The following is a 72,089-nucleotide window of genomic DNA, read 5'->3' as shown; positions in this document are numbered from 1 at the left end:
GTTTCATTGTAGGTGATTAGAAAATGATTGGAGTCAGGGATTCAAAGATAAGCAAAAACGTCTTGGAAGGAGTAAATTGGGCTTTGGGGAGGGATCTGTCAAGATAAATATATCTCTCTAGATAGAATGAAAGACACCATGATGGAAATCAAAATAGAAACCAGGAGGTGGTCACATCAAACAGGAAAGTAAACTTCAACAGGAAAGGATATAGGAAAGGACTTAGAACAAACTAGAGGGAGAAAGATATTGCAAATCACAGATTATTATGATATAACAACACAAGGAAAACCTGATATCCAACAACTTACAATCATAGCAACATCTGAGAAGTGCTTCTCACAAAATGCAGATTTTGAGTGACTTACTGGAAATTCCTGTTAGTTATGATTTCTATAACTAAATAGAAGTTGCACTACTAGGCAATTTTCTGTCAAAAAAAAAAAAAAGAAAGAAAAAATAGCCTAGAAAGATAAGGAATTGCACACAGCTCTCAAACAAATAGAACTACTGTAAGACCAAGTTCTATTGCAACTTTTTGAAGGTCTTTTTATGAAAATTAAACCCCACAAAATGGAATGTTCAAAATTAAACAGATTCTTGTTGTGAGTAAAACTGGTGTTTTTTGTAATGCAACCTCTGTATGCAGCGTGTCATAGGCAACAATCCAGTGAGAAACACTGCAGAACTGAAACTTAAGTCCACACAATAGTGGCATTTTTGCCAGCAGGTAAGAGAGCTCAAATGCCGTGGGCTTCTCTGGAAATTCTGAACACCATCTCAATAGCAAAAAAAAACAAAAACAGCTTCTTGTACCTCAAATCCCTTTCACCTCTGCTGGGAAAAGTTTTGCTCAAGGGAAAGATGTGCATTTGACATAAATGTCTAACAAGTGCATCACTGTTAAGAACTTTTAAAACTAGAGAAATGGTAAAACCAAAAGAACTTCTGATAAACATGCCTTTTTTTAAAACACTTAAATCTATTTTCTGTGCGACAGTTGGAATAAGATTGATTTGGGTTCTGTGTACTTGAGGGGTTTTTTCTTTTATTTTCATGGGTCCTCTGAGTCAAAACCAAAACCAGACAACCATTGTTGTCTTCTATAATAAAATTTAAATAGATTAAGATAAATATTTACTTTGTGCAGGTTGCTTTAAATAATTGGCATAAAAGTGATCAGAGGTAGTCTTTGAAGTTCAGGCCACTTCAGAGGAAGTGATGAAATTTCACTCTGTATTGGTGCTAAAGATTCCCTGGGCAGACTGGCAATAGCTTAGTAGCATTATGATAGTGAGCACTAGAAAACAGTAGGATCAAGATACATTTAAATGAAAATTTAACATCTGACAGGCACAGTAAAATCTCTTCTGCTAGGTTTTTAATGTAAGAATACATTTACAAATTTTTGAAAAAGAAACATGATTTCTTTCCTTCCTTCCTTCCTTCCTTCCTTCCTTCCTTCCTTCCTTCCTTCCTTCCTTCCTTCCTTCCTTCCTTCCTTCCTTCCTTCCTTCCTTCCTTCCTTCCTAAAGAGTGCTGCAAATATTATCACAGCTGTAACTAGTGCTGCATAAAAATAGACAGTTTCCTTTTTAAGGAACTGATTTGTTCTATTTGCATAGACATTTAGAAAACTGAATCAGCCTCTGCATGAAATACAGTAGAAAATGTATCAGAATTGTCTCAATGTTCCTTTTTAGCACACCCAGACTATACATGAAAAGTTTCAGTCTGTGAGTGTCCCTCATGAAAAATAACTAAATTATTTCTAAAATTTATTTGTTTATTGAACAATTAGTTGCTTTCATGGTTTACATAAACAACAAATTGAGCTTTGTGTGGTTTATTTGTACTCCTGTATGATGCTGAATTTCCCACTCTTCATGTCTGGATTGTTTTTCAAAGCTTTTTCCAGGCACAGTCTGTTGCAGTTCCTCATCTTCTAGTCTCAAATAGCTTCTGAGAATATATATTGCATGTCACTGCAGTGAGATCCACAGCAGAGCACCTACCTCTGCTGCTGTGAGTGAGCTAGATGTGTCCCATGCTGTTGTCAGTCATCCAAATCTTGGTATTGACCACTTTTGCTCCTAGTCCTCAGCACATAAGTACCATTTTTCAGGATGAAGAAGTAGTCACCATATTAGGAAATCTTTATGGTCCATGTCCCAGTTCTACTCCCTGGTGTTTTTCCACCATTCTTTTTTTTTCTCCATTGCAAACTGGCTGCGCCACTTGTTCGCATGCTTAAACAACTCTCCTCATCTAACATCCAAACCAAGTGTCATTGGAATTCATTCTCACTCTTACACTTGGAGAAACTTCAGTACTTTCTTCTGATTAAACTTTGTTACATTTCTGAGTAAGAAACCTGCAATTGCTGAAAATAAACAGGAACATTTACTCTAAATAACTCCTTATCCACAAAGGAAAAGGCTCCAGTGGATTTCTTTAATGGTAAAAAATTGCTGTAGGTTCAAAAGTCTCATGGAACAGAGGTCCTAGATTTGAAAAACAAGAAAAATCCATTTTGCAGAGAATTATATATTCTCTGCTGGTAGGTCTCCTTGCTTATTCTGTCTATTTAGTCTTCTTACAAACAGGGTCCTGATGTAGGTGTAAACTATATTCATTCTCACGCTATTTTTCATATGTTCTTCCTTGAACAGATGATCATAATAGGTCATAATAGGCTTAGCCAAGCCTACCTGCCTAGTTGCTATGTGACCAGCAGTTTCTCGCTGCTTATTTTATTGGTCAGTTTTACTGCATGAAATTATTCTTTGCTTTCTTTCTCTCTTGGGTTAATGAAAGTTATTATGAAGGAAGAACTATTTTCAGCAAAATATGTAGATATTTTAACAGCAGCAGTGTAGACATTGCAGAGTAGACAAATGGTATGGAAGGTGTCTGCCCAATAAAGAAAAAAGTAATCCCTTGAAACCTCAGTTTACTCTTCTAGGCTCAAACTAAAAAGTGCTTAGATTTCATTCTGATGAGCCACAGAAACTGCTATTTATAAAGGGTAGAAATGTTATGGACCTGTAGAATAATTATTTGTAGGCTCTTTTTAACTTCCCTGTTAATGCAGTTGTCTATTTTTCCCTTCTCCATTAAAGAATATGACTGAAGTGTGAATGTAGCTGAATCCTGAAAAATCCCAAGAGTCATAAAAAGGATAGATAGAAATCAGTTGTTGACTCTTGCTTCCTGGATAAGATCTGAGGAAGGAGGAGCATTAAATGAAGCCATTCAGCTGAAGCTGCTTGAATGGAGAAATGTATGTACATTCACTTTACTGACCTCTTAACATAGTTTTGTGTCTTCTGTGCTTCAATCTCCAGGTTATCCATACCTGAGGTGGCTATTTAACATCATCTACATCTGTTGTAGAATAGATATGGCTCAAGAATTGATTTTTTTTTATCCCTAAATCTGTTAAAAATAGTTAGGCATATGACAAAACCAACAGAAAATACATATGTGTTAAGGGAGATGTTACCTTTCCTTATGGAGGGGCATTTATGCACGTCAGCCCTCATTTCTTCATGTGGCCACTAGATTTTCCCCTTTCCCTAGATATTCCTCCTTATTTCATAAGGGGAATATGCTGCCAGCCTTACCTACTCCATCAATATGAAATTCATCATGATCTAGAACATCCAGATGCAGTCTTAAATTGTTAAGTAAGGGTTTAATTCAACAAAGAAGACTAAGCATATGCATGGCAGTTCTGTGCTTTCCTTCTTAAAAGACAGAGTATAAAACATCATAAAACACCTCTGAGCCATTTACTCAATCCAGAAGAAATTTTGGAGGAAGCAAAAGGAAACCTACCTAGAGAAATTTTTCTGGTCATGTTCCAGCCTCTCGCACATGTAAATAGAAATAGCCTCACTGTCAGGAGAACACAGGCAGTGAGGCTGTTATGTTTAATCCTTTTGAATAAGCTATTTAAAGAGGGCCAAAGTATCATAAAAATAATTAGAGGCTGTTTACCTGTTGGTTAGAGAAATCTTTGGATCTGTGGGTTTTGCTGGAATGGGAGAGGAGGAAGTGCCCATTTCTAACACCAAAGACTGCTAGCTTCTCTTCTGGATGTAAAGAATCAGTTTTTAACATATATTTTCCAAAAATGAATATTGTCTGAGCAAAACACTTTAAGAAGTTTTCTTTGGGTATTTTGAAAATGGATGATCCAAAAAAAATAGTTATTTTGGAATTATGTTTTCTGTTCAACAGTGTAGATGCATCTATGAATATGATAGTTCTGAAGGTGTGTATTTCTGCAGGGAGTGAATCTGTTGGCTCCAGGCTGATGTGGAGAGATGAGGTGTTGGGTTTCCACAAACACACCACGAGAAAGAAGTTTTTTACTTTTTTTCCATGAAAGACAGCCCACATGTATGAGTTTATTATTCAGTGCACAGGACTCAATGCCTCTTGTTTCTGTCTAGGCTTCAAGAACTTCAAGTTTGGTCACTAGGAGTGCTCCAGCCCAGTGAACGACAGATGCAAGTTCTCCGCAAGTACCATGGTCACTGTAGGTGCTAGTGGGGCGTTTTCCATCTGTAACAGGGTGAGCTATCCCAAAAGCCCTCCTGACAGGCTGTGGTAAATTATCAGACTTGCTACACAGCTGCTTTCAACCAGTGAAGAATTGATAAGGCTTCTTGAGGACACGAGCTAAGGCACTTGCTGATCTTGCACTAGGGTGGAGCAAGGTTTAACAATGGAATGGTGCCTGAAAAGTCTGGCAGCCAAGACCCTCATTAAGCCTTATTTGCATATTAACTTTCATACTCCTAAAAATGCAGATGAAAAGAGAACATGCCTTACATGCATTATGGCAGTCATCAAACCTCACGTGTAACATGCAGTTGTTCCATCCCTTTGAGAAAGGACAAAAATTATTGTATAACGTATGGGTTTTGGGGGCAAAACAAAGAAAATCTTTATTTATCTATTTGACAGCCATACTTATGCAAATACAATATAAATTGATTATCTATCTACTGGTCAACCAGTCCTATTCAGCCCTATTTATTTTTCCTTTATAAGTCTGAAAATGAAAAAGATACTTGAAAAGATATGTGAAAAAAATCATATTAAATTGCTTAAACTTTTTACACCAGGAAAATGCTGAAAATGTACATTTAAAATTCTAAAAAAACTTCTTGCCTTTTGGTTTGTTTTCAAAACAGATGATAGCACCACAAAGTACCTCACAGTTTTCCTCTTTGGCCTAGGGAGTATATTACTCCTTCCATTCTTCTCAGGAATGTTTAGACATGTACTAGATGGGTTTACTAAAAATAATGTCCAAAAATCTTCACTAAACTATTTCTTAGAAAATGTTAGGAATGCTGAATAGGATGGTGCTTTTCCCAGAAGTATCTCCATTTACCTCATTTTACCACAATATTTTGCTGTCTTCTACTGATGACAATTGGATTGACCTATCTTAAAGGGCAGGTTTAATTATTGTTTAACTGCAAAGAAATGTTTTAGCAACAACAAAAAAAGAATATTTTCATGCTTATATTGTTTTACTTTTGAGGTGTGGGAATGTGGGTGGGTGTATTCTTCTATAATATTCATAGAGTTGTCATTAGTCAGGAAATTAATTTTATAGCAGATAACCTCTTTAATGAATGTATTGGAGTTGGAGTGAATGCTAAAATTAAATATAACTCTTTGCTGAGCAAAATTTAGGAGGCACTCAATCTCCATGAGTTTGAGAGTCCTGTACCAGCTGTCAGTATTGTTCCCAGTTAACATTTATTGATGAAGAATATCTAAATCTAGTTTGCCTAGATAAGAAGTGATTTAGGTAGACTACTCACAAAATTAGAATTGAAAGATAGAATAAGATAAAAGGAACTTAGAAATTTATTACTGTTATATTGAGAGAAGGATGACTATGACTTCTTCAAGACTCAAGGATACCTAACCTAATGGAGGGGCAAATATAAATATATCTATAAATATTTTCATAATTCTATACTTCAGAAAGAAAACAGAAATGAGATCTACTGGGTTCTGCTCTAAGGGAAGTCTGTGAGAAACAGAACATTTGAGTTTGGTTTTTGGAAAACTTTTCTTTTACTCTAATCAATGCAATAAAAACATAAATAAATAAGCATATAAATAAACCCCATTGTTTTTACTGTATTTTCTTGCTTTGATCTCTTTGTAAATGGGAAAGCTCTGTATTGCTTGTCTTAACAGGAAGAGAGACTATTTAAGGATGCCCCACTTTCCCATTCTCCTGGGGCTCTTTCAGCTGACCTTTTTCTTGACTTACATAACAATTTCAGATGTAAACTTTCCCCCTGCATCTCCTACAATATCATCACAATTTGGAGGGCGGGGGTCATGGTCCCACTTTGTGGAGAGTTCATCTTTTTTCGTGGATGACATTGATATAGAATCACTAATATGGAGTTTCTTTGCTCATTAACTTTCTTTAAGAACACTCAATACACTTTATGCCCAATAGATGGCAGTGAAGGACTGAAAAAGGCACCAGCTTTGTTCATGATTTCATTTTTAAATGTCTTCTGCAGTGAAAATAACGAGATAATGAATTATGGCGTAATTCTGCCATTGAAGAGCAGGCAGAATTTTAAATTTTCTCTAAATTATGACCTGATGTTTCATAGGAATCTGAAATTTTCATATGCATCATAATCCAGACTGCTTTCTGAATTTTTTTTGTGACTGTTTCTGCTACTGTTCCTCCTTTCTTAACTCTTAAAATACTTTCTTAACCTTCACAAAAGTCTGTGCCTCTTTTTTTTAATTAGATGTCAATCACTGTTGACAAGGTGATGGTAAATTCCACTGCTTATCTCTTGATTAAAATGGTATAATCTCTTCCATGTGTCCAGGATAGTGGCCAATTGAGCCTAAGTATATAAAGAAGATCTTTCTATGTTCACACTTCTGAGAAATACAGAATATTTTACTGAATTACTTGAAGATTTTGTATCAACTATAAAAAGAGTAGGTTTTGCAGCAATCAAGAGAATGAGTTGTGTTTGGAGTTTAGAGGAGAAAAGTTGCTTTCCCCTGTATGTAATATTCCAAGTTTCATTACATAGCGGTAGGATTTTTTCAGAAAACCTTAGAGCAAAAATGTCACAGATTGTTGACTGATTGTTCCTAAGGGCCTTGGTGTCTTTTCACCATGAGGCTTCAAGCTAAAACTGATAATTTATTTGCACTTCAGAACAATGTGAGCTGCAAAAAATGGTGATGCCCTATTTTATGAGTGTGCTTTCAGTCTGGCAACATCTTCAAAGAAAAGTACTTGCAAAGCAATATTTGCTATTTAAAAACTAGCTGAAGGACAGGTGTGAATTATTTACAAAAGGATGCACATGATATCTGATAGTCATAAAAATTACACATCCACTGTATAAACATGATCTATATTTCACAACACATATCTTCCCCTCCCCTTCCATGGAACAAATGCTTCCTCCATAAAGAGCTTGCATTTATAATTCCATTTACTAAAAAAAGAGTTCTTTATAGTTTCTTGCAAGAGTATGGAACTTCTCTGAGGTTTCAAAATTTTGTCCTCACTTTTTCATGTGATTGTCCAACTTTAAAAGAAGATGTGTATGCACAAAATAGATCTTGAGAAGACCAGTATGAGACAGAGAAAGAAGCAAAGAAATGATAGTATGGAAAATACCAATGGAAGGTTCCTAAGGAATGGTTTTACCTGTCAGATGGTTAAATTCTTTGAAAGAGATTTCTACCTAACTAATTTCACTAGTCAACCTCTGTTGTTCCCATAAGGACAAAATTTAACATCTGTTTTGTGATATGGAATGCTTCAAAGCAAACTCTAAGCAAAGACATTGGAGGTTTGCCACTAGTGGTAGGTTTCACTGGTACCTTTCTAGCAGTAAAAGCCCAAAATACAGGCTTGCTATTTTGTTCTCCCTGCAGTGAAGCAGCTACTCCACACAGTCCATAAGGGGTGCAGTTGGCAAAAGAGATTCAAATTTTCTGCTTTGGTAGTAGAAAATTAACAAAATTGACCATACTTTTTTCTTGATGTTTTTGGGTGGGTTTTTTTGGTTTTTTGTTGGTTTGGTGTTTTGTTTTTTTTTGTGTGTGTGTGTGTGTTTTGGTTTTTGGTTTTTTTTTTCTTTTTGTTTTTTTTTTTTACTTTTTTTTTTTACATCAGTTACTATGCAGTAACATTTTCCTTACTTCAATATTTGTATCATTTTGGCTCACACCTCTTTCCTGTAACAGCATTATAATAGCTCAGTGGTTTGGATGGAGATGATACATCTTTAAATATCATGTCAAAAATCAGCCTGAATAGTTCAAAGAACTGTTTTGGCATTGGATCAAAATTCACTCAAAAAATGTAGCTTATATTTATACAATAAACTGTGCTAAACAATGTAATTGTGGTTCATCATGTCAACTTGAATAAACTTGAAAGTTTTCACTATTTTTAATGCCATTGTAAAAATGTACCAAATGTGAAAAACTGAATTCTGTGTATTTTCTATTGAACCACAAAAGAAGTCCAGATAATACTAAGAGTCTCACTTAAAAACCACAAACTCCTGAGAATTTAGAGTCAATACTAAAAATACAGTCTTAACTTATTTTGTTGCATTTAGGTACTGAAGAGGTGGAACTACCTACACAGAACGGGGTTAGTTAAGGATCCTAAACAGAGTTTGAAAATATCCACAGACGCACCATTATATGTCGCCAGTCCCATTTACGGATACTGCTATATTAATGACACAATATTTGTTTTAGAGGCCACCAAATATCTTTGCCAGATTAAACATTTGTAATCTGGATCCAACTTTAATATACTCTTTCAAATGGGAAAGCCACAAACAGCTATAGGCAACATCAACACAGTCTCCCTCAATCTGTTAATTTGTCAGAATTACAGACGGGGTAGAGCCAATAATAATAAGCACCTTCCATGAGGACATTAATTAGAATGTTAAAATAATGAGACTCCTTGCTATAAACAAATCTGAGTTTAGTGAGTTGGAACAAAAATCCTACACTATTTCAACAAAAGATTGGCAGTAAACAGATCAGTCCAGAGAAATGAGAGCAGACTATAAACCCCCTTCCCTCCTTTTATCCAAAGATGCTCATGATCTGCAACTTTGGAATACACCTGGCCATCTTGTCTTCTTATGACTTGGTCCTTGCTTACCTCTTTAGGCATATCTGCAGAGTATATCTGCTCACTTAAACATAGAATATAACTCTCTAAGCCCAGTGGTGGTCCACTTCCCCTCCTTAGGTGGAACTAAAGGGATTGTCCTGTGTTTTCTTTACAGCCACTGGATTTGCTTTTCCAATTCCATGGGCTTTCAGTGACATGGCAATAAGGCAAATGGAAAAGAAAGTGGGAAAACAGTATGAAATACAACATTATTCTGTACCAATTTCAGCAGTAGAGACCAGCAGTAGAGAGTAAGATTCATTTTCTGAACAAGGGTTGTGTTCTGGACTAGTGGGCTAGATTAGTGATACAAAAATGGGACATCTGCCCATGATACTGAGCTCAGTGGTAAACAGCTCATTTTCTGTGAAACTCTTCCTTATTCCCTCCCATCCAGTTCTGGCATTTCTGTCCTATGCTCTTAAAGAGGAATTCTTCTGCTAAAGCAAAACATTTTCAGTGAAAAATTGTCTTTGTAGGAAAAGGTTAATTGTTGCAAGGTTTGAAATTTTAAGGTTGAAAATGGATATGCATTTGGGATCTATGCATATTATTGCTGAAATGTCTGTGTGGCAATATAGCAATTCTATTTGAGTCTCGTACCTGCCTCACCAGGTATAAATGTTCAAAAGCCACTGGGACAACCCTCTCACAAAAGGCAAAGAGCAAACTAGCAGCAGATATTAGGCTGGTGTTTGCCATAAAAATTTGCACTGAGATTGCATGGAAATAAAGGAGAAGCTCAATCTGTAAGGGGTGTTTTGCTTTCAGTCTGCTTACTCAAGATACTATAGCCCAAAATGGAGTACTGTACATTTTTGATTACTATTTTGTCTTTTTTGTTTATCTCTCAATTGCCTGATGTATTGTTTTTGCATGGCCTGGATTTTTGTAGTGGGGGGGCTGCAGGGGTGGCTTCTGTGAGAAGCTGCTCAAAGCTTCTTCTATGTCCAGCAGAGCCAATCTCTGGTGCTCCAAAGATGGACATTCTGCTGGCCAAGGTAATAAAAAAACCCAAAAAGTTGGTTCACACTTTTACATGTGGCCAGAGAAGAGTGGAGTGGGAACACTGCAGACACCAAGGTCAGTGCAGAAGGAGAGGCAGCAGGTGCTCCAGGCACCAGAGCTGGGATCCCCCTGCAGCCCATGATGGCCATGGTGAAGCAGCTGTGCCCCTGCAGCCCATGGAGATCCACGGGGATGCAGGGATTTGCCTGCAGCCTGAGGAGGAGCCCCACCCTGGAGCAGGTGGGTGCCTGAGAGGAGGCTGTGAGCCCATGGGAGACCTGTGGAGGGAGGGGCCCTGTTCCTATACTGGAGCAGCCTGGCCTTGAAGGACTGCACCCCATGGAAGAGCCACCCATGCTGCAGCAGCTTGGGCATGGACTGTTGCCCATGGGATGGAGTCACACTGCAGCAGGTCACAGAGAGCTGTTGCTCATGAGATGGACACACATTGGGGAAGTTCATGGAGAACTGTCTCCCATTGGAGGGACCCCACAGTGGGAAGGACTCCACTCCCTGAGCAGCAGAAATCATGGGTGATGAAGTGACCATAACTCCCATGCCCTGTCTCATGCTGCTGGGGTAAGAGGTAGCATTGAAAGGAAGGAAGATGTTTTTTAAGGGCTTAATGTAATTTTTATTATCTTGCTCTAATTTTATTAGTAATAAATTAGTTTAATATCTGTAAGTTAAGCCTGTTTTGCCCATGATAGTATTTGATGAGTGATCTCTCCCAGTCTTTATCTCAACCCATGAACCCTTTGTTATATTTGTTATATATCAAAGGGGAGTGAGTGAGCAGCTTTGGTGGGTGCCTGGCACAAGGCCAGCATGAGCCCACAACACCTGACAATGCAGTCATTATTGTTTTTAGACAGTACATATTGACAAATAGGGGCATGGTTTCATGGTACACTTGGCAGTGTGAGGTTGCCAGTTGCACTGAATCATCTTAAGGATCTTGTCCAACCTAAATGGTTCTGTGATCCTCATAATCCTGTCAGTGAGTGAAGGCCAGAGAGAACAAAGAGGTGGGAGGTTGCAATGGATTAAGATGGTTGAACAGGTAGAATAAATAAGCAGAAAATGGGTTGGAGAAGGGGCTGGTGGGACTGGATGCTAGAAAACAAAGATTGACGTTTGATAATTGCAGCATTTTTTAACATTTAGAGAAAGAACAAGGAAGAAGACAACAGGAGAGAGGAAAGCTACTTGCAGAGCACCACAAGCGAAGCATTAGTTCTGCCTTATTTAGCCCACATACAGAAATCGAAATCTGTGGAAATTACATGGTGTAATGTCACACAAAATACCTGCAAATATAGTGAAGCATTTTCAGATTTGTTTGGGAACAAAACTCCTGATGACCATAGTAATAGTTTGCCTTTCTCCAAATTAAGCAAAACAATGGCTATATCTGTAAAATCAGAGTTTTGGGCTGCTCTGATCAAGAGCTTCGTGTTTGGGGCCCATGTGTTACAGAACAGGGTGCTCTGTACTGCATGGGGGTTTTAAATCATAATTATAGTGGTTATTTTTTTTCATTATTTGATGTTAAAATAAACTTGCAGTCTACTTCCTTATCTTTTAGACAGCATAAGATTCATAAATCCTCCCTTTTCTGCCTCGCTCTCTAACATCTGTATAAGGATGCTTGTGTTCTGTCAGTTCTCCAAAGGCATTGAACATGCTCCAACACTGAACATGCTCCAAGCAGGGCAACTGAGTCCAGCAACTCTGGCACACTCAGATGTGGGGACGCTCTGTGAGTGATGGTATAATTATTTGCCTCTGTTTTCAAACTGCAGCTTCCTGAACTGCTGCATGATGAAGTGGAGCACCTGGAAGTGCTCAGGATAGAGAGGTGCCTGAACAATACTGATCTAAACACTAAGAAATGGGGGGTAGCAGTTAAGCATGTTTAGACACACCCAGATGGAGAGACACGGGGAGGGACTCCTAATACTGAAGAGAGATTTAGTTCCTTCCTTACTCCCTTGCCTTACTCCTTGAATCATGTACATTGGGTCAAATAGGAAGTGATCAGCACAATAGGCAGCAAAAAAAAAAACAACTGGGATATTTACCTGCATTCCAATATTGAAGTATGCAAATCCTGATAAGGTTCTTTTCAGTATGGGAGTCAGTGCTGCTAAAATGATGGCTCCCAACTAAAAGTCCAGCTTGTATACAGAGGAGCTACAAACACAATTCCCTAATACAACATCTTAACCTTAAAATGAACAAAAATTCTGCAAAACAGAGTTTCTTCCATTTAGGACAATGTTAGAGGCCTATTTGTGTAGTTCACTAGAAAGCAGTGAAGTTTGGAAAAAATCATATGTGTGGAAGCCACTTTGTAGTGAACTCATTAAAACTCTTCAGATTTGTCTTTTTGGAGTTGAGACATGTTCTTATTGTGTATAATAGTCTGCAAGCACACAGTCCAGACCATGTTGGCACTGAAGTACCTGGGTTTTTTTGTTTTGCTGCTTGGTTGTTTTACTGTGGTTACTTTATTAATGGATCCATACTGTGTGCAACATATGTGCATATGTTGCACCTAGAAAGATCATAGCTGGAGGGCGTAACATTGAATTATAAAATTAGTTTTGAGTGCTGTTATTGATATCTCTCTTCTTTAAAAGAAGGTGCTCTTGAGAATCCTGGTAGATTGGGAAAGAAATCAACTAGTTTATAGGCATGCATTACATTTTTTTAACTTTTTAGGAGCTCAGATAGCCAACAGATTTGAAAACTCAAACTCTGTTAAAGTGCTCGAACACATATGTTTTCATCCAATGGTTAAAATTGCATATTGAAAAGTATTTCTAGAAGAATCTCTAAAGAAAAAAGGTCCTCATATTCTGTCTTATTTCCTCATCCATGAAAGAAGCTGGTTAGTGTTCTCACATATGCCAGGCCATTTTTAACCAACATTTGTACATGTGCAGCCAGCAATTACAGAAAGTTGCAGGACATCCAGAGACACATAAGAAAGTCTCTGCCTCTTCTAGTAAAGCAGAAATGGACTCCAACAAACAAATATTTATTCAGATCTGTGAGTCACAGATGCTTTAACTTCAGGTTACAGCTTCGTCTTCAAGCCTGCAAAGTTCATCCAGTTCATATTTGCCAACTGCAGCACTGCAGTGTGTGCTCTTTTGCTTTGCTCCAAAAGCAGAATGATTTTGATTCCAATTGATTCAATGTCTCTTTTAGGTAAAGATATAGGAATCATTTATGTAGAGAATTTGATGATGTACATTTAAGAACTTATTTAATTTTTCCAATATATGACATAAAGAAAAAGAGCAAGCTTTGGCCTGTTTGTTATTTCTGTGCCTGATCTGAATTTGACATATTCTTGTACTCACTGACTGATCCAACACCTACTGAAGTTAGTGGAAGGATTGTGTTCTTTTTCCATAATAGATGCTCTCAAATTACTTTATTTGTGATGTGCTAATGTAAAATAATTTCTCTTGTGTTCATTAAAAACCAAGAAAATTATTATATATAGAAAAAAATTCTTAAAATGTGACAAAATTTAAAATTCATAAATCAAAATTTTTACAAGGCAGTTAATATACAGAATCTTCAAAAAATTAGTCATTTAAAATACTCAGATGGTTCAGAAGACATAGCTTTGTTCACAGGGTATAATTTTTGGTGATGTGGTACGAGAGTTGCTGTCCATGGGGTGTAATGATCTGTGACCACAGACAAACTGACCCCAGGATCATCAGCCAGCCACAAACACAACACTGGGATTTAAATGTGGCTTCCAAAACCACAGACCTCCACCCAGTGAGCTAAAACAGCAACTCTACTAGATCAGCTAATAGAGGTCTGATGAGCAAACAAACAAGGAGATGCATCTTGTTTTCACTGCAGCACATGTGTACTTCAGTGATCACATCATTAGCAGGTACCAGAAGGTTAAGCAAAATAAAAACTTCTCACACAGATCTATATTTGACAGCAGCCTTGGGATATGCTTGGTCTCTTTTGAAATAGATGAGCATTCTTCTTGGCTAACGGCTCCTCTGGAGTCTCTTCTCAGCCCTGCCTAATTCATAATGGTTCAGTGTTTTCTGTCTCTGTAACTAGAGGTGGAGTGCTGCGATAGAGCCAAATAAACAGGAAAGTAATGGGTGTACTGTAGAAAATTGAAAATGCAAAAGGCAAAGTAGCAAGTCTGCTAAATCCATGACTCTTATGCAATGGAAGAAGAATAAAAAAAGAAAACTAAAGAGGGAGAAAGGGTATAATTTTCTGTATCATACAACATTATCAGCTCCAACAAAGAAATCCTCCCCTGACAGGTTTCCATAAGAGCATATTAAAATTGGAGAAAGCAAAATGCTTCATCTGGGTAACCTTCAACAAGAGCCTTTGTCATTCTTGTCAACTCACTTGTGGAGCTATTACAATAAAGTTACCCAAAGACAATATTTACAAATACTCAACATCCACATTAAATATGAAGTGAGAAGGAAGGTGAAAAACAAATCATATTTGGTGGAAAAACAGAAAAACAAAAAGCAAATTATACCATGATATTGCAGAAATGTGACTGGCTGGAAATTAAAAAAAAATTAAAAGTGCACTCACATTTTCCCTTGATGTCTACATTAAAAATCTAATCCCAAAGGATTTGGAATGAGTTTTGTTCATCTTGTTCAATTAGCTCTGTGCTGAGTTTTGTTAAGAGATGTGTTCCTTAGATAAATTTTTTCAGAAAGCTTTCAGGTAATTTCAGGCAAAAACATATAAAATCAACAAGTAATAGTCAGATCTTCAATGGGTATAAAATCAGAACTCAATTAAATCTGTCATTCTGGATCAGGAGAAGAACTACTCTTAAAAAAATAAAAGCAACTCTAATTTTTTTTCTCCATGCATCCAGTCTTCTCACTGCCTGTTAAACTGTTGTCTGACCATTAGACGTTCAATGGCTACTTAAGCATTTAAATTCAAGAAAAACTTAATCTCAAGTCAATTCTGGCAATCAAAAACCTAGGTATACCAAAACTTCTATCATTTGCAGCCTGTACTTCCATTGCTAATATTGCCATGGAGCTGAAACCCTTTTACTGGGTATGTACATATCCGCCTGAAATCTGGCAGCAGTAGACTTGAGTTCCTCTCTCAAAGCTCAACTCCTTTAGGACTCATAAAATGCACATTCCTCCACTTCTCCCAAAATACACTTTGATTTGGTAGATGATCATACTTATCAACACTTGCCCATTCCCCCCTTCCCACACATTCCCAAGCTAGCTGAAAGAGTAACTCCTGTTTTACTCAACAGGCCAGTCATTAAAGCTCTAGGTGGTTTTAGCATTTTTCATCCCTCCTTCGTCAGAAGTTTCTTCCCACTCTATAAACATCTAGGCTGTGTTGTATTTCAGGGTTATCTGTGTGTCACTATGGCAGAGTCTGGCACTAAATTCTTGAATTACCACAGCATCCTGGCGCTGAGGTTTTAATCACCATTCAGGCAGGGGCAGGGACTAGACTTTGAATCCAATCATCATGCACAAAACAAGGATACTGAGAAGTGACACAGATCTCTACTAAAACCCTATTCTGATCTGCTGTTTTGGGAAGGACTGATCTGTTCACATTATCCACGTGGATTAAATATCAACCAGAAAAGTCTTGAGAATTTATAACTTTGCCTACAGTTATATTTAGAGTCAAGTTATTTATTCCAGTAACAATAATTTTTTTCTGGCGAATGGAGTTAAAAAAGGCTACTTTTGCTGATTTGAACCTCTATAAAAATAGTCAGTGTATTAATTTATTTTGGATTTTGGTTTTGAACAAAAGTCTCTACATCAATCACTGAAAATATGGAATAATATTTTATATACATAGTGTAAAATAATGTGTGTATACTGTAACAAAATAGTTCTCTAAAACATTGGATACAGAAGGAGCAAAAGCAGAATTTTTTTTGCATAGAAATATAAGTTTTCCTACTGAAGTAGTTTGGAGCATACTTTGCTTCTGGGTTAGCAGAGGAAATAACAACAAAACATTCCTTCAGAAATTGTGAATGATACCTGAGAAGTTCCAGGAATTTGCTATCAAATACATTCAGTACCTTCTGAAAGAAATTAATAACATTAATCTCAGATCAAAAGTCTTCCTCCCTCAGGAATGGTCACTGTCTATTCCTAAAAGATGATAATTGTGCTAAATTCTACTTTTCTACCTGTTAAGCCACAAAAATGTGACTATAAAGCTCTTCCCTAATGCCTCTACAATGAGACACAGTAGTTCAATGCCTTGAAAGGTTTGATATCACTGATGATTTCCTATCCCTACAAAGAGGTTTAGAATTTTTCCAGTTGATGGAAGTTTTTTTCCCCTTTAATGAGCATCAAGTTTATGATGTCCTTCTGCCAGCTCCAGGGATGAAACAGCTACAGATTATTGTCATTCTCTCCAACAGAGATGCTGGAGTAATATTAAAAGAAGCTGTCTCATATTCAGCACTATAAATGAAGTTACTTTGTGGAACTGCTGGGCCTTTTCCATATCTTGACTGCCTGGAGTTCCCCTCAGTCTTGTGGTGAGGGCACAAGGCAATTGCCAAGGAACTAATGATCTTGGATTCAAGGGGAGGGGCCAGTTAAAATAAAACTAAAAAAAAAAAGGAAGTGTTCAATTAACACCTATTTAGCTTTTATAATAATTCTCAGGCATAATTATACTGTCTGGTGAGAGATGTATGTGTCTCGTTAACAGCATTACATATATTTATTTATGTTTTGGCAAGAGAGATAGATTCCTAGAATTTTTCATAATGACAAGCTTGCAGTTTTGCAGTTGTTAACTTCACCCTACATTCTTGTGATGGCACTTTATTCCAATATTTTCATACTTCTTTTCCTACAAATAACTCAGTTGGAAATACAAGATTGTTTTGAAACCAACTGTTATTTTCTGTTGAAAATAAACATCTCTTTGTGTTTCTCAGTAGGAGACTTGCTTTGAACTTACTCATGGTTTTCAAACTATTTCTTCAGAGTGCCTCAGGTCCAAGCTTTCTTTGCCTGCAGCTTGATATTCAAAAAATGGAGCACTTTACAAGCTACACTAAAAACAAGCCGTTTCAGACTCCTAATGCAACTGCTATGGTACAGCATATTTTCCCTGCAAATCCACACGTGCTCAGATGCAATGACCTCTTCACAGAGCTGAGCAGATGCTAAAATGTCCCTATGATGCTCTTACAGTGATTTCTGAATTCTGTCCCCTGTGGCTTCAACAAGCCCCTCATGTAACAATCAACCATGAGAGGAAACTTTCAGGGCAAATTTTAGCATAAAATATTGATGTCAAAGAAAGAAATATCCTTGCTGTAATTTTTTCATTAAGGTCCTATAATCAGTCAGATGTAATGTGATCAGTAAGAATTTCATTTACTCTGCCTTCTTAAGTAATTTGGACCCTGACTAAGCTCTTCTCCCTTAATGTCCTAGGATGGGCTTCTTACCTCTTATGCTAGCATTTCTGGGGGACATAGTTTAGCAGTAACATGATGGTTTGGGGACAACAGTTGGATTCGATGATCTTAGAGGGCTTTTCCAACCTTAGTTGATTCTTTTCTCAAAGGACATTTCAGTTCCTCACCCAGCACAAGCTGTTTCACACTCCCAATGCATCCTCAAGTGACTGAAAGCAAGGCCTTCTTCAGGAAGGACGTTAAAAATTCTGCAGTACCCATACTCAATACAGCACAACGATTCCAGTGGGTCCTCCGTAAATGGGAACACAGGGTCAAGAGTCCGAGGATGTGAGGTATTCCAGCAGCAATTCCCAAATTATGTGAGAAGAGAAACAAGCAGAAAACTCCACCCCATGGTGGCACATAGACAGGCCTAGTAGAAGACAGCAGCAACCATTACACTCTGTTACGCTCCTCCCACTCCTCACTGTAAACTCAATGTGCTTCCATGATGCAGAAGGGAGTTGGAGCCAGGGTCCCACTGCTTCAAGAAGGCCAAACTGTCCTCTTTGAGAATAGCACAGCTTTGTCTTTTCACTCACACATGGCCCTTGGCAGGTGAAAGCCTGCCAACTAGCAGTGTTACAGCTGAAGGGCAAACAGGGAAAGCAAGAGTTCCTACATGCTAACTGTTTTCTCTTTTGCAGGGTAGAAGAACCTTGAGAGATTGGAGAGGTGGGCAGAGAAGTACTGTCACAAATTCAACAGAGACAAATGCAGGGTCCTGCCCCTGGTAAGGAATAACCCCACACACCAGTACAGGCTGGGGGCTGATTTGCTGGAAAGTAGGTCTGCAGAGCTGAGAGTCCTGGTGGACAATAACCTGTCCATGAGATAGCAGTGTGTCCTTGGGGCCAAGAAGGACAATGGTATCCTGGGGAACATTAGGAAGAGCAGCGCCAGCAGGTCAAAGGAGGTGATCCTGCCCCTGTACTTCGTCCTAGTGAGACCACATCTACAGTGCTGTGTCCAGTTCTGGGCTCCTCAGGACAAGAGAGACACGGAACTTCTGGAGTGGGTTCACCTAAGAGCAACAAAGATGACTGGGGGACTGGAGCATCTCTCTTATATGGAAAAGCTGCAAGGGTTGGCCCTGTTCAGCCTCAGGAAGAGACAACTGAGGGAAGACCCCATTTATGTCTATGAGTATCTGAAGGGATGGTGTCAAGAGGCTGGAGCCAGGCTCTGCTCAATGGTGACAAACAATAGGGGAAGAGGCAATGGGCAGAAACTGATGTACAGGAAGTTCCACCTGAATGTGAAGATCTTTACTGTGCAGGTGACTGAGCACTAGAACTCATTGCCCAGAGAAGTGGGAGAATGTCCCTCACTGGAGATATTCAGGAACCATCTGGATAGCAATCCTGTGCCATGTGCTCTAGGGTGATCTTTCTTGAGCAGTGAGGTTGGACCAGAGGGCCCCACTATGATCCCTTTCAAACTGACTCAATCTGTGATTTTTGATTTCAGAGGACTGCTGTTTGACAGGATCTTTTAGAAGAATCACCTGGGCTTTCGCAGAGGGCTGGTAAACAAATTGTTCCTGTAAGGTGTTGACAGGGAATTTCTAACCAGCCTGCTAAAACTACTCTCATAACTCTTTACTCTTCTACCATGTTAACAGAAATTTTGGGTTTATTTCATGAAAAATGGTATTTTTCTTTCAGAATAAGTATTAGGGGTTTTACAGTCGGCTGTTTAATAGTATTTTGCAATACTTGATTATAAGATATGTTAATAAATAATGAGAGGAAATTTAAACTAGTGAAATTTGAAAATTGCAAAACTAAAATGACATAGCTGGAAGATACCCAATCATTAACACTGCAGGAGTAGCGCAATGTAAAATACATTGCATAATCTCAACTTTTTGTTAGTCCAAAACAAATATCCCACAATTACGCAGCAATAAAGAAACATATAATATAAACTTTGTCTAATACAGCTTCTGAAAAGATAATTCATATATTGTCTGACTTGATGTGATGACAGCTGTAGTTCTCTATTTACACATAGTTGTCTAGAACACTTTGTTTTAAGGAAGAAGGGTGGGTGGTGAAATTACCTTTGTTTAGTCATACTGATTTCCATGTGATCTTCAAGATACTCACCCCTCATTAAGCTGAGAACAAGAAGGCTCATTATCTGGTGAAATCTTGGTTTGGAAACTTTGGGGATTATTTTCTTCACATTTTCAACTCATATGACTGTGATAAACACTGTTCACTAAAGATGCAGCATTAAAGCTTTCACAGATGGACTCATGTTAGTAATACAGCATGAGATACTGGCCAGAATACGCAAAAATAGACTGAGAAACCTTTTAAATGTAAGCTGTCTAATAAAGGGCTCTTTTGTTTGAAAGTACTGTATTTATATTAAAAAATATATCAATGTAGGCCACACATATTTTAATGACACTTTTTTCAAATGTGTCCATGTCCACTTCTCCAGTATTATGGCTCTCTCCTTCTCATTCCTATAGTTCCCCCAAAAACTTGAATCTTTTTTAATTAATTGACTGAATTCAGATTACAGGGGTTCACAGAGACTAGCTCTCCCTGCTGTAGATATAACTCCTTCTGTCTATATAAAATGGATCTTATTAGTTTCCCTTTTCTCTAGAGGAATGCAGAGAGTGGAGGGGAGGTTATATGTAGCAGACCATGTCTGGATGTCACTGTACTGTTGATGACAAAGCTGTCAGCTTCTCCCCTCTGCTTCAAACAAAGCACAGGAACATCACGTGGTGAAACTGGAGGATTATGAATTTTCCTCCTTCCCTGAAAATCTTTAGTAGGCTAAACATCTGAAAGCTCAAGTTTGAACTATGCTTTGTTTTCTAAAAGAAGGATTCATTGATTCATTGAAATATTGCTTGAGAGAATGACTCTATCATGTCCTCAGTAAAACTCCTTTGACTGAAAATTGCTTTAATTCACATAAAATATTGAATAAAAGTTGGAACTTTTTTGTATTTATCATCGTCAGTTTCTGAAGGTTGGCCAGAAGGAGTCTCTTTGTCAAGAGGCATTGACAAAGTACACTCCACTACTGGTAAAGAGGTGAGAAATATGAAATGTAGGAAGATAATAATGAAAAGTACTGGGATGAGCAAGATATCCCAGATTAGAAAAAAAAATGGTTTTTTTTTATTTTAAGTTATTCAATTTTTCAATAATGAGTAAGGACAGAGAGGCATTCTCCATGTCTGTGAGGCAGGACAGACTCAGTCAGGACTAGGGGTAGGACACACGAGTACTTGATACGATGTTCCAGCTGTGGGAATGAATGACAACTGCTTCTTATAGCAGAGAAAATGGGTGTATGAGGCTGAATATTCTCAGGCCCCAGAAATATGTGCTGCATGTGAATTCTGCAGCAAAAAAGATCAGTAAGCAGAGAGGCAGACAGAATATCTAGATCTGCTCATTTTCTTCTCCTACAGGTGAGGAAACCAGGGACCTTTGTGCTGAAAGGAACAGAGTAATGCTTAATGGTACAAAAATGGTGTAGGAGGAGAAAAATGTGAAATGAAAAAGCCAAAATTCCCCTTCATTCCCTTTAACAGGAGCTGGTTTTAGGGGAAGGAAGCAAGCCAACTGCCTGGAAAAAAACCCCATGAGATTTCTTAAAGATAAAATTAAGCAGCAATACATGTTGTCCAACATGCATGTAGAAGGAAACAGAAGCCATGCCACGTCCTTTGCCCTTGGGGGGAGGTGGGTACACATTGCAGTCTTGCTTTGTCTTCATTTTTACCCATATATGTTTTCTCACTCTTAGAAGAGGTATAAAGAGTAGAAGTTAGAACTTTTCTCCCAGTGAAAGGAGGACCAGCCTAACATGATATAACTTTTTTCTTTTGCTCAGTAGTAGTCATGTGCTTCATGCAACCAACTTGTCTTGTACCTTCACTGCATTTGGAAAAAGTGTTTTGTGTTGGAACTATTCTGCTGCACTTTCCTTCAGTACAGTTTGCAGTTTGGCTTCTATGATCTTTTTTTTTAAAAAAAAAAGGATAAAATAAATCTTCTCTCCCTGACTGGCTATTAGAGGGCTGAATGTTTTTCAAAAGGAAAAGTTGAAATAACAGTCATAATGACAGAGTGATATAGAATGTGGGAGAAAGTTTATTTTGGTATGCAAAACTGGGCCATAGAATTACAAGTTAGAGGGATTAAAAATGATTTTACCAAAAATGGTTTATCTTTGCCAGCAGATAATATAAGCTAGAGGTTTCTTTTAACTGTCACTCCAGTTAAATCTAATGTGCATGTTTCTATCATCTTTGTGTTTATTCTGCCTCTTACTCTTTCAGCAATTCCTCCTTCTCTCACTTTCTCTGATTTCTGCCTTCTCTTGGCTTTCTGCTATATGCCTGCTACATTCTCATCCTGCTTTGCTGATCAAATCCTGCAGTCAAATCCCTACTTCTTACTTCTCCTTACTTGTATTGATCTACCAGATTCATTTTTATGCAAAATATATCAGCAATTTAACCTATGTACAAACAGCTCCCAAACCATATTTTTTTTATTCCTTCCTCAAATTCTAATCCTTATATCCAGTCAGATTTATATATATATATTTTTTTTTTCCCTTTAAAATCACCTTCTGATTCCGGGACTAGGTGAGAGAAATCACACAAAAAAAAATCAGTTGAATCTTACTTTCCCTTTTTTAGAATATATAGAGTCCAGGAGCACAGTTCAGATGTTTGCAGATCTTAAGATTCTGAAATAGAAAGGGAAGCTACTTGCCAAAGGAAGTGGCAGGCAAGTTTTTGAAACATATCTGAGCATGCCCATGTCAATCTCAGAACTGATACAAAAGTATGAACAATAAGATTCCTTCTACTAAGTGAGCTAGTTTCTCTTCTCAAAAGATGCTCAACTCAAAAAGACATTTTCATCTTGATGAAGGTGCAGGAAACTAGTTACAAAAAATCTGATCTGAAGGTTGTTTCGTAGAGTTTTGTCTGTTTAATTTTCAGTGGGCCATGTCAAGAATGGGACCAGCCAGACGCTAGGAACTGTCATCTCTTACCTTTTTATCTATATAAGTTATTCATCCAACTGTATTTCATCAAGGTTTTTTTTCTGTTGCTTTCTTAATGAACATGCTTCTTTGCAAACTATTTCAGCTGCTAATACTGCCATGATGCCATCCATCGTACCTACAGTCAGCTTACATTCCTAATTCAAAGTGAAGTGACTGATATAAAATTGATTTTTTAAGCCAAACAAATTTACCATCCCATGGTTATGACTAGAAGGAAGATCAAGAGCACAAGACAGAGAATTGGGTTTGGATGCCATCTCTTCTAGCACATCTTTGTGTCACACAGTTTAGTAGAGAGCAACTATTTCTTTCTTCATTATCCCTAAACATAATAGTTTCCTCAGGGTATAGACTCCCTGACTTTTTGTACAGTATAGTTTTCAAAAACTTTGATTCTGCCTAATAATTAATTCTGGTGGCCAGTGGTTTGTTTTGCTGTTGGAGATAAATTGGCAAATTTTTTATCTTCTTCACAATGTCAGATGTGCTGGTTTTAAAACCAGCAGGAAATTAAACTCCAAATCATCCACTCCCCTTCCCCACCCCTTCTGATAAAGGAGGGACAAAAAAGGAGTGACTATGGGTTGAGATAAGTATTTACTTATTATAAGCACAAACCAATGGAATAAGAGCAGAGAAGAAGAGTCAGAGTGTTAGAGACTGTGAAAAAGGTACTTTGTGACTGCACAGTAGCAAGATGGTAGCCTTGCTCTGGATATCCTCAGATATCATTAGTATTTCGTTAGTGAAATTTTGGCCTTCTCCACACATGTCCTATCTTCTTATCAGCTTTCACAGACCACAGACATGGTGGCACGGCATGACATGACAGGAAAGGGAAAAATCTGCAGTGCTTGCTCCCACCACACACACTTTTGGGAAGAGCTGAACCAACTTCTGGAGTCACTGGCAAACTTTGCTACCTGGGATAGTGCCAGATCAGATATATGGAGCTGAGCTTAATTGAAAGCCATTTAATTTAAAGAATGGGATAGAACAAGAAAGAACACCTCTGGTTATTAAAGCATCTGCACAAACAAAAGAAAACTCATCTGGTGCTATAAATCAAATGGCAAGTAAGGAAAATGTGTGTTTTAATTGCAGGAAAACCAAAATCATACTGTTGCAATAGTAGCAAACTGATTGCACTTGCACTTAGATTTTCTGATGGCACATTCTTTTCAATATAAACTCTCTTCATGTTCCTGCAGCTTGCACAAACCTAGGTGTCAAGGGTAGGAGTGGAACAAGCCTCAGTGCTTTCACCGTACAGCTTATGGGTAGGTAGAGACACACAGAACTATTTTCTTTGGGTTTATCAGACCATGCTTTCATTTGGCATCATTTACAGACATGGTTCCCAAATTGTTGCTTGCAGGACACTTACTGGTGGTCCATGAAGAATTAGCTCATCACACAGTGCACATTTTGCTGCCCTTCTTTTCCTTTCTTCTCCTTTCTAATAAGACAGCTAAATCTGGATTCAGTGCTTTGCTAGCGCTCCTTCTCAGGGAAAGAAAATACTGTACTACTTGCTGGAATGTTACAGGTTTCTGAATGCATTGGTTTCATTGGTTTAAAAAGTTTATCAGTTCTTCTACTGGCATCTCCTGAAAGCTAACAGCTGTCCCTCCTTAGCTATCTGGCAAGCACCTGGTGCACAGCAATAGGAAATTATAATACTTGTGTTCTTTTTTTAAAAAATGACAAGGAGGCAATACAAAAACAAATCACAGTAATGTACAATTATTCCAGCCTTGGTTTGTGCACAGTCAGCATGCTGAGATCTTCCAAGCCAAGAGGATTTTTTCCTTGCTTTTAAAGAAAGATTTATTCATAAGGGTGAAGAGGGTAAATTCCCAACATTTCAGCCCTCAGCTGGCTTTTGTCAAGGGTTCCTCATGCACACACATGGTGAATCTTGGCTAAGGTGCAGGGGAAAAAAGTTATGAAGTAAATTCTATGGATTAATATATACTCTTTGTAGTAATGTTAAGGTTTGCCAAACTTTTCATGGATGAGGAATGTGAAAGCTTAGGAATATATGCAGATCCAAATATATTTTTACATGCACAGATAAATAGCATAGTCTTTGTTTTTCTACCATGACTTTACCATTGTATTATCTTACTTTGCCATTAATCCCACTACATAAAGTCAGTAACCCTTTCAACTACACAGCTGGAATAAAAGTAGCAAAATCTCAAAATCTGGCCTTCCATGACCCGAGCACTACAGAGCTCGCACCCCTAACACCCCATGGCTCTTACCCCACCCTATCTGTAGGGTAAGATCCATGCTTATCAGATGAGGGTCTCCTGCACTTTAACTGTAGAAAACATCCAAGAGAGTGCACTAATGATGTTTAAAAATCATTCAGATTAATTTCTACTTCCTTTTTTGAATTTTTTCTGCATGAATAGTGCACACTTCAGAGCTGGCTCCTACCTAGCAATTCTGGGGACTTGCTCAGCCTATGCAAAGTTTAGACATGAAGTGATACCCCTACCCTCAGGTAAGATGCACACTATTCCATAGCAGGTGGTGGATTCTAGTCTGTGTTCCTTGAAATTATGTATTTTACATTCTATCTTTAAAAATAAAGATAATGCATAATGTTAGACATTTTGCATTGTGTAGTGTTAGACATTATGCATGCCAAAATCACTGTCCACTGCAGCCACAGTCCTGAGAGCAGGGGCTGAGATTTGTAACTCTTCCAGTTAGATATCCAAACCACCACTTTTGTTTTCCCTTTGGCCTCTTACATGACTCTTCTACACCTGTCTGTGCAGTTGTAGATCCTTGCCAATGATTTTTCACAATGCTCTTCTGCACTTACAGAAAGCTTTATTTGGGAGTCTACAGAAAGTGTGATAAAGGGCTTGAATCCCCTCTGGACAAGGATGAAAGTAATTCTGAGGCTTCTACTTCTCATAAGGGTTATCTAAAAAAGAATAGACATTATGTAAAAAACCTAAACATTTACATAAGCAGCACTTTCTGCCAAAACTTCAGCCTCTTCTCTTCTTCCTAGACAGCAAAGGAACAAACTCCATGCTCTGTACCTTTTCTGAGCCCTCTGTTTCTTCTTCTAGGAAGAAGGCTCTAGCCCTCAATACTTGGGATGTCAAAATTCAGTTTTCCTTTTACCATTGAAAACAGGTGAACATGCTCTGCTTCTATGCAATCTCAGCCATATAACAACATTGTCAGTAAAAAGAAAGAATTATCAGCCACTTTCTTAGATGTAGATACTTATATTCTGTCTAAGTGCTCTTTAAATAAACAAGTCACTTTCTACTTTCTGGAATTTTGCCTTTTTTACCCAGCTGTTGTACCATGTGGTGCATGGACTATTGTTTCAGTACCTCACATTCTTAGTGAGGAAGTATGAGATTTTTATTAACATAATGCTGAGAAATTTTGAAAATATATATATAAGCAGCACTCTGAAATACTAGTTACAACTAATTTAATACATATTATCTTGAAAGCACATAATTTATATGAAAATAGAGAGAAAAACATGTACTGCAGTTTTAAGAACTAGTATTTTCTGATTGGCAGACTCCAAAGACTGTTTTATCATTGAAAAGGACATATCACAACACTAATGAAATAGACAAAACTATAGTTAAAATGTAATTGGAGTACACTTGTTTAACAAGTACAATTGTAGGAATTTAGAGTAGAAACTAATGTCTAATGTCACTGGGTTTACAGTAAATAAACAGCATTGTTTAGCTTAAGAAAACAAGGGCCCTTAAAGAAGAAGTTAATTTTTTACCCAAATCAGGTATTTTACTTATATCATCCTTTTCAGTTTAATGACTTTTATTGGTTCTATTTCTTCTGTAAATGCAGCTGTCAGAAATAAAAGTATTTACACTTAAAGTGAGTTCCACAGTATGACATCTTCAATGCACAAAACCAGCATGTGCTAAAGTAGAGATTTGCAAAGACTCGGAGTTAAAATTATCTTTTCTATTTGAATAGCTTCATTCAGCTGGGATTTTACTCCTTCTGATGGATTTCCTCCTTTTTCTAACCATGCTCTCCCTGTTATATGCTCATGCACCTTTTGAAGAAGTGAATAAAGCTTGTAGGTATTTCTAAAGTTCCTTCACTTGCTGAGGGAATGTGATACTTCTTAAAACGGTTTGTGCTGGTTTTGGTTGGGATAGAGTTAATTTCTTCATAGTCGGTGGTATGGGGCTATGTTTTGGATTTGTGCTGGAAACAGGGCTGATCATATATGATTGTTTTTATTATTGATCAGCATCAAGGCCTTCTCTGCTTATTACCCCAGCAAGCAGCTGGGGCTGCACAAGGAGTTGGAAGGGAACACAGCTGGGACAACTGACCACAACTGACCAAAGGGATATTGTCTACTGTTTGGTGTCATGCTGAGCATTTATAACTGGGAGGAGAAGGAGGAAGGGCAGGTGTTAGGTGTGATGGTGTTTGTCTTTACAAGTCACTGTTATGCAAAATGGAGCTCTGCTTCCCTGGATGGTTGTGGAGTCTCCCTCACCAGAGACATTCAAGAACCATCTGGACACAATCCTGTGCCATGTACTCTGGGATGATTGTACTAGAGCAGGGAGGTCCGACCAGATGACCCAGTGTGGTCCACCTTGCCTATCCTGTGACTCTTGACTTCAAAGGATTGATGTTTGAGTCCAGAGCTCTATATATGTATAGCAGTACATGAACCTAAATGGCATTATTTCAGAGGAGAGTTCCTTAGAAGGTATCACTACATGGACCTCTGTGAAAAAGCTATTGGCATTCATGGATAGTAGGACACTAGCTTAGGAGAGCAAAAAGATTTAAAAAATCAGAAAATATGATCTCCTGCAAGAAGCAGGGAGAAAGTTATGCAATAAAATCAGCAAGGTTCAATAAAATCTGCATCCACAGAGCATGAGTAACAAGCTGTAAAGATGACACAAAAGAGAGATGGTGTTTGAGGGTGAATTGATAACCCAGTCTTGAGAGTGGGGAATTATCTGGCTCAAAAGATGTATAGGCCACCATAAACCTCTGGAAAACACCTGAGGAAGAGATAAAGATAAAAAGAAAGATAAAAGCATAAAGGTAAAAAAGAAATTAAAATATCTTTTATGGAGGAATAAAAAGCTGAAAAGAGTCAACTAAGTTGAAAACTTATGCATATATCAATGATTGCAGACCATAGTTAAAACATTTTCTTGTCATGGAAAGATTATAAATGGATAGAAATAGAAGGAAAGATAATTTTAAAAATTTAGCTTCTTTTTTTCCTGAAACATTCCTCACATTTTTTCAGAGGACCTACAAGCAATGGAAGATGAGTGGATATTCAGGTTGAGTTTATTCCCACAAAAGAGTAGAGGAATTACATGCCTGGGTGACTAAATGATGGCAATTATAGAAACTTCAATAAAAGCTAGGTGAAGAGAATTTTTATTTTTCATTAGAAGTTTGTCACCCCATTGGTCTTATGAAGAAAGTTCATGCTTTAGAAAAAAAGAACTTAAACAGGTAAGGAATTTGACACTTTCAAGAGGGGAGGGTCTTTCACTGCTGAGCATTCTCCAGTCAGGCTGTTCCAGCAATAAAACAGATACTTCCCACCTATGACTCCTGAGTTGCCATAGGAATTACATTTAGACCTTTAGCTGGAGCTTTGTCATACAAACAAGGCTACTTCAGTGTGCTGGTTTCATGATATGGCTTATGGAAGGCAGTGAAGCAGACTCTGGAGATGGAAATGTCACAATGCCATCATGAAGTCCGGCTCTGGAGCCCATGTAGACTTGTTTAGCAAGGAAATAACAGTATTGTAGGCCTGCCAAACACATCTTCTGTTCCTGAGCCACCCTTGGAGCATTCCTTGCCCTCAGCTCACTGATCTATACTGTTCCCAGGTATCAGTTTCTCTGGGTCTCGATTGAAGGCACTTGAGATGGTAGTTCATGCTTGGCCTCAGGTGTTTATTATTTCTGATCAGTAAAACAGTCCCACAACCATAAGTTCAGCAGCTTTTCATTAGAAGGCACAAAATGGCTAACAATCTCTTGTTATAAGGTCTTTTAGGACTAAACTATCCAATTAAGAACTGACACCTAGATTATTTTCCCTTTTAACCCAATAACTGATCCCAAAGAACCCACAATGTGGACTTTTCTGCCCAATTACAGAGTGCCACCCAAACCCATGAAGAAGAAACCCACGAAGACACCCTGTGCCCTCCATCTTGCTTCCATCCACAGCATACTAAAAAATCCCAAAACCTAAATTTCTCACCTAAATGATACACCTTCACTACTCTCTATAATCAATTTTGCACTTTTGTGGATTTTAGTCTATCTTGAAGTCTAGGAAACTTTCTCCGGGAATGTGGTCAAAGTTGTCAGCGCTCCCCTGGGGGTCAGGGCACCCCAGAGCAGACAGAGAAATATTCCCAGTGCTCTGGGTTTCCACACCTAGGCTTTAGATTTTGGTATATAGGTCCAGGTGACTACATTGGGGTTAGAATAATGGATAAAACAGATGCACTCACGTAAAACCAGTGTGCTTATTTTGCTTTTGGACATACCCAAAATAATCAAACAGATATGTAGAAGAGGAATATTTTCCACTACCTGTGAGGGGAAAAATCCTTCAGGAGATGGCTAATGACAAACATTTTTCCATGTCTGATATATCAGCAGGATTCTGGCACTCCCCATAGGAAAAAATCCCACATGTCTGTACACATTCAACACACCCATAGGAAGACACTGTTTTTTTGCAGACTGCCATCACAGTTATGTTTGGCACATATGTTTTTCATCAGAAAATAGAAAATGTTGGTGGTATACAGCACACTAAACAGTACACTTTCTACTGGGAGGAGAATGAGATGAGAATTACTACAAGATCATGCAGCTATGGGAAAAGCTGAAGATTTTGGGTAAAGCTAAACAAGTAAAAACCACTTCTCTGTAATGAAAATAGCAAATATGGGGAGAAGTTTACATGGCAAGATCTGCAGGTAGATCACAGTAAATATGAATTTATCAACACATCTGATCCTGTAAATAAGGAGGCAATACATAGACTCTTTCAAGAATGATGCAGAAAAAATGGGGACAAAATAAAACCCAGGTTAAAGGATCCTACAGTGCCTTAACAGAAGTAGAGATATTAAAATTTTACAGAACAGGGAATGTTACTTAAATAATGCAGATTATTTATTCACCCTCTACATGTATATTAGCACATGCCTCTCTGTGTCTGTTCTATGTTCTAGTACAACAGTATGATCAAGTATAGACTCAGCTGCCATGGCTGCTAATGAAAGGGAATTTCAATACATTCACTTAAAGAGGAGACTTCGGATGTTACCTGGGTGAAAAAATCTCCAGTCGTTATTCAAGGTCCTGGTTGGCTGAAAATGCCATCACCTCAGCATTGCCAATGTCTACAAAATGCTGTAAAACTCCAAGGCTGTAGCTGCAGATATATGGACTGCAAATTGGCCAAAACTTCAGGGAGCTTTGTGCTTACAGACATATTTTCAAACTTTTTTGACAAAAAAGTGCAGTGGAGCAAGTCCAGTGCTAGATTTCACAGACAAAATCAAATAAACCTGTCCTGCCTCAGATGAAAAGAGGATTCAAAATGATGGAGTTAGAGCTCAGGATGAAATCCCACAGAAAATAAAAAAAGCCATAAGGACTGCCAAGTTGAGAAAACACACTCTCAATTGCTATTATCTAGTAAGAACTCCTTTATGTTGTTTTCCATTACATGTTTTCATGATATTTTTGTAAAGGCCTATCATATGTGTAAGGAATGCAACTACTACAATGGTTGCCCAGTGAAACACAAGGCAATATGTTAAAGACACAGGAAAATTTCATCTGGATGAAAAAATAATTTTCACATTATTGTTACTAATATGAAAAAAAAAAAAAAAACAAAACCAACAGCAAAAAAAACCCAAACAGGAAAAAACCACCAAATTAGAATAAATTAACATCTCTGATGTCAAAGTCACAGGGTATTTGGAGAATTAGAGATTAAGGCAAAACTTGCTTTAACTAGGCTCTCAGGCACTGCATGATTGCATGAAAAGGAAGTTGTCTGCCTCTCTTATAGGTTGTAAATGGCTATGATGACACATTGACTATCTGTAGATATACAGATATATCTGGTTATTACCCAGTGGACAAATACTCTGTTGGCATGGTAGACACTTTCTCAAAAAAATAAGGAAAACACAATTTCCTAGTTTACATGAGAGGTTCTCAGCCTGTCCATACCCATTGTGCAATGACATAAAGGCCCACCAAACCATGGCAGCACAATGAAATGTGAACTTGGTGCCTCCTGGCAAGAGTGATGTAATTTTTCCTGCTGTAATCACAGCTTAGAGCACCTCATTACATCTGAACTGTGGATTCCATAACTGCTTTCAAACTCCCACACTCCATCCTCATCTACTTTCCATACTGGTGAAACATACACATTAGCTTCTCCATGTTTTGGTTCCTCTTGGAGAAAAATCAATGTGTGATGGCCAGATGGAAACCATGACTAGAAAATTGGAAGACTGAGACATAGCACTAAGTAGAAAACTTCAATTATCAGTTCTGTTTCATTCTCAGATCCAGATGAAAGGACAACACAGAGAAAATGAAAAATACTCCAGAGGACTGATGTGTCTTAGCATTGTCTTTCCAAAAACTGCAGACCAATTCGTAGATCATGAGAAAGAAGGGAGAGAGACAAGACAGAAAGAGAGAAAAAGAAACAAGTTTGTTGAGAAATGAGAAATTAGGCATAATCACATTCTTTTTGTCATGGTCCAAACAATACTGGGCTCAGATGAGGGAGAGACAAGCAACAACACTGAATATTGTTGCTCAGATACTGACATTTGACATAATCCCATTACAATTGCCCAGAGACTGCCAACAGCTTGTGCTGTATTTATTCAGTTGTTCATAATATTAACCCCAAATTTCTTTAAACTTCTACAGAAGTAGGTGTGATAAAAATAATAAAATGTCATTACACAAAAAATAATATACTAGGGAAAATGCATGGTGACATTCTGAAAGAAGCTGATCTTCGTTCTATCCTTTCCTATATTCTGTAAGATTGTGTCCTTCTGGCTGAATGTCTAAATGATACATAAAATAACTTAGTGTCATGCTGAATTTTAAGAAAAGTAGGTTTTTTGTGTCTAGCTTGTGCTGGATGAACCAAAGAGAATTTACACAAGGATTTACACACTGAGTTTGAATAGCTTTTGTGATTCTAAGTCTAAACATTTTAAAAATGCCTTTTCTTCCTCCCTCTCTCCTCCCTCGTCCTAATGACATAGGTTCCTTATTTAAAAGTTTCTGGGTTTTGCTTTCACATGTAGCTTTTACAGCTTTGGTACAACATTGGGAGGAAGAATAATCATTCAGGAACAAAGAACTACTCTTTTTCTGACCTTAGCATGGTTCATTCCATGGAAAAAAAACTTGGCCAATTGACTATCATTCCTCTGTGATTTTCTGTGGATATCTCCTTTGGTCACAGTTCAGATTTTTTTCTTGGCCAGAGGCACATAGGAAAACATGCCCTGAACACTAATTGTGATGAAGAGTTCCATCTCTCAACACCAAAAGACAGGCTCCTATCCATATGGGTGGACACATCAAGACAGATTTCAAGTACATAATGGAGCACTGGTGTAAAGCACATGCACTTAGATAAATATATTAAAACTGAATTAAAATTCAGTTTAGATTTGTCCTTTACTGTCTCCCTGAAAACTTGTCTTCTTCAGGGTACAAATGGAAAAAGGAAAATACAAAAGATGTCTCAAAAGAACGTCAATTGTAAATATTGATAATTTTACAACTGATAATTTTACTTATTTATTTAAATGCATAGATGTTACAAAATAGATCAAAATGATGTACAGTTTCATAGCACTAGAAGTTGAAACAGGAATACAAATTTATATCTCAGGTATAACATATATATAGTGTCATATGACAACACAAAAGAAATGATACATTGGTAAGTTCACTGCAACACGTGTTAGACAACAAGGTTTCTTCTCCAAAAAACCAGAAACAACCCCACCTACACAATTATCAAAAAAACCTGAACAAGAAGAATGAAAATATATAATGAGAGGGGAGGAAAGAGCATTTCACTCTACAATACTGAACACTTTTTTTTTACATAGGGTTCAGATTAGAAAGCATAGAAATATACTTATTTTCCAATCCCCAGCATCTTTAAGCCTCAGAAAAATATGTCCTTGTTGCATATGGAAAAAAGCATCTGTAGATGGTTTGCTTCTTAAATGAACGTTGCCTTTAAGCACCATTTCAATTACATTAGAGTGCCCTACATGAAACAAAGCTGTTTAACTCCTAAGAGCTATTGATTCCAACATTACCATTCACTCTTAAGGAAGAATTTTATTACTTTAAATGTCACATCTAAGATACTTCCTGACTTACAGGATGGTCTATTGAAGCTGTAGTTAGTTAGCAGCATGATGAAAAGCCAGTGATTTGAATGACAATTGTTGTTGTGAGCTAAACATATCACCTCAGAGATATTCCCTCTCTTTCCTGCTGGCCAAAATAACCCTAAGTATAATTTATACGCACTTTCAATATGAAAGTGCATGTAAATTTTAAAGAATTTATTAAAGGATTTAAAAGAATTTACAATCTTATTACTCAATGATAACATGCCAAAATCTTCTTCCACTCTGAATTTTGTCTTTTGGCAGAAGAAGATAATGAATTGCAACCATTTCAGTCTAGATTTCTCACAGATCACAGTCAGGGGAACTCAACAGAATGTGGATAACAATCAAAGCATCCTATCTGTTCCACTGACTTCTGTGAATTTTAAAATGCATTGCCTTTTAATTATTTTCTAACAGAAAATAACTCTACCCTGAAGGTGAGTTGGGAAATGAAGGCTAAGCAGAAAGAAAGCATTGAAATTACCAATGGTAACCAATCTCATTCATCATTTCTTGAATCAACCAGATAGGCTGTTGCCTATCTGTTGAATTAATTAGATGGGTAATTGCTATTTTTTCTCAATTCCAATTCCAACAATTTTCTATTGAAAGAAAGCATTTGGAGAAGGTTATGGCTATTTCAGGCTTCTTTTGATAGAGTTTCAACATTCTTCTTGCAAATTTAAATAAGAAGGTTTGTGCACTTTGAGACCACCAGACCAGTTATGTATGATCTGAGAACTGGAGCATACAAATTTTCAATTCTGCAGTTTTAAAAAGCACCACAAAAATTTTTTTGTGCTTGGATTCCAAGACCATCTCATTCTAGAACAGGAAAGCAAGAGTTTTTTCTTAAAAACTTAGCAGTAATGGGCATATTGCAACAGTAATTCGGGCCCTTAAAATTTTACTGGGGATCATCATAGTATAGTATCTGAGTAATAAGGCTTCCCACACCCTGGTTTTTAAGAACTATATCTGACTTAACACTTCTAAAAATTCTCCTGGCATCTGAATAACTCTGTTTTACCTCATACTCATAAAACTCTCTACGTTAGGTAGTCATCAGATAATAAAACTGTAATTGAATTCTGTACTTACAAATCATATAAAACTAAGAACTGGTGGAGTTCTGCACTGCATCTCTTTTCTCAAAGGAAACAGACAAAATCATGTGTCTCTAAAATCAAGGCCGAAAACTTTAGATTTGTGTTTGTTTTCAAAAAAATCCCAGAACCTCTTGGATTCCTATGTAATGAGTAGAGGCATTCTCAACCACAAGAGGGCATCCATGCTTGCAACCCGATCCTCAGGGAGGTTGTATAAACACATATATCTATCACCTGTCATACACCTATCCACCTACCCACAGAACAGACATGGATATAGACACAGATGTATTTCTTTCCATGCAGCCACAGTACTTTTGCTCTGGGTTCCTCTTTCCGAGCCCCATGGTATTTCCCAGTATTAATAGGGGATGGCGTATGAAGTCTAATTTTGCTGTTCGCAAAGCTCTCATGGAGTCCAATTCTTCATTCTGCAGAAGTTACATTGAAATTCCTCTGGTTTTCCTCTGAGACGTGATCAAACTCACCTCAAATTCAGAGGGAAAAAAACTGATCTCAAAGAATAGATCCCAAGGATAAGTGTGCAAGGTCAAGCCCAGATTTTCTGAAGTCATTTATTTTTCACAGAGATGATCTGGAATCACTAAACCTTGCTCAGCATCAATCTGAAGTCATGACTCTCAGAGGTCTTACTCTCCCCATAATTTGTTCCACAAGCACTTGCCTGTTGTGAGGAGGGGAGGGTACTGTTTGTTTTGGTTTTGAACTGGAATACATTTTCTTCTCCAATGTACATAAAACTCTTATTAGAGCCTGAAACAACCATAAAAAGGAACTCTGAAAGCAAATGTGACCTAGAGGCAATTTATATGTTTAGCTGAAAAAGATCTCACAAACACTGGAGTGTATATGGCAATATTTCCACAAAAAATAATCTGTAACTTCAGCACCAGAATACAGAGGTTAGCACCAAAAGGTATCAATGGCTACCCATCACCTTAGATGTTTAAATGAGGCAAAAAAGTCACAAGCAGATATTATTATAAACAGCTGCACTCAATAATTAATTATATCAATTTTGTTATACCATTTTTTACTCTTACACCTCTCACAGTATTTTGACAAAGATAATTTTTGCCTTATTTTAGCTTGTGCATACTTTTACAAATTTATATTTAGAACAGAAGTCTGAGCTAATTTCTCTGTCTTTAAAGGCACACCCCTCTGAGAAGAAATAAGTACTTCAAGGCCATCAGAATAGCAATTGGAGGTGGTTTGCCTCAGCATGGCCTTGAATTCATCAAACTCAGCATGCATTAGAGCTGCCACAGACATCTGAAGTCTTCTGCATATTTCAGTGCTTTTTTTTTGTAGCAGCACTTGGTGTCAGGTAGTCAGTCAGGAAGCACTGGCACTGGCAATCAAAATAGAGCTTTACTGGCATTGTCATTACCTGGCCCAAGAGCAAAAAGACAATAGAAACTGGGGCAATTCAAATAGGCAATACAGAAAGGCCTTCCACTTTAAAGTGGAAATTTCATGTGGCAATCAAATATCTGAAGATCTGTAAACCTCTCTGTTAAATGAAAAATATTCAGCTAATGCTTGAGTGCTTGTGGCTGGTTTTATCAGGAGCTGCTCTTATGAAATAGCTTATTTCCAGATCATATTTTGCTGCTGTCAATTACAGTGTGATTACAATAGTTAATCCCTAGCACCATTATGGGATGTTGTGAAAAAACCTGCATACCTGTTTGTTAAAAGCAAAGTTTTCTATATTCACAGAAAACAAAATATTCCACAAAATCAAGGTATTTGTAGCAACTTAAAAAGTAACAGATACGATAACATATATACCCGTGATAATAATTTCAGCTGAATTACAGAATTATAAATTAATTTACAATGTCTAGTCCTGTTTGGAAAGTGTACCATACAATATACAAGTTGCAAGTTTCAAAGTGCATAGTCATTTATTGTTAGACCTACTGTTGTAGGTTTCATGGCTTAACCTGAAATTTTTCCCATGCTCTGCTTCCTATTTGTATTTCAAAAATAAAAATACTGAAAATGGCTAGATGCACTGCTTTAACTGTTCTGTCTTTACCTCTATAGAAGATTTCTTATGCAGAACAAAAATGCATTTTTCACCCGCATCTTTGTCAACAACTGTGCTGGCTGAGGGGCGAGTCACCCACCAAGTAGTTTTGTCTCACTCATTTACTTCAGTGTGTACACAGATCATGCAAAGAGGTTGTCTTTCACTCCCAAAACAGGACTGGCTTTTACTCTGCCAAAGTAATTGATTGACTACTGTTCAAGTCCAAACTCCTTTGAAAACAAAAGGAAAAATGTTTATACTGTACCTGTTAGGATAAAAGTTTGTAGAATATTACAGTGAGTTATTCTTTTACAACATGGACACATCTAAAGGCAATATGCCTGTCTAGTTCTTGTCCTGTCAGATACAGAAGTGTCACTAACCAGAAATATCTGAAGAGCCACAGATCAGCTGCTGACATTCTCTGAGGGATTAGAGTACAGATAGATAGAGAGGGGCTGCTACATTTCATACCCTATACAGCCTGTCCCAGATATCTTGCTGGACAAATAGAATAACTAATGTGAAGAATTCAAATTCTCATCTTTCTTTTTATATCACCCGCATGTTACTTCATATTCTGGTGACAGACTATCTCAAATACCCTAAAAAGACTGAATTAGTGACTTAAAGATACATACATATGTAGCTCTAGTGAAATTATCCTCTGTTGTTCCACTTGCTCTACTCAGTATTGCTTTTCAAAGTTCATAAATTTCAGAGGTCTAAATGTAGCAGTACAAGTAGACTAAACACTTATATTTAAAGTGGAGTACATGCTGCCTTGTAACATAAAGCCAAAATTCAAGGCTATTTCAATGACCTAGTAACAGTGGCAGACATTTGATCTCTTCCATTTAATAATCTGATTTTCAAGAAAAGTATCTGTATAATATTTTGGTTTTAATGTCTCTATTAGGCACTCATAAGACATTCAGGTTTTGGCAGAAAGTTTTGGGCAGATTTGGTTTTTAATAATGCACACATTTTCAGGAAAATGTGTGCATTATTAAAAACACACACATTTTCAGGAAACAGTGCAATATATTTTTAATGGACACTGGCAAGTGCTTTAGAAATTTGGAATTTTTGTAAATAATCTACATAAATTTTAAAGATCCCTAAGGTCTTTTATTTAGAAATCTTGCTACATGTTTTTAGGTCTGATCTCTCCTGATTCTCAACTAAATTTCAGTCAGAGGGATAACATAAATACTAGTAAACCTATAGAGTAAAAGCCACTATTGATGTCATGTATGGATGTATATTGCTTTGTAGCAATAGATTTCTTCCCGTAAAAGAATGAATATACTCCTGCAAAGCACCATTATAGAACTATGACTGTGTTCACAAACACAGGAAGGTAGAGTCAAGCTGTGCTGTTATACCAGTATTTTTACAGTGATGTAGCCTTCTTTTTAGATAAGACTTTAGGCACATGAGTTAACAGCCACTGTATCTTAGTCAGTGTGGTTCCTCATTCTCTTTAATGCTCCTGTCTGCACACAGACATGTGATAGCAGCAGCCATGTGCTGAACTCTTGAAACACCATAAATGAATTGATGCTGTGCATGAGGTAGGTAATATCCTGCAGTTTCTCTTGCACATATGTTTTCCTCTGCTCAGTGTCCCACTGACATTGCAGGTGAAAGCACAGGTGTAAACAGGAGGAACCATTGGGAGTGTGAGGACAATTTGTTCCTTAGCATGTCAAACTCCATTTTTAAAGCACAGTATTAAACAATGGCCCTTCTCTTTCTAGAGTTATTACTTTTAAAAGGAAGTAATATTCTGTCTTCTGATGTACTTTTACTATAATCTAATCTTCAGGAAGCTACACTTTCTAAGATTAAAATGAGTTTGTTCTCCTTTAAAAAAATGTTAATCTGAAAGGGATAATGTGAGTCTTAAATCCCAAAGTGTTAAAACCAAATTATACTGTACTTTGAAAGCTAATTATACAAAAGCATACAAAAAGAAAATATCAGAGTATTATTACAATATCTCTCTATATATAATATGTGCAAAATTCAATACACAAGGTTCTTCTTACTCATCTGTGGGTTTTCTTTAAAATAATGTTAACCTTAACTTATTTAAACCAGTATAAGTAGTTTGATGTTACTCCTGGGAAACAAAGATTGTCAATACAAGAACCTCCATAGCTTGGAGGACAAGCTGAACATGGAACTCCAACTTTATATGGTGCTTCTCCAATCCAATTCCCCCTGAAAATAAAAAATGAAATAGAATGCTTAATAAATTCAGAGTGGAAGAAAAAAAAAATCATCAACCATACATGTTTTGAGTGATTAAAGTTAATGTCTCCATTGATATCCCATAAATGCTCTGTTACTAAAAACATGATATTAGTTTATTGCTGTAGTCTACTGATAAACATTGATCTAGCAATTCCCAAGAAAGAGCAGGAAAATGACCATGTGAATCCAGGCTAGCAATATCCATTCCAACTCCTTTAGTCTCAGTGGTGAAGTCCCAGTCTTCTTGGTTTTGCTACATCAAAGTGATTTTTGGTTCTCTGATCCCATGACAGAGTATTTTTTACTGGGGATCTATAGTTATGAAAAATAGCAAAATAAGAAATGGTGCAAGGTTTTCCTTGAGCACGTTTTTCTCTGGCAGTTATCTTAAAAGCTTGTGCTTGGAAGATGGATGAACAAACTGAGTGAAATCTTACTCTTAGGTTGCACCAACCTAGATTCACATTGTGAAGCTCTGAGGCTGAATTCATGATTAGAGAACAAGGAAAATAAAAAACTATTAAAAGGAACTGGACTGGGGCATTTCCAGAGGTCTCACAGATGCAAATGAGAGGAGAAGTAGAGTGCTTAGTAAATAGAGGTGTGCAATAGACCCTAGGGATAAAGGGGTACAAAGTCTGGAGAGTGATCAGATGAAAAGAGGTAACTCTGAAACATCAAGGAACATCTGAAAAACACATCCAGGCTTAAAGGGGTTTATGTGAACCACAGACTTTTAGAGAATCATGTAACACTCATGATGTAGGCAGAAAGTTAAAATTAGATTTTTATTTAAATGTTATGTCTCACAGAGCAGAGAACTTTCCTTTAGTTTGCATGTGACGTGGAATAGCAGTGAGTAATGCAATTATTTATGAAACATTTTGTCATTCCCCACCTCCCAGCCAGTAACACTGGATCAAAAGCCTTAGTCTGGGTTGTGCCTTGGAAGAAAATAGGAATCTCAAATAATTTGCTCATTCCTACTTCTCTTCCAAATGAGTACAGCAGACTAAGTGCTCAGGAAATATATTTAGTCTGATAACAGATATGGAAATTCGGAGTTTGCTCAAAACTGCTTTCTGCTTCATTTTCTATGCAACACGTGGCAGATTTGGTGAGAATGCTGGATAATCTGGGGCCTTTCTAAACTGCAATCATCCTCCTTAACTTAAGGGGGTTTGCACTCATTTCAGAAGCATAAATATTTTTCCATTTTACAGCATGGCATCAGTGAAAATTACTGGAGTTCTAAATCCTAAATCTTTGCCAAATTCCAATCTTAGTAACTCAGATTGGGGCTGTAATATTCACTCCCTTCCTCTTTAGAGGAGTTTCTGGTGTGCTGGTTACTCAGAAGGACACAGACTTTATTGAGTAGCAAAGAGACTTCTGTGTCTGCCCAAGGACCCTAAGCCCAATGTCCTCAACTCAATTAAATCTAGAAATACAAGATTAATCCAGGGAAGATCACTCAATATAATTTTTGTGACCCTGCAAGAAGTAGATGTGAAAATCCTGATTCCACTTCCTATGACTGAAAGGTGTGCTCAATATCACACACAGAGAAAGAGGTTGCAACTTCAAGCTTTGGTTAGCTGTTTGAGAAGCTGTGGGATTTTTAGATTTAGAAAATATAAAATGTCATTAATTCATTGCTAGCTGATACACAAATACTAAATTAGTTTCCAAAAATGCCTAATGTATAAATCCATTTTATTCCAATATATGAAAATGAGGTAAGTATTCCAGAAAGCTTATAATTTTATTTTTTTTTTCAAATTAGGATACATTAAAAAATTGTCTTAGAATCTTTGATTTCATCTTGTCCATGTTGTGGAGCTATAAGTCAGATAGAGTCTTTCCTGCCTATTCTTTGTTCCCTCACATTCACTTCTTACCATCCTTTTCCAGTAGATATTAAAGACAAAAGGACAGAGAAATCTCCTTGATTTCCAAAGGTGGTTTTTTCCCCAAGTAAATTTTCTTACAAAATCCTCTCTTTTTCAGTTGCAAAACCTTTAAAAATTCTTTTTACTCATGTAACAGCTACAGTAATGACATATTCTTGCATATTCTTTACCACAAATGGACCTGTGCCACCAAGAATTTTTATGGAAAACATGCTCAGTTAATCATACTCAGGTTCCTATACAGAACTGTGTCTTTGCCCAGTACACAGTCAGAGCAAGCAGCCACTTACACTGTCTGTGCAGCTTTTGCAACAGTGGTGCAAACCAGACTGCCAATTGAAACTCTCCCAGAGCCACACTGTACTGACTCATTCTGCACCCAAAGGCAAGCTTGGGATGATGTTTAGAAAATGCTGGTAGAAAATTAATTTCTGCATTTCAACGTTACACCGACCTCTGCAAGTTATGGGATATATGGCCACCTATGGGTGTCTGTGAGTTGTATTTTAACAGACCCTTATATGGAAGGCACGATGACATAGATTTGCACACATGGTGCTTAGGCTGATGGACTTCATATGAAAGCAATGCTAGCATGGTCATAAGCAAAGGTATCCTGTGGGCAACAACATGCATCAAAGAATGAATTACAAAATGGTTTGGGTTGGAAGGAACCTTACAGACAAACGAGTTCCAAACCCATTGCCACAGGAAGGGAACCTCTCACTAGACCAGGGTGCACAGAACCCCGTCCTGTCTGGTGTTGAATGCTTCCATGGATGGGGAGTCCACAACCTCTCTGGGTAAACTGTTCCAGTGACTCACCACCCTCACAGCAAAGGACTTCTTCCTAATGTCTCATCCAAACCTACCCACCTTAAGCTAAGGCCATTCCCCCTATCACTACATGCCCTTGTGAAAAGTCCCTCTCCAGCTTTCTTGTAAGGCCCCTTTAGGTACCAATAGGTTGATACAAGGTCTCTCTGGAGCCTTCTCCTTTCCAGGCTGAACAGCCCCAACTCTCTCAGCCTGCCTTCATAAATGAGCTATTCTAGCCCTGATCAACTTGATGGCTCTCCTCTGGACCTGCTCAAACAGCTCCATGTATTTCTTGTGCTAACAAAGACAGAATTGGATGCAGCTTTTCAGATGGAGAGCAAAGTAGAGGAAAAGAATCACCTGCTGGGCACATCTCTCTTGATGCAGCCCAGGCTATGGTTGGGTTTCTGGGCTGCATGAATGCCCTGATAAGTCATATTGATAATATGATATTGACATTGATAAGTCATACTGAGCTTTTCATCTACAAACACCCACAAGTCCTCCTTAGAGCTGTTATCAATTCGTTCTCTAGCCAGCCTGTACCTGTGCTTGGATTAACCCAGTCTAGGTGTATTTGGCCTTACTGAATTTCATAAGGTTTGCAAAGGCCCACCTGTCAGTAAATCAAGAGCCTGATCTACGGTGGGATTGCTTACCTGAGGAAGTCTAGTCCACCATGCCTATCTATAAAAGAGTGAAGAAGTAAGGAATTCAAAGTAAAGTGAAGTCAGCACAAAGAAGGAAGAAAATAATAATAATAATAATAATAATAATAATAATAATAATAATAATAATAATAATAATAATAATAATAATAATAATAATAATAATAATAAATAATAATAACAACAGCAATAACAGAAAACCAGTTTTTTGTTTTGTTCCACACACATCAAGCTAATTCCTTTTCCTCCTTGTACACTGGAGTCATACATTTCCATATGTTCACATGGAAAGCTTGAACAAAAGAGCAGCCCACAGAAAAAGCGCAAAGAGAGGCCATGCTGCCGAAAAAGGAGTAAGCAGTCCTAAGAGAGGACCAAAATGTGCACAAAATATAAAAATTAACAAAAATAAAGGAGAGCAACTCACTTTGGGGCATAGTTGCATACCAAGTAAACAGCTCGCCGCCAAACTGATCCCCAGACGTTCATATTGTGGCATGTGTGGATTGCGCAGCCTATACGATTGGAAGTGGCCCAAACCATCTGAATAAATATTTATTATTGGTGAAGACCAAATTGAAAAGGAATATACATATACATATATTTATAGATACACACATACATTTATTTGAGAGAGAGGGGTATAAATACATCATAGGAAAGTTTAGCTTTGGACATGAGATTTTGAATAGAGGAAATTTATATAACCTGTGTGTAATGGGTGCACATGGGTCCATAACATCTCATCGGGCACCTAGGGTTGCAATCTTGAGGATAAGGGAAAGCATAATCTTTCACCTCATCATACCATGGTTTTACCAGCTGGAGAATAGATCGATACCTGGAAAGAAAAGAAAGAAAAACATGTCATTTTAGATTTTGCTTCACATCACCAGGGTCACAGTATTAAGCAATAATATTCTTGAGCCAAACGAACACTGGCAGATAGAGATGTATTCTACAGATATAGATGTAGAATACTGGATGACACTTGCATCTATCCAAGATCTGGATTGCTCAAATACTGACAAAATAATTGCTTTGTAGTGTAACTTCTTACCTTCCAGTTCTTACAGACAGGTTCTGGCCCAAAAATCTCAGAAGATAGGAAGGACCATGGTCCCAAATGCAAGTAGCAGCCCAAGCCTCAGCAGATTTGGCAAGAGTTTCATCCCAAACCTGACAAAATAAAGTAGACAAAATAAAGTATCCTTAACAGTAGAACAGAAAAAAGTATATAATGATCATAGTGCTAGAACAAAAGAAGCAAGTACCTTAACTCGCAAATATACTATCATGATACATCAGATCAGGAAATAAGAAGAGAACTGTGGAGCAGCATGTACAGAATCCAGTGGGATTTGCCTTATTGCTGGACAGAATTCCTGCCCGTATCATTAGAGGAAGCCAAGTATTCTGATCTCTCCCTTTTTTTCTGGAAAAGCCCTTCACCAAACAGGCATTCTCCTACCATTTTCCTTCTATGTTGATGAGATCCATGTGTGGAGAGGAGTGAAATGTTGGCTGGGACTCGATAGAAAGTGAAGGAGAGAACACAAGGAAGAACAATTCAGCATAGGTATTACATACCCCACAACCCCCCAACACATTTGAAACAGGACCTCAGAAGTATCTATAGCCAGAGCCAATGCATGTGGCAGCTCTTCATATTTGAGGTCACAAGGTCAAGAAAGGGATTCCACAAAGGCAAAGACTATGGACAGTTTCCAGGTACAGTATTGATTTCACTACTTTATTCTGCACAGGAACTGGCATTGCTCACTGCCTGATATAAAAAAGATAACAGCTCTGTAAGAACAGACAACTTGACTTCTTAAGTTCTCCAATGTTTGGAACATGACAAGTGAACTTAAACACTGTCTCCTTTATATGCTTTGCCTGCTCAATTACATGCTTGATTTGTAACTCTGCTGTTTTCTCCACAGCAAAACAGGTTTGTCTCAGAAATAATGGAGATACTGACAACAGAAACTACAGCACCACTGGAACTCCTGATAAAGATATCTCACTGTTACATTACAAGAGCACACAAATCTTAATATATCTTAGTGTTTAAAGGATACCCAAGTAGGCTGTAGATTCTGGAATTACATGTATATTTGGAATACCCTTCTTAGAGTGTTTAGGTGCAGGATAGTTGTAGTGAATTACAAGTAGAAAGGCAGAACAGAATGTGGTAAAATTGTTTATGTAGACCATCAGTGCTTTTTAAACACAAACACAAACTCACATATCTTGAATGGTTACAAAATAAAGAGTATGCTCTTAAGGCATGAAATAAGAGGCAAAGTCACAAATTAACTTAGCAAAAAGATAAAGTGGCCCACATCACAAATATTTTCTGTATTATGAGCTAATAATAATTTTTAAAACTGAATTCAGTTTTAATTTCACAAACCTGAAGAGTGAAAAGATGGGCCATTGACTAGGACAATAATTCATGCCCTGACTCTAATACTTTGTGAAATTTCTCTCAGTGAGAAGGACAAAATTTAGTAAATGTTATGAAATTGCTAGACCATTGAACCAAGCTTTTGCAAATATGAAGTGGATAAGGTACCTCCTCTATTAAAGATGAAGAAGCACAATGGAGACCAGTACATTCTCCTTAACAGAAATCATTTTTCCATTCAAGTGGACCCAACTTAGGGATGGTAAAATGGGTGGTGCATAAAGAAGAGAAGGCCTATTTTACACCTGCTCAGAAAAATTCTAGGACGAAGTGAAATCAAATTGCTAGGACAAAAGACAGAAGTCCTAAGAAGAAGCATGCTACACAGGAATACTCTTCAAGCCAGAGAACTGGCTTCAAGTCTTACTTTGTTAGACTTCAGCCCTGAAAAATTATGGGTGTTTCTTGGAGGAGTTGGAGATAAAAAAATGCAAAACCCAGGATATGCTCTAGGGCCCAAGGTGAAGAAAACTGTGCATAGACATTTCGTCTGCTTTGTATCTCTGCCATTAAGTTTACTAGCTGCATGTGGCCGGTGTATAAAAACCCCTTTATAACCCCTGTGGTACAGCAGTGGTCCCAAAAAGAGGGCTTAAAGAGTAGGTACAAACATAAAAGAGTGTCTGGGGAGTGTGCCTGAGAGGCTGGGGCCACAGCCAGTGTTTGGAGCCTGCCCAGGCCCAGGGGAGCAGAGGAGCTCACGGATCCAGCACATGGGTCCAAACACATCTGCCTGGTGTGCATCCATAAGGGGCTGCTCTGCCAGGACTGTGACACCCTATAAACACCCTCCTTTGCTGGGATTAATCACACTTCTGGCACGAGTGCTCCTGCCAGGAGGCTGAACATGAGGTTTGCGTGCTTGCTCCCAAGTGCCCTGTCTGCACTCCCACAGTAATCTAAACGTGTGCCGTGTTCACACAAAGAGCGCCAACATCCTGACTTCCACCCAGCACATTTTTGTGTACTGAACTGCCTCGCAAAATAGCATGTTAGGTGTTTGAAAAAAATGTGAAGAATTTTCTTCACTGGGTTTTCACTATTAACACTCTCTAAGCAAGGTACAGTTCCTGCCTTGGACAGCAAGGGCATTCCTAGTTCACTTTTTCTTCTCTTCAGCTTCATTTCTGGTTATCAGGAATCATCTGCAACACTGAATTGGTAAAGTTTTGAAGTGTTGTTTCTAACTCAGTTAAAATGTTGTGAGTTTGTCATGTATAGTGCACTCTGCTTTCCATTATGTATTCAGTCTTGATCCCACTCTGGACAGATAAAATTTTTGGCAAACATAAAAAAATAGACAAGGAGAAGGAAAATAACTACTGACTAAGGGATAAGGGGGAGGGGTGCATAAGTAGAATCTTTAAATTTCCTCCATTCCTTTATTAGCAGACTGGTGAAAAGCCTCTACAGAGTCCCCTACAGCAATGTAAATCACTTGTGTTTCATGGGAGGAGTTGATTGCCTCACCTTCCTTATTAACTTCATTTTTTCAGATGAAAAAGTGGTCTCAGTCCTTCTAGGAATAGCTCTAGATGATCACCAGTAGAAGAGAATACATAAGGGAGATCTTATAGAGTCTTTCAGCACCTGAAGTGAACCTACAAAAAGGTTCTGGAAAAGAGATTTATTGCACTGGGGTCAAGTGGTAGGACAAGAGAGTATGGCTTAAAGCTGAAGGGGCTAGGTTTAGATTGGATATTAGGAAGAAATTCTTTGGTGTGAGGCTGGTGAGGCAATGAAACAAGTTGCCCAGAGAAGTTGTGGATGCCCCATCCCTGGAAGTGTTCAAAGCTGGATGGAACTGTGAGCAAACTAGTCTAGCTCCTGCCTATGGCAGAAGGGTTGTAACTGGATGATCTTTAAGATTCTGTCCAACCCAAACCATTCTATGCTTCTATAAAAAGGCAAAGAATTAATAAAGGCTGAAAGTGAAAAATATTATCTCATTGTGAACCAAACTATTATAAGAGACTGAGATTAGTTCACCCTTTTAAAAAAAAGTCTGATCCTGAGTCCACAGTTGTACTAACTTTTATCAGAGTTCAGACCCCCTGTTTTGGGCATGTAAGAGAACAGAGCAAAGACATTTTGATTTTAAAGCCATGTGGTTTCATTATGTGTACATAGATAAATAGTATACCAAGAAATGCAAATATATCCTAGAAAGAGAAACTGAAGTAACTTGAAAGTGAGAGGGACAGTTTCTGTACAAGGAGAAATTAAAAAGCTCAAGCTAATTAGCAAAGAATTTAAAAGAAACTGAGTGGTAAACAAAACTACAAACTGAAATATGGGCAATGCAGTGTTCCTATTAAACACATCCAATAAAGCTGCCTGACATGAACACAAAATTGTAAAAAAGAAAAAGGAAAAATATTTCCATACTCAGTGGGTTAAGATCTAAGAAGGTGACTCATCCTGAAATGCTCATCATGCAAACTCCCAGTGCCAAAATATGATCATCCACTCCCTGGGGACAGCTAATCTTCATTTGCTAGGTTGCAAGTAGTGAGGAAGAAGTCACATTCTATCCAGTATAAAGATGCCCCCCAAACTCCAGATCACTGATTCAGTCCAGCATGGAAACCTTCCCACTTCTCAACCGGGTCTAACTGAGCCACAATAGAGTTAAAGCCTGTCACCACACTGCCACTAACAACTTGAAATGAACATCCTTTGGCCAATTTATTTTTCTTTCTTGAGCCGAAGATTATTTTCCTAGAAAGCTCTCTGACTGTGCTCTCTGTACTGCTCCCTGCAAAACAACACTTCCAAACAACATCTCAAGGAACAGGACACTGTTTCTACATGGGGAGTTTCAACATCTGAGACCACTTCATGAGGCAGGTCTGGAGTGTTCTCTGCACTCACACAGCATGTGATTGCTAAGAGTTAAGAGTAAAATCTTAGCACTAATAAAATCAGCAGGAATTTTGCCAGTGAGCCAGAATTTCATCCGAGATTTTGCTTGTTTCCCTCTGTAAACAAATAGTAAAATATTTAATCCCCACAATGTGTAATAAGCAATAGAGTGTAAAATAAAGTCTCTTTCATATTGAATGAAATTTCTTGAAACCCAAAAAGTGGGCTTCCTTCACCAAGGAAAGCCTTTTAATATTGTGGGTCACAGTTGCTTTTTTATAGCTGTTTCTATAGCTGTATCTCAGCTGTTAGATAATTTCCATGTAAAAAGGGTGAAGTTGTCCTTTTGTGCTTGGTTGGAAATGGAGGTCTCGGTCCTGGAACAACTATGTTCTTATGTATTAAAACAATGGTGAAGCTGAATAAACATTCTGATGATGAAAAAGAAACAAAACAACTACAATATTCCAATGATCTGTCCACAACATTTGTTGAAAAATAATTGGCTGTTCCCTTTCTACTTTGATACCTATGTTTTAATTTAAGGAATTGTGTACATAACAATTTTTAACTATAACCTGTACTTAGAAACATGTTTCTGCTCATTTTCATTGCAGGCAGAATTGTAATCCTCAATCATTTAAATGGAGCAACTTTTTCTTGACATTCTGCTCAAGAAATGTCTTAGGAGACAAACCCAATCACTCAAATGACAATGACCTCTCCTCATCTCTACAAGTAGTCTGAAATTATTATTAATGGCAACAGATAGCAAAAATTTTGATCTAAATGCAAAGGGAACAGAATACACAGCCATACACTGTATTTATTATGTTCCCATTCTGTGTGGTTATCTGTGGGTAGACTGGATGTTTATGGAACCACTTAAATTTACAGCCCTCATTGTCACAAAGAAAATATGGAAAAAATCTGGTAAGTAGCTGTGCTCCTTCCCTCAAAGTGGACAGATTGTGAGATAGAAGATGTGGGCTAATTGTGGAGTCCATAAAGATATGTTTTTACCTGGTAGCCTAAGGACTGTGCTAATGATCATTGTAAAACAACCAATCCAAACCTATGTTTTAATTCTTCTTTCGCCATTATGATCTTTAATCTTTCCCAGCGCATTTTTTTTGCCAGTAACTGGAAGCCCTCCTAACTTGCAAAAGAGCACAAGAGAACCTCAGCAGAGCATTGTTCTGGCTACTAAATACCAGCAGCAGCACTCAGTGCCTCATTGTTTGTGTTTGGTCTGTTTGTTGTGGGTTTTTTTTAAATGACATATCAGCTAAGATAATACTATGCATATTTCCCAATGGTAAAACAAGTACTTTAAGCAAAACATACACATCCTGGCCACTCATTACCCTCCTGGGAGTTCCCTGAGTCAGGGCTGCTGCCCATAGTGCCAGGACAGCTGTGGTGCAACCAGACCCTCAGCTGGCTGCCATCAACTGTACAGCTGAAGTGACAAACACTGGGTAGAGATGTGAACACAGATCCAGAGCAAACAGGTGAAGTTCACTGTTTTAACCACTCCCTTCTGCAACAGCTTCTTTACACAAGTCCAGCTACATGAAGAGATAGCAAATGAAATACTGGGATATGCAATTTGAAGGGGGCTGCATGGCAACACTGCTACATTTTGAAGCAATAAAAAGTGACAAATTTTTTCCCAGTCTTGGCATATTGCTTTTCATTTATATATGTTTACTGTGGGTTCATATTAGTGATATTCAGATTGTTATTTCACACAAACAGATCTACAGCAACTCAGGCATCTCAGAAAGATGGCCAGTACGACCTTCTTTTAGCAATAATCAGTTAAAAAATAGCCTTTCCACCTCAAACATATTGTTTTACTCTCCAGTAGCCCCCTGCTTCTCTTTGTTTGCCTAGCTGAAGATCAAAAGCTCTTACTTCCAGAATGGCAGCAATTGAGAAAGAAGAAAACCTTGACTCAAGCAATTTCTTCTTGTGATAAAAAACACTGTGAAGCCAAGGGATGAAATCCAACATGTCCAGTCCATCTGTGCAGCTGCATTCCACAGCTGCTTGTGCAAGTCCCAGAGTGGATTAGCAGATGTAGGCTGCTACCCTCCAGCACACAGGTCCTGTCCTCACGGGTCACTCAGCCTTGCACCGCTCGCACTCACGCGTGCGGCACCCGTCTTAAATCCCACAGCAGCGCGCAGGGCACACAGGAGCCCTTTGCTCCCCTTCCCTTTCATATGGTCAGACATGCAGCATTTTCAAGTTTAGAAACTTTCTGTAGGACCTCCCACCACGTCCACTACCCCAAATCTGGCAGAAAGCTTAATAAAACAACCCAACAGCCCTTCTGCCTGCATGCTTTCACAGCAGAATGACTGACAGAGTCTCATCTTCTTGCTCCCACTTTTTTCAATACGTACTGTGTGATGAAAACATATGAGCTCATTGGAACTTACACAGAGATGTGGCAAAACTTATATATTTATTTAGGCTCTGAGATCATTTGGACTTTAGGCTGTGTCTCTCTAAGAATGTTTTTGGTTTTTTTATCTCAACAGCCACCTGTTAGAAACTTTTGTATGTATATTGTAATTGGTGCCTACCACACATGCAGGTACTTTCTCACGTGCATTAAGTAATAATTAAAAAGTTTACACAGAAAATTTCCAGTCTACCCTCTAGAGAAAAAATATCTGGATGGGAATCACAGCAACGTATGTCATTCTTCTGCAAATAAATGGAGGGTTAATACAACAAGCTGCTTGTCCAACAATCCACTGCAACTCAAAGTAAAACTGTGCAATGCTTTATAGTAAATTTACTCTCATATATGCAAACCTCCAAACATCTGAGTCACACTTCTGAAGGGCTCAATAGTAGAAGGTCTGGCTCAATCCAGGCATCACCAGACATATTCCCAAGAAACCTCACTGCCAGAAATACTTTTCTTATGAAAATTCAAGCCTGTGTTTTACATAGAAGCTTATATTCCTGAGTGTCTACATGGTGCAAACACAAAGGGCTATAATTTGTAGATTTACTGCTGTTACTAGTCAATTTTTTTTCTTCTAAATGTTGTTTGAACTTCCTTTCATGTTGGGCATCAGGTTTTCAGACAATAAGAAATAAAGAAAATTGGTATGCTGTCAGATTTAATAACAATAAGCTTCTCTGATATGCTATTATTTGTTTAGCTTTTGGAAAAGTTAAATATCACAGCTATATATCTTAAAATATTCAGTGCTTTTCTAACCTACTGCAAGGACTATTTTAATTGGCAACAGCTTATCTTAGAAGTGGTAACAAAAAGGACCAAACTCAAGCTCCGTGTCACCCTGACAACTGGTCAGAAGTCTGAAAAGGAGCGTGTCTGACCTCTATCATTTTAAATATGATCAGAACAAATTGTATTTTCTTAGAAACACAAGATGTGAATGAAAATTTATTTATTTTGTGATGTTTCATTTCTCTTACATACAGGAAAAAAATATACATTCTGCTTTTCTTTGTTATTAACCACTGAAGCTTTCCATCAAAAGGAAAAATGTTCTTAATTTCTTTAAAAGTTCACAAAGAAAATATTTACTATTTTCTAAGTAGCTCTAGCTGAAAGGTATGACAGCATGACTTAAAAGAAAACACATAGAAGCTTCCTCTTTTGCAGAACAAAGAATAAGAACAATAGTTCTTTATTCTCAGAAAAGGAAAGCTCAATTTAAGATTCTTTCTATTGATACAGATAAACAGATATCACTGACAGATAGATAGATAGATGCACAAAGCCAGTTAAATCTCAGTTTCATTTAAATAGACCTCAAACCCCATCCCAGGGAACTTGCAGATGCATTCATACATGGAGGAGCCTGAGCTGAAGGTTCTGTGCACAAAAAGCAAGCAAGGGGCTATCCTGGGGCTTCCATCTGTTGCTGCCTCTAGGATACACATTTTCACAGACCTGTGATAGACTATTTATCTTTTCAGGTAGAGAAAGAGGACAAAAACGTTGAGAGGTTTGAGGTTACTATCATCTCCATTCATGTATGAAACAAAGTATTGTGTACTTTGGATCAAGATTCTTGTGAAAAATGCCCTGTCTCTGTTTTTAGCCAAGAAGTTCAAGAGGTGCTACATTTAATAATAAAGGAATGTCGAATTCCAAGGCCCCTGGGCAGGCTGCTTTTCTATCTGAGACTTTATTAAGTTGTTTTTTGTTTGTTTAAACTCCTAGAAGGCTTTCTGCTAATACTAAATTTAAATAATGTAAATATTCTTTTCTAAAACACCATCAAGATGGATGTTTTAAAATTGTTATCCATAAAAATTGGAACAGAGCTCTAGTACCAAAGCAAGTTTAACACAGCCACTCTTTTCCACAAAATTTTATCAACAACAGCATTTTTGGGAAGTTCTTCAGATTTTTCAAGAAGTGCTTTCTAGGAAGGGTCTTTTCCATTCAACTCTTGAAAAGGTCTTTTATCATTCACTCTGAACATAACAGATGGCTTTTGTACTTCTTATCAGTAACATCCACTTGGATTTGACCCTAGATGAACACCAGTTACTGAGACTGAACAGGCTTTTCTAGTTTTCTGTCAATGAAACTGCAGAAAAAATGGGCAACACCCAGTGATAGCCAAGCAGTTCAGTGCTGCATTACTGACAGTGGTGCTCTAGGAAATACGTAAGCGCCTGAACTCACCTGTGAGGCAAAAGAGAGCTAGGTAAGTCTATTATGCCAAAATCAGCAAAAAGTAAGCTCCATTTACTCCTGCTTTCTCTCTGTCAGCTGCCATGTTGTGCCTCCACTGCAGAAAAAGGCTGAGTTGCTGTTGCTGTGAAACAACTGCTTCCTTTCCAGGCTGTGATGCAGACAGACACCATTAACTGTAACCATGTGAACCACATCAGTTCCCTCCATATTATTTTAATTATCTGAGAGGATCACTATTCCAGAATTCATTTGCCCATGATCTCCAGATATTCCTGGTGCTGGGTTATGGCACTAGGGAGCAGGGACATTAATTGGCTAAACAGAAAATTGAGTGGTGGGAGGCAGAAACTGGAACCAGTGAACACATTCCACCATTGTACCCCTTTCTCATTTGTTCTTACCTCACTTGTGAATTCCCAGCAAGGAGCAAGCTAAAAGCCATGGCAGACTGGGACAGGAGCCCCACACTGGAGAACCTCCAAGCATCTTGAGCTCTCATCTGCCTGAAGACTGAGGGGGACTACACTTGCATTTATTTTGTGCTCTAGCATGATGAAAAGCATATCAAGAACCTTGCAACCTGACTTGTCATCTGGTTACTTTATTTCAAACTTCACTATGTATACAGGATTTAAGAGAACAGGGCTACTGAATGGAAAAGTATGCTGCCAGTAACGTCTACAGTAAATTCTTCATTGCATTATGGCAGTTAGACATGCACAGTTAAAATGATGGGCCTAATCTTCTTTGACATCCAAGGGTCTTGTTCACTAATTTAACTAAGGAACTGTAAATGGAGTGCAACTGTAATTTGATCCAATATGCAGAAGTATTTTATTGACATGCACATGCAAATTGAGGAAAATAATTGCATCTTAATGCCAAGAAAACTGTCAGTAAATATGTAAAGGGTAATTTTTTGAAATGAACAAGGACAGAAATTCTATTGGCAGTTTAAAAATGCATAGAGAGATTAATTATCTGAGCTTTAGAGGGAAATATTTAAGTTAGACATTTGGAAATAATTTCTATTCTTAAGGTAAAATATTTGCCAAGAGATGTGACTGAGACAGCATCACTATATGTGTTCAAGAGTAGACAAGATGAAAACCATATGTATGTAATGCAGAAGGAAGTCCTGCAACAGGCCAGGGATAAAGTACATGGATTAAGAGACTCCGTCCAACTCATTAGACATAAATCTTGAAGGAACTAGCCCTGCAATCCTTACTCACAGACATGTATGATTTCAGTGGGACCATGTAAATAAGCCAGGGCAAATGACTCAAGAACAAAATGTCCTTAAAGATTTAGAATGGTCTGTAAGAAACCACAATGAAAACAAAAAAAAAATAAAAAAATAGGTAAACAGGTTGAGAAGTTTATTTATGAGAAATGCTATTGAATTGGAGAGAAAACCTAACTCACTCTTTCCATGTCCATACAAAAGGCTTTCGGTATTAAGCAGAACTTGGGAAAACTTGAAGTAGGTTTGTTGGGGTTTTTCTGACTTTGTCTTACCTATCACTTACTGCATATTCACAGAATATTTTCAAGATCACCTTGACAGCAAAAGAATTTTATCAAGACTTTCAAACTTAGAAGTGAAATAATAAGGAAGTTATTTGCATTTGTGAGCACTAACTGGGTTATACCTTTCTTCTCTGACCTGACTTTGGAGTTACCTGCAAATTTTCTGGGACAGGAAGTATCCAAATACATTACCTCGGCAAAGAGAGTCATTCCTGGGCCACACAGAGCGTACATATTTCCAGCAGGACACACGTGGACTCCTTCACAGGACTACAGGAGCTTCTTTTTGAACACAACTACTTTTCTTCTACAACAATAGGTCGTTTCCTTTGTTTAGTCTATTATGGTCTTTTATGTGGATTTACTAGAAATTAATATGCTGAAATTCTCTGTTCTCTTCCAGTTCCTGAGCCATCAGCTCATGAGAAACACAAAATAACTCCTGAGTAGCTAAACTAACTCATTTCAGGCTAGTCTGGAAATCTTTTACTACTTTGAGTTCTACAAAGTGAGTCAAAGTGACAAAATTTAACCAGGGGCAGACTTTTCCAAATATAAAAGTGCAGTTACTGAACAAAAAAGAACTGAAACTCTGTCTGAACATCTTTGGTACATAAGAAAGCTCGAGTTTTTCTAGAGCACTTCTTGCACTTAAAATCTTCAGCCAGCATTCCACAAACATATTTTTGAGTATGCAATCCTGCCCCCTCTATTATAATTCAGACATGCTACTGCCAGCCCACTAATGACTATGTTGACCCATACTGGGCTCAGGACTCATTCTTGCAGAGCCAGCAATGAAACTACTCATGACTGGACTTTGCTATGGCTCTTCAACAACTTATTCAGATCACCTTAAAGAATTCTTAAATCAAACAGATTTTACCATTTTGCATGGGAATGCCATGGAGGATGGTGCTCAGTGCTCATCAAGGCCCACTTATATAAGTTACTGCTTCTGCATGCAAAGCTTTAAAGAGCATGTCTGTACATAAGCACCTGCTTGAACAGCTTTTGCACAAACACAGTGATGTGGGATACAACAAAGACCATACAGACTTTCAAGAAACTGGTCTCAAGTGGGAATGACTGTAGGTAAAAATAACTTCTGATCCTCATAGGAACAGATATTTCATGAATGAATGTTTTGGAAGCCTAAAGGTAGTGCCAATGCACATTAAAAGACTTTTTATGAGACTCAAATTTCAGTTTGCAATATCTTGAAAATATTTACTGGCCTACCAAGTAGCTGAGATGTTCCAGAAAGGTAACACTGGTCTCTATAATACAGAATTAGCATTCAGAAAAAGGGATTTCTTCATTCACATGCTTCCAGTGGAACTACAGATGTTCATACTTTTCACACTAGACAGCTGCTGGCAACTCTACACCTCACTTTTTCTGAATCATGAATTTTATGGAATCTTTCTGCTTTCTCCACAAAAAATATGTAAAGACAAGATGATTTTCACCCTTTGTCAGGCCAGATGTATGGTGTCATCTTTCTTTCTGCAGGTATGCCCTCAGCTTTTAAAGCACAAGCAAAGACTTTCTCAGGATGAGGAAGAAAAAGGTCCAAATTTAAAAAAAGACTCACTAATTCTGAATTACAGTCCTGGAAGTTCTTGCTTTCTTTCATTTTCTTTTACATATACGCTGACTAGATTTGTACCTGTAGAAAAACTTCTAGTTGAAGGCATCAGTACCTCCACAACCAGAACCAAAAGGAAGGCTACTTTAAAATCTAACACATTGGGTGCCAATGTCCCAACAGAAAGACTTACCAAAGTGTAACTGGTACAAGACACACCAGTTTCTTTCCCTGGGGACTGATACAATGCCTCCCACCATGTTTGACTCCCCAGCTGTCTGCTTTCATGGGGGGCTGCATGCAACAACACTCAGACCCACGTCTTCCAAAGAGAACTAGAACACTTCCCAGCACTGCTTATCTGAACTTCCCCTGCCTAACACATGTGCATTTAAAGCTGTTCTTCAAGACCTCTTATCCAAAGTCCTACAGTACATAGACCTTCAAGACAGTAAGGGCAGAGAAAAATAACACCCAAGGGGTCTGAAGTACCTGTAACCGCACTGAACATGTGAAAAACAGACACTGTCAGGGAGAGAACAGAATGTGTCAAATAGAAAAGCCCCAAAAAAGGTTGGGTGTGGAGAACTGGAATCAGAAGAACCAAACCATGCAACCAAACCCTGAAGGGGTTTTATTTCCACCAGGGAGGTGGAAATAAAAGCAAATGGAACTGCACAGAAGTGAGAATGTGATACAGTAATTAATGAGAAGAACCGCTCCTAAAAGAATTAGGAAAAAACAACAAAACACAATTTACTATGACAGTGAACATAGACAAGATGAAAAAATATATTTTTCTAGTGCTTCAAAACTGCTTAGTTTTTCTGTGTTTCAACACACTTAAAAAGATTTCCACAATCTACTGCATCTGTAAGCAATTCCAGCTCTCTAACACGTGACATCCGTTTTAGTCATTGTTAGGGAAAATGGGATAGGCCATTTTCTTCACTACTCCAGAACTTTTCCATAATATTCAGGAAAGGAACACACACTCTGTAAGGTTCTTTCAAGCACAAATGCACGTTGTCTGTTGTTAATGATAATGTGTTTGTTGTCTTATTTATGAAAATAAGTATTGAGAAACATAACATGTTTTTTTATATAGCAGCAGCAACTTCATATCCCTGTAAGACACAACAGCTGCTGCACACCACACACTGAAATTATTCAGAGACCAAAGAATGGACAAATCAAACTCAGTTACTGATAATGGTGTTTCCAGTCTCAGTATGGCTTACAGCACCCTGTCATCTCCCAGGCCTCCCTACCAAAATCCTTCTGCAGTCAGAGAGGTAAGAAGTTCCACAGATGGTGCCATGACCACAATGCAGATGGCAGAGCACACCATGTGTGATGCTGCCCACTGAGCATTTTTTGCTCTGTATGGGACGCACACAGAACTTTGACAATTTTCAAAGAGAATTGGTGGCAGAGGGGTGGCTGCCATTTGGGGATTCAAGCTCAAGTTGCACTCTGGTTCATTACCTACATAGCTTGAGGTGCTGATCTGAATTCTCCAGCATGAAGTCACAAAGTACTTTCAGACTGGAAAACCAAATGTAAAAGAAAGCCTTCAGTCCTTGCACTTGAGGCTACTGTTGGGGCTGATGCTGCCAGGAACACAGGTACATCCTATGGCTGGTTGCTACTGGCAAAAGCAATAGTAAGAAAGGCAAGGAAAAGAACAGGAAAAGAACAGCTGTAAAGAGCATGACTTCAATCTTGATTTTGTATCTATGTTGCAGCAAAGCTGCAGCAGAATACCCACCAATATAGATAAAATCTTGGCATTTTATGTATATGAGTTCAATAAAATCCGGGAAGCTTGCTTTCTATTTACAAAGGTTCCTTACTGAACAGGCTAAGAACACTGGCACTTACAAAACCCTTGGGAATAGGACAGGGTGCTGGCTTCACTTAAGCAAACTGCAGGAGCACAATTCTAAAACACACAAGCCAAAGAAGGGTATGGTAGGCTGCCATTCCCTCAGACATTACAACAAAGTTTATTTACACAGAATCAAAGGAAACATCAGTGGAGAGCACTGCAATGAAAGTGATGACTGAGCTTGACTTCTGATCACTCACTGGCTTTTCTGTCTCTGACCTTTCCACTTAATCAGACTTCAAACTCAGCCTATGGTCTTCATCCTGCAATATTCTGAGAGCACTCAGCATTCTGAGATGCTTCTGGGATATGCTAAACAGATTATATGATGAAATAAATCCAGATTTAGGTAACATCTGTGATAGAAACATGTCCAAATTGTTAGTCATTAGCTGCTACAAAGGAGGAGCTGTTATTACTGATATCCCCTTTTTATGTCAAGCTGATGGTGTCCTATTTCTCAAACCTATTAACTGTCTGCTGTCATATGAGAAACTGTGTCTTTAAGCATTTATTATGGTGCTGACACAACTTGTCTGTACTTTCAAAACACTGTGAATACCTCAATTACAATGTAAAAAAAAAATCGTTGGACAACCTATGTTTAATATTAGAGGCCCACATTATGCATGTATGCAAAGTTGGAACACGAAGTAGCAAATACTGCTTCAGCCAGTAGGGCTAAAGCAGTGTGAGATCACAGAGAATGTGTAACTTCTACCATACCTGCAGGAACAGAAATTTCCTATAAGTATTTTCCAATAAGGAGAAAATGTGCCTGCCACATACTTTTTTTGAGCACATTGAAATCCTACATACTAGAAAAACCTTAAAAAGCAGCATTGCATTTGATGGAAAGATAAAGGTATTAGGTGAACACAGAAAACATGCAGTAAGAAAAACACATGAAGAGGAGACAGATGAATTACTTTGCAAACAGTCTTACATATTGCTTCCATACATAATATGTGTGAAATAAGAAAGGTTCATTGTGTGTCTTTTTGCCCACATCAGGGCAATGACTTTCAGTGTACTCCACAAAAACTATGGGGCTAATGATCAGCACTTTAAACACTTTCGGTTGCATGTGATCACACACTATTTTCAGGCCACCAAGCAGTTAACTCACCACTTCACTTATTTCATTGGGACTACACATGGAAATGAAAATTGAACAGGGCAAGTAAGAGGTTCAGAGTTCAGTATTCAGCTTTTGCTTGCTGAAGTTAATGCAGTTGAAAAACATAAGGACAGAACATTTTAGTAAGCAATAATAGATTTTAAAAAATTTATTTAGTTAACTAAACCATTACAATTTGTTTAAGAAAATCAGATCACTGATTTACAGTTTGTTTTACTCCAAAATAAACAGTTCACTTACCATGTATTCCATGTTGGAAGCAGGTGGGAAGACTTTGCCTCTGACTTGATTATGATAATCAAGAATGGCAATCATGTCATTCTGTGAAATGTAGCGCTTCCGCCTGGCTTTGGGAATTTTTGCAGAGTCCAGATGAGCTGCCAAAGCTGTCTTGATGTCAGTGAAATTATTGTCTGACAGGAATAGGTCAGTGGAGTTGGGTAACACTAATGCACTTGTTTCACAGAGAATGGAAAATAAGAGAGAACAACTGATTGCAGCAATTACTGTCATTTTGGGGCCAAAGGAGACAGATTGGCCACAGAGATACTCTGCTTTAAGTCACGGCAGCAGAAAGCAAATCTGTAGAAGAGAAGATACCAAAGATGTGATTCTGTACATCTGTGTAGCAAGACAGTGAACAAGCAGGCTGTGACCAGAAAAATCATTCTGTCAGCTCAATCATAAAAACAAACCAGGCAGAACACGTGTTGGTGATCAATTTTCAATAACTGTATTAAGTGATGATGGTCTTACTACAACACACCAGATGAAGTATCCTTCTGAAGTACATGGTCAGAGCTGGTAGTATTGCTGAAATAGTGACAGTGCTATCACACCCAATCAGTCCATAAACCACACTACAGATCTTAAATAGGGAGACTGCAAGAAACCTCACATCATGTTTTCTACTAAAAATTAAAAATACATCCTAGGCTATGCCTACCCCATAGGCATGGAGTGTTTTGACACAATGTGGCAGAGATAAACCAGTAGGCAAAACAAAACATATACAACATGAAAGCAGGACATCTTAGAAATTGCATTCAAATCTTAAGTTCACCAAGTGTAACGAGCATTGATAAAACTGCATGCAAAGCAAACTTATGGAACTGAATGGCTTACCTCTGGATAATACCAAGAAAAAAAGAACAGAGTCTATTGTTCTCCCAGTATATATAGCACTCTCTCCTATGTGATGATATGAACCTTTGTGAAGAAGTGTCTCTTATTACAACCCCCCAGAGAACAAAACCGTGCTGGTTGTGAAGCCTCTGGCCAGAGGAGCTGCTGACAGCCTTTATATGTTTCAGCCTGCGCGAGCCAGCGCGGGCAGTGTCGCGGCGGGTCCCGCTCAGCCGGGGCGGGCGGGAGGGGCTGTGCGAGCACACGGCAGCCATTGGGTGGCACCCGGAGGGTGGGTGCTGGGGGGACTCGGTCACACCCCCGCCTGATGCGGCACAAAGGGGAGGCTGCAAGACTCTCTCTCTCTACTCGGCGTTTCCTACCTTTTTTTTTTCCCTCCGTGGCTGATTTTTTTTTCCTCATTTCCCAAGCATCATGCTGGCCCGGGAAGCGCTGTTTCTCGTCGCTCCACGAGCCCCCACGGCGCAGCGTGGAGCGCAGAGTTTGCAAACCTGAGTTTGTTGTCCCGGTCCCAGGAATCGGAACCGTGCACCGCCGTGTCCCGTCCCGGCCCGGCAGCGCGGTGTCCCGGGCCCCGCCGGGCAGACCGGGAGATCGGCCCCGCTCCATCCATGGCCGGCACGGCTGCTGCCCGAGGGCCGGGCCCCCTCCGCTCGACCCCTTCTCCTCCTCCCTCGCCCTCTGCCCTCCGAGGCAGGGCAGAGCTCCGGGCGGCCGTGGCTGTCCCAAAGCTGTTACCTGAACGTCTGCCAGTGGGAAGCTACGGGAGCGGCAGGACCGAAAGCTCCCGGCAGTGCCAGGGAGACATCTGTTTCCCATTAGCTAGCCTATAGCTGGAATTCTTTAAGCACAGAATGGTCCAGCCACTCACACGGCAGAGCTGAGGGCATAACACTGAGGCCATGACGAAAGCGAGCAGAGAAGCAGCCGCAGCCAGCAATTGTGTACTGGGGCAGCGTTTGGGAGCTACACAATGTCAGGCTGACGCCCCATCAGGGCTGGGCGACCTGGGGCAGCCTGTGAAATGAGGCACTTAAAAGTGCTATTACACCGGTTTGTGACATCGTAAGGCAGCTCGGAGAGAGACACACAACAGGTTTGATGTTACACCATAACTTACAAGTGCTCAAAAGTTTCAGTAGCTCTGTTAGAGAAGCAATATGGGATTTAAGTATTAAGGAAGCGCAGTCCAGTAGTTGGAGCACAGGGCTGGAAGCCAACGCTCACGCTCTCCTTTTGGCTCTGCTGCTTACTTGCTGTGTGGCCTAACCCAAACCATTTAATCTCGGTGTGCAATCTCTACAACAGTATAATAGGCTTCTACAGACATGTCATACAGATCAAATGACTTGTGTTTGATAGTGTACTTTGTGATGAAAGGTGTTAAGTATAAAGTATCATAATTAGTTACGTTACTGTATGTATGCCCAGCCTGTCCAAAACTGCTACTTAAGCTGCAGGTATTCCTTTGCATGATTATACAAGAAACTTGAAGACATAATTTGTCCCTGCAAGACTAGATGTTGGATCATTCCTTTCATTCAATTTTCTTTCTTCTGAAATGAAGTTCATATTTGTTCATGTTAATGTCAGGAACTGTCTTCCCATTGTTTGAATACAATAAAAATTCTCAGCTCCTTTGAATTGCCACAGGTACTTTGGTTTCATCTGAGCTGCCATAAGTTATCAAAGGGAAGACACCAACTTAACATGTCAGGAAGTTCAGAGGGTAGATTTTACTAGTTAGTCACATTTTAGAGCGCTATAATTATTTCCTCATACCTCGTGGCAGTACTTGGAGGCTCTTATGATACAAGGCACTATACAGAACAGCAAGGATATACAAGCTAATAGCCATAGCTTTCACATCTGTAAAACTGAGCTGTACTTCCCTATGAACAGATCAGTTTAAGAGAAAATTCTTTTATTTCTCTTACTGTCTAATTATTTGTTCCCGTGTCAACAAGCAGTCAGTGTAGCTACTCACCTAAATGTTAAAAAAAAAGGTCATGAGCAAAGCTAATAAGCATTATTGCAAAAAGTTATTGTGAATGTGAAAGGTCTTGAGCATGAGAGTATCTCAACCCAAGTGTATTGTACTGGTCAGTTGTCAAGAGGGAGTTGCAAATAGTGAAAACATGATAGTAACTCTCAGGCTTGACAAGTCAGATAGTGAAGACAATCACATGTGCGTTCAGCTTTCTTCTGGAAGAGTTAATCACCAGATATGCAATGAAATTTAGCAAGCAAGACCAATGAAGCCACACTGAAGTTTTCATGAAGGTCTGTGCCAAGGAGAAGAATGTCTAAAATGAAGAGGAATGAAGAAAAAACACATCAAAGACATCTTCAAGGAGAAAAATAAGAAGTTGATGGAACCATCTGCAACATACACAAAAAGAACTATTTCCTGACTCTTCAGCCATCTCTAAAAAGACAAAGCAAACAATCAGACCTGTGATAAAAGACCATTATGGACCAGAGACAAGAGCATTAGTGAGACTTTGAATGAGTCAAAATATCTGTAAACCGAATTAAGAACAGAATGTGCCAGCCAAGATGCCCACAAAATGGTTACTGAGCAGTCTGGAGAAAAGTAAAGGGCAATAATTCTTGTACTTAATGTCGGCAAATGTTACCAGTGAGAAAAGTTATATAATCAAGAATGAAAAAGAATGTAGGAGAAGCTAAGAAAGAAAAATAACTCAGTTTATCTTCTGAAAGACTCAGTTCTAGGAAATGATCTAGATTTCAAGGTTTCACTAGAAAATATTTATATTTTCACAGAACCAGTGTTCGTGCATAGGAAGAAAAGGAGAAATGGCACTGTAATATATTAGCATAAGATCTAGATTTTGTCTGGGCCATTAGCCTATGACAAAGGCTTGGGTGTACAAAGGCATGGGTCAAAAAGAACAGGATATAAATTTATTAAATGTAGCATCTTTACCTCCACTGCACAATAAAAATGATGACTCACAATAGTCATGGTTCTTCGGCAGTGTATTCCTTTCATCAAGACTATAAATCCTGAATTTCTGAGTAATGGGTGATTACCCATTGCTCAACAAAGTGGGATGAACTTCATCGTGTTGAGTGACATTTATTTTAGTAAATGAATTAAGAATTTATAAAAGCTGAATTGTAATTTAAGAATAGCGTATTTATAGCAAAATAATTTTATGCAGATTGCTAATATTAGGCAGTTAAGCTTGAAATATTTATTACAATTTATTTTACTTCTGAATAACTTGACAATACCTGCCTGGGATTTGAGATACTTTTGATATTATATCTGTAGTGGCAGACAATAATTCATTCAGTTGAAGTCCAAAATGTGTGTGTGTTTTTGTTTTTTTTTTCCTGTCCTGTATCTCCAAGCACAGTAAAGTTTAAAAAACCTCACACATTCATATTCCTCAAATCACATCAGACACATACCCTGGAAAGTTGCTGAATAACTCTGAACATCACTGATTGTGTTGACTATATCTTTGTTAATTGCACTGGAGGTTCAAGCACTCAGATTATATATACACAGCACTTTTGGTGGCTTCATCTTCAACGGAATCCCATCCAGTATTTCAAACTGTACCAAAGATAAAAGCTTCAAACAAAGAAGATAGAATAAGTATGATATGGATAATCAGCATATTATACTTTTACAGCATTATACTTTTTTTTCCAAACAAGGTAAAACACAAACATTAATATCCTTTATATACTGTGTAGCCAGTGGCACAGGATTGGGTGGCAACAGTGACAAAACTGGCATATGGAAGACTCATGAAGCAGTTTCACAGAATTGTTAGGGTTGGAAGGGACCTCTGGAGATCACCTAGTCCAACCTCCCTGACAAGGCAGGGTCACCTGGAGCAAGTGACACAGGAACAGTCCAGATGGGCTTTAAATGTCTCCAGAGAGGGAGACTCCACCCCTACTGGGCAGCCTGTTCCAGTGCTCTGCCACCCTCAGGTAATGAAATTCTACCTCATGCTGAGGTGGAACTTCTTGTGTTTTAGTTATGGCCATTACGCCTTGTCCTGTCACTGGGCACCACTGAAAAGAGTCTGACACCATTCTCTCGGCACCCATCTTTGTGATATTTATATGTATTAATGGGGTCTCCTCTCAATCTTCTTTTCTGGACTAAACAGGCCCAGCTTCCACAGCCTATCCTCGTAAGAAAGATACTCCCAGGTTGCTCAGGTTTGTCTGTTGTTACTGGAAATATATCAATAGCCTAGAAAAGAATTAGTAGAAAATGAGGAACAATTATTTATAATGAGAGGAAATGCTAATTACATCTATCAAGACCTCTGCTCTGCCAAGAAATTCCTGCCGAGTAGAGTGGATGCTAAAGAGCTGATGCCAGTCATAATATAACATTTCTTAGAAATGAGGTAATTAGCACACTTTGAGGCACTGATAAAATCAGTATTTTTCTCACTGACACATCAGCAGAAACCACTGGTCAAAGCGAAGGGAAGCAGAAAGGTTAAGAATTTACTAGGCTAAGTTTATTTGTCATTTCAGGCATATATTTTCCAGAGCTCCTTTGGTTTTTGTGTGTCACATTTCACAACTCTGGGCATTGCTTAGGAGCCTTATCATAACCAGCATAATGAAAACAGATTAATGCATCAGTACTTAATTTTTTTTGATAGATAAATTATAAAACAAAATCTCAAAATCTCCCTAAGCATCAGAGTAGTGTCTTCAGTGCTTGTCTTGTGTGAGCATCAACATAAGTTGTTTTTTTTTTGTTCTCTCATAGCTCTTTGATGATGTAGTGTCTTTATATGGTGTTTTAAGCATCTGTATAATTGAAAATGGAGTTGAAAAATCCAGTTTATACCAATACTAAAAAAAGCAACATTTCTCACTCCAAGTGCAGAAGTTCACATTTCATTTCTGCTGGATTGAAGCATCCTTTTTAGAACTTTGAAGAGTACTGAAATGAAAAATAGTAGTATTTTAGTGGGTGTTCAACATTTCTCATCTGCCAGTCAGGTTCTTACTCTAGCATTATGTCACTTTCAACACTTCTTTCTTTTTCTATATAAAACAAAGATACGTAGCAACTTGGCACTCATTTTGGAGAATGGGTGTGTATATTCTGCAGTATTTCTCCTGACCTTTAGAGCATTCATTCTAGGAGCATAGGATCATAGAATCATTTCAATTGGAAAAGAGATCATCAAATCCAACTGTTAAACCAGCACTGGCAAGTCCACCACTAAGCCAGGTCTGTAAGTGCCACATCTACATGTCTTTTAAAGATCTCCAGCAGCCTGTTCCAAAGTTCAACAAACCTTTCAGTAAAAAAAAAAAAATCTTACTATCCAACCTAAATTGGGTAAGATATCAGACAGTCATTAATAAAGATATTAGACAGAACTGGCCCCAGCACTGAACCATGGGAACACCAGTTGTGACCAGACACCAACTGGATATAACTTCATTCACCAGTACTCTCTAGGTCCTGCCATCCAGCCAGTTTTTTTAGCCATCCAAGCCATGAGCCACAAATTTCTTCAGGAGAATGCTGTGGGAAATGGTGTCAAAACCTTTACTGATTTCTAAATAGACAACAACAGCATCCTGTCCCATTTTTCAACTTCCAGTCAGCTGGGACCTTCCCAGATAGCGAGGATTGCTGGTAAATGATGGAGTCAGGGAGCACTTCCCCCAATTACCTCAGCACCTTTGGATGGATCCCATCTGGCCCCATAGACTTGTGTCTATCTATGTGGTGTGGCAGTTCACTGACCATTTTCCCCTGGTTTGTGGGGGCTTCATTCTGCTCCTCATCTCTGTCTCCCAGCTCAGGGGACTCAGTACCCAGAAAACAACTGCAATGCTATTCTAGAGTGAGGCAAAGAAGGCATTACAAGGGGATTTTCCTTAGCCCTCCTTTTGTTGCTTTGTATTTATAGAAACATTTTTTATTGTCTTTTATGATACTGGCCAAATTAAGTTCTAGCTGAGCTCTGGCCCTTCTAATTTTCTGTCTGCCTAACCTCACAATATCGTTGTAGTCCTCCTGAGTTGCCAGCCCCTTCTTTCAAAGGTCACAACCTCTCCTTATTTTCCTGAGTTACAGCCAAAGATCTCTGTCCAGTCAGGCTGGTCATCTTCCCCACTATCTCATCACTCCTCACACGAGGATGGCCTGTTTCTGTGTTTTACTATTTCCTTCTTGAAGAGTGTCCAGTTTTCCTGGACTCCTTAACCCTTCAGGACTGCCTCACAAGAGACTCTGTCAACAAGTCTTCTAAACAGGCCAAAGTCTGCCCTGTGGAAGTCCTAGGTGGCAGGGCTGCTGATCCCCCTCTTTATTTCTCTGATAGCTGAAAACTCTCATTTTGTGACTGCTGTGCCCAAGAAATACCTGAAAACTCTCATGTCTCTGATTGCTGTTGACCACAACATCACCCACCAATCCTTCTCTGTTCAAAAACAACAGGTCCAGTGGGGACCCTTCCCTGCTTGATTCCCTCACCAGCTGTGTCAGGAACGTGTGTTACATACACTCCAGGAATCTAGAAGGATGTTCACCTTCTTCCTTCATACTCAAATCCTGTGAGCAAAACAACCTTCTAAATTATGTCTGACCTGAATGTGCCCAAATGAACTTTGCTTAAAGAAACTAAATTTAAAACTGAAAAAGTTTCTAAATATTCAATGAATACAGAGTTTAGTGACCAGTTAATTTTATTCAAAGCAGAAAATGTGACACCAGTTTCTGGATCAGTTGCTGGCCTTCTTTGTGACTCTGGGCTGTGTAGTTTATTGCTTACAACTTCAGGCAAGAGTCTAAATCTGCATCTTTAAATGCCCTTTGGTGTCTTTTTCTATCTCATCTATTTGCACTAAACAGATAAGCTTTTTAGGCCTGGAGTAGAATAAAGTACTGCCCAAGTATTGCAATTTAATTTTTTCTTTTTCTTGTGAGAGGTCTGCTTAGGTATCTATTTATCACCTTCACAACATTTTTATGGTATTATGTTGTCATGCAATCTGACACAAGTCTCCCACAGACCACTGTCTAAAGAAATGCAGGAACAGTTTCTTAAAACATGAAATTTGAAGTCTTAAGTTATTAAATGCCTAGTAGCTAATAAGTGTCACAGACATCTTTTCATGAAAATCCTTTCATTAGGATTTTTTCCTGCTGAGAAGCTGAGAAGCTTCAGCAACAAAATGTAAACAATGGTTATCTGCTGCTGTGGAATGCAACAGGTGCGTCTGTGATTGGGCCATCTTAGATGTTTACAATTAATGGCCAACCACAGCCCAGTTAGCTTAGACTCTCTGTCCGAGACACAGACCTTTATTATTTGTTCCTTTCTATTCTTAGCTTAGCTAGCCTTCTGAGATGAAACTCTTCCTTCTATTCTTTTTAGTATAGTTTTAATGTAATATATATCATAAAACAATAAATCAAGCCTTCTGAACACGGAGTCAACATTCTCATCTCTTCCCTCGCATGAAAACCCCTGTGACCACCATCACAAATAAGCTAAATAATTAAATGCAGTAAAAAATCCTCAGAAATACAGCAGAAAAGTTGAACATGAGTTTTATATCTTCATAAGGATGAATTAATCAATTTTTAAAAAAATATAAGCAGAAGATATTTTCGGCCAGAGGTATGAGAAGCATTTATTATTCCAGAAAAGTGAAATGGCATAAAGCAGTTATCATCCAGTACTACAGATATTTTAGGAAAACAGAACTCCTAGAGAGAAAGAGTGTTTTAAAATATATCAGTTTCTTATGAAAACTTAAAGAGAGGATGAAACATTTCAAGCATTTACAACAGATTGGAGATACTAAAATAAATTATGCAAATTTTGAGGTTTTATAGAATCCCTAATTCAAGACTGAATTGTAGTAAGAATCAGAGACCCAAAATGGAAAATGAGATTCTAGGAAAATGTGACTTTAACATAAACAAGAACTGTTAAAATATGCAAAACTGAAGCTGAGAGACAAGATAGTTTGCAGAGTAGTTTTCAGGCTCTTCTTCTGTATCTTCTGAGACCTTCTTCTAACATCTTTGGGGAGCTGTAGACAGTCTTCTACAAACTTTAGATCCACTGTTGCTGGGAAAGGGTGGCTATTCCACAATTTTTCTTCTACCAAATCTATCAACTGCTAAATTCTTATTCGGCTGTTTACACTAAAACACGTATACGTCTTTTATCTTGGCTTTACCTTCTGATTTGGGAATTTCAAGCAGCTGCATCTGGGAAAGAGGAGGCCTTGTCCCTGGCAGGGCTCTGGAGGGAGCCTAAAGGCTGACCTTGTGGGAGACCATGTCCTCACTTGCAGCAGCTGCATGTTTGTTGAGGAGCCGCGTTGAGGAGAAGCGGAACAAGGATCAGGAATACAGTGTCAGGAAAGGTGACAAGGACTCAGCAGAGATGCTGAAACCCCAACTACACAGAAGGTGAGGAAGTGGTGTTTGATTGGAAGTGAAAAAGCCGGAGAAGGATGGAAAAATTGTAGATAGGTGGAGAAATGTGCCAGTGGGATTTCAGCAATGAGAGATGCGAAATCCTTCAACTGGGAAGAAACCTTTGATACAAGCTGGGCCTACTAGGATACTGGCAAGGAGAAGCTGTGCAGACAAGGACCTGACGCCTTGGTAGACCAAATGAATATAAGCTAGCAGCATGTCTTCACATCAAAGGCTGACAGCTTCCTGGGATGTATTAGCAGAAGCAATGATTCACTTGTACTTGACAGTTTTAAGCCACATCTAGAACACTGTAATGCATCCAGTTTCCTCAGACACACCCTACGCAATAAAAGAAAGACACCAGTAAGATGGAGTGACTTCAGTAGTGAGCCATCAAGATGATCAGGGGCTGGAGCATTTGAACTGAGGAGAGGATAAGAATAGGCCTTATTCAGCCTGAAGCAGAGATGGGTTTGAGGAAAACTTGAGTCTGGCAGAAGCTATGTGGATGTAACTGAGAAGATGGAGCCAGTATCTTCAGAAGTGCTCAGCAGAAGAACAAAAGAAAATGGATATAAATTGAAACAAGAAGTTCAGCCATAATAAACTTTTCCTTTATGGGGGCGGAACAGCAACAAAACAGGTTGCCCAGAGAGTTTGGATGATCTGTGTTATTGGAAGTTTATAAGACCCAACTGGCCAAATCCCCAAGCAGCCTGGTCTGAGCTTAGAGCTGACTATGCTTTGAGGCTTCCAGCCTCAGTGATTCTATGGTAGCAGCGCAAAGCTAAATCAATTTCTTGAAAGAAAAGCAAGACAATACCACTACAGTAGTGAACTTGTTAAGAATAACTTCACAGGAATATGAAGCATGAAGTCAAAAAGGTGACAGTTTCAAAGAGACCGTAAGACAAAAGAAAAATGAAGCAGGAAAGAGCTCTTGTTTTCAAGAAACAAAGACTCCATGTAATATGAAAGCAAGTACAGCCCTAAACTGTGTACTGCTGTTGAACAGGCATTTTGTATTAGAAAGGTGTAGACTGCAGTTGAAAAGAAATAAGATTAGAACTACTCTAAATATGAGGACAGCATTTGCTCTACCAGACAGAACTGAATGCAGCAGCAACAATGTCATTAGATCTGCATTTGTTGAGAAGTATTGCAGAGATATTTTCCTCCTGAGACTGGAACAACCATTTCATGAAGCCTTTTTATATTATAAGTGAGATGCACAGGCATAGGTCATGGCTATAGATGAACTGCAGGAAAGAAAAAAAGCTTAAAAATATCCCAAAATCCTGGAATGCAGTTAAAATTTAGTGAGAAAGATGATTCCTACTTACTGAATGTAAAGGTAAATCAAAATCTTAGAAAGGCAAGAGTTAAAATGGTTTCAGAAGATCTACATGAAAGTTTTATAGTAAAAATCAAGTGTGATTAAAGGCAAGTAAAACTAATTAAAGGTAGCTAGTGAAAAGCAAAAATGGCAGATGGCATAGAAGAAATTCTACAAAAATGTCAGTGTCAAACCTTTGTACCAACTCAGAAAAATTCACCATGAAGAAATACTCGTTTAAGCAAATGATAAAGAAAAAGTAGGTAGGGAATTAGTGTGGAAGGATAACGTCTCAAAAGATTTTCCTCTTTCATGATATACAGACATAAGGCAAAAACTTGGCTTTTGTATTCAGTAACTTCAAGACCGAGAAGATCCAAATCCTTCCATGGACCTACTCTTGCCACGCTGATACATTGACATCATTCAGTTTCTGAGCTGACTTGCAGTGCAGTCTTCCAGCAGTGGAACAAGCTTACCCTCAGAAAGGGAGAGCAAAGTCCCTGACTCTACCCTGTCCTTTAAGAAAAACATTCATTGCTATTGGACTGTTACTGACACTCACCATTAGTGTTTATTTTGCTAAGGGAAGGTCAAAGATATTGACTTTGTCTGACTTTGAACTTCATCTCAACCCCATGACACTAGAACCCAGGGGAAAGATCCCTCTATCTACAGAAGGCTTCTTCCCATTTTAGGAAGAACTCGTTAACTCTCTTTGTACTTAGGTCAAGTTACTCTGATTTCTGACATGATTTCATGTTTTAGTTCCCAAAACCTTTGAAGAGCCTACTATGCTGTGCTGTCAGGGCTATGCTTCAGATGGTAAAATTATTTGCTCACAACGTGTTATAGTTTAGTTTTGTCCATAGGCAAAGTAGTCAAATGACATTAAAAAGCATTGATTTGAACGACTCTACATTTAAAACACCACTCCCATTTACTACTTGTCTGTGAGAAGATAAAGAGTACTTATCCATATATAATTATATTATGTGAAGTTGCTATCTAAGGGACTTTTTATAGAGGAAAAAGCAACTCTGCATGTTTGTTTGACTCCTGTGACTCTAATTTAACCTGGTGTGCTTGAAACAAAGATGGTGAGAAATGTGAACATTTACCTTTTACAGAATACTCTGTACTCTGTGATAAAGAGCAGATTAATGTAAATTGGGTATTTTTTCTTCACTCCCCCTCATTCCAAGGAGAGATTAGAAATCAAATAAAGTTTTCAATTTTTTGTCCAGTTCTGAGGTGGTGTTGTCCATGCTTTAGTCATTCTCACATAAGGGTAAGATAAGCAATCACAGGAGTTTCACATGAGGAACCCCCTTGTGTACATGTGTGAAGGACAGCTGTCTGCAGCCTGTGCTACTGTGTACTTTCCCCCTTCTTTTCTTCTGCTTCCCATGGTTCAACAGCCACTGTGATGTGAAAAAAATAAAAATATTCAGCATGGTGTCAGAGTTACACTGGGAGAAATGAGACTCCTATTTTTCTTTTGCTGCTTATGGTTAAATATTGTCTTCTCTTACGAAGTGCTGTTATAAGAATTTCAGGCAAGTCTAACCCTAATGACTTGGAGACAAAGAGAAAGCTGCTAGCATCAGATGATTTTTTTAATACTGATTACCTCTGGAATTTTTGCCTCACATAAGTTTGTTTTTGAGCATTGGCAGTTTAGGAGCAGATACATCATTCACTTTGGAATCTGGGTAGATCAACTTTTTAAATTTCTTTTGTATTTTCTATATAAACTGAAAAGTGCAGCCACTGGATCAAATGTGATTCACAAAATGTTTTCTTAAACAATATATAAAAGCCTTACTTTCAAGACAAAGGTGGCAAGTATACAATATAGAGAGCAAACAACACATGGTGCTGCACTTAAAGAGTTCTTCCATATTAAAGAATTTTCATATCAGTTTTTATGTTGTTTTTTTATTGATAAAAGAAATGTAGCTTAAAAAACTTTAATTACCTATCTCCATTTTAGGCAAAGTGTGAGGGGGTCACTGGCTTTTACAAATTTTGCAATGACTCAATATGAACATTCATCAGGGAAGAAGGATAAATGGCACTTTTTATTTGTCAGTGAACTACTGACTGGAGGAATTCTGGGCAAACCATATCTTAGGAGGCAAAGAGGATGGGTAAAAGGCATTTCTTAGTGCTGAACAGAACGGTGGCAACGGTTTTATTAAGTTTGATCCTTAACTAAAACCTTGGACTTGGGCAAAAATATTTTATTGCTAATTTGTTTCAACTCATTTTGTGGCACTTATTCCTTGAGACTAAAAGGGTTTAAGAGAAATTAATTTCAATTATTTATATCACCTGGATTAAAATTATTGTCGCTGGAAGGGCTACTCTTTTATGTCTTCATTTTGAAATCATTGCTGTCATCAGTAGTTTCCCCCTAAATACATCTGCATTCAATTTGGAAAGAACTGGCAAAGACTAAAGGAGACACCTTCAACTCATGTCAATCTTCTATGTCCTGTTAGATTATTTACCCTTTTATGAATACAGGCAATACAATGGCCTCTTTGACCTCAAGCAAAGATCTCTGACAAAGATCTCTGGTAATACAACTAGACAAAATATCTTAAAAAAGAGGAATGGTGGTGTTGAGTTTGTTTTTACAGCAGGTTTGCCAAGTGATACAAATGCAAATTGGAATTCCACATTGTGTGTTAACAAAAGGCAGAGCACAATATTGTTCTTTGATGCCCTTATGAATGTTTTTTTCCA

General features: G+C 38.3%; 1 protein-coding gene across 1 annotated transcript; it reads right to left on the bottom strand.

Moving 5' to 3' along the window:
- Positions 1-38,615: 38,615 nt before the first annotated feature.
- On the bottom strand, positions 38,616-58,896 carry PI15 (peptidase inhibitor 15). The gene is made up of 5 exons (XM_066547217.1): positions 58,624-58,896; positions 43,245-43,363; positions 42,893-43,025; positions 42,612-42,727; positions 38,616-38,751 (listed from the first exon to the last, which is right to left on the bottom strand). The coding sequence occupies exons 1-5, from the start codon at positions 58,894-58,896 to the stop codon at positions 38,616-38,618; spliced, it is 777 nt and encodes a 258-aa protein (XP_066403314.1).
- Between the last annotated feature and the right edge of the window lie 13,193 nt (positions 58,897-72,089).

Source organism: Molothrus aeneus, chromosome 1 (genome assembly GCF_037042795.1).
Source record: "Molothrus aeneus isolate 106 chromosome 1, BPBGC_Maene_1.0, whole genome shotgun sequence".
Taxonomy (NCBI): Eukaryota; Metazoa; Chordata; class Aves; order Passeriformes; family Icteridae; genus Molothrus; species Molothrus aeneus.
This window is presented reverse-complemented; position numbering and strand designations above follow the sequence as displayed.

Coding starts and splice junctions, on each gene's coding strand:
- PI15 (XM_066547217.1), bottom strand. CDS start 58,896: ATGACAGTAATTGCTGCAATCAGTTGTTCTCTCTTATTTTCCATTCTC. Junction 43,364..58,623: donor CTTCCAACATGGAATACATG/GTAAGTGAACTG, acceptor TTATTTTGTCAG/GTTTGGGATGAAACTCTTGC. Junction 43,026..43,244: donor CTGTCTGTAAGAACTGGAAG/GTAAGAAGTTAC, acceptor TTTTCTTTCCAG/GTATCGATCTATTCTCCAGC.